Here is a 72,089-nt window from a genome sequence, read left to right as displayed (position 1 = left end):
TATTAAATTACATTCATGGCATGTTATTTTATCAAGCGCACAACGTAATATTGACCAATCCTTTCTTCCCCTTAATGTTCGAAAATTTGAAGAAGAAAAAATTATCGAAGATATGTAGATATATGTGGCATTGTACATAGCGTATATAACCGAAAATAAGCGTACCAAACTTGAAATAAATTTATGATTAAATAGTTAAGTCATTTTAATAATATTTCTACTAAATCATCGTTCTTAGGATTCACGACCATGTAAAAATATATGAGACCCTTAAAACATAAACATTTTGGAATAACATTGGCGGAGATTCATCTCAATATCGAGTAGAAATTTTACCTATTTTCTTCTTCTTTAATACTTAACTTTGATCCAAATAACTTTAAAAACTTAATTCCTAATTCTCATTGACTCAACCAAAACTGAGATGCAGTTGGGAAAAAAATTAATTAATTAATTTTTATTCCACTAAATTATCTTCGTATCAAAATATATTTCTGAACACCAAAGAAAAAGCAAAGAAAAATCGAAAGCAACAATCGCAGTGATAATACTTCTAAAACAAACTGATTTATAATCTTCTTTAAAAAAAATTGGGATTTTTTTTTAATACAAAATATTAATTTCATTGCCTCAATCACAAAAATTATCATCCCCTAATCAAATGGTTATTTTTTTCCTTCCCGAAAGTTATGAAAATTCAAATTTCCGCTTCTAATCTCTTCTCGTTTAAAATTGAAAATTGAATGTGACTTCTTGTAATTTTTTCTATAACATCCCCCTTTAACGAAATCATTTTAGGCTCTAAATGTTTCGAGACATTAATTGGGAAAAATTGAATTTCGTTTATGTTAAAAACAAACCGAAATTTCACGAACGAGTGTAAAAATAAACAAAGATTAAAATTTTTGCTTGTAAATAAATTTAAAAAAAAATTAAGATTTTTAAGCTAAATGCAAACAATTTTGTGCAGTTATTCCAAAGCAGGAAAATTTTATAACGTTTAATTAATTTATGGATGTCAATCTTTTTTCCGATTTTTGTCAGGAATTATTACAAGTCCAGAAGAAAAATCCGTCAAACATGATTTGGTATTAACACCAACCATCGCTGTATAATCTCTAGAAAATTTACCGATTATTATTATCTCGAGTTACGCGAGAGGAATTTGATGCCCGAGATTAACTTCTCTTTCTTCTTATTACTCAACACGGTAATTTTTTTGTATCTAAATGTGATTTTTAAGACTTTTATGGCAAGTTTTGAATTAATTTTTGTTCGTCGTTTCCCTTGGCATTACAAAATTTGTGTCCGGATGAGACGAGAAATATTATAATGAGGACTTGATTCGTGATTTCATTAATTAATGCAGTTTAAAAAAAATATTGATTTTTAATTGTGAGAAATACTGAAAAACATTTTTGGGTAATAATTTACAGTATTAATTGTTCGTAATAATTTGTTTATGTTGAAATCTTGGCAGAATCTTTTTTTTTGTACAGCATTCGAACTATGCGCTGTGATTAAAAATTGAATTCACTGAATTACGAGAAGCAAAGGGGACTTGATTATAAATGACATTTAAATCTATGGAATGCATCTAGTTTTGATTATTGTTGAGTCTCCAGCGGTGATACATTTTCCTATTGGAGTGATAACAAACTGGACTGATGCGAGTATGAACTGATATGTACAGCTGTCATGTTTGAAGGTGTGTATTTCAACTAATATCCTTACAAAGCGCTTTTGGATATTGTCGTTGAAATGCTTCATTTATCGGTCAGTTTGATTTTGCTCCGATGTGTCCAAAACAGTTAAAATAGCGATTTCATTCGTCAAATTAGTCATTTTCACTCATTTGACGTTCAGTAGTGTTTCAGCCTGCGGCTAAAAGAGCACAATAACGTTTTCAAATGATTTAATGGTGTTATTGTTGATTACCTGCCATCGGAATCCTTCTAAATTACCTAAAACAATAAAAGACACGAAACTGTACAACTTTTAAGCTGTTTGACAATGGTCCGGGATTAACCATTACCGCCGTAACTGAAGATGTAGTCAAGATGGCAGGCAGACCGGAAGCTAAGCTGTGTATGTTTCATCGAACGACAGTCATAAAGTCTTAAAACAGTGTTCCAACCATTTCGAACTTGCGGACCGCTGAAATTAAATGAACAATTCCGTAGACCTGCATGAATAGAAAAAATAATTTGCGGATCGGAAAAAAAATATACGTATTAGGATTGTTGGGAACATTGCTGCTATTTAGCGAATAAAAATAAAACTATCTGTATAAATCTTCAAGTAAAATTGGTTGTCGGTTTTAAACAGGTATGCGGCATGAAAACGAACAATATTTGGTACAATGCGTACTATACATTGTTTGTTTTCATGTTTTTAGAAATTACCGTTTTAAAAAGTTTCTGTAAAGAAAACTAATTTATGTTGATTTTTTCTAGATAATTCAAAATTCTCGTCTGTGTTTAGGTAAATAACATCAATAATTATATTGATCTCGAAAAATTATGAGTAAACTGAAATTACAAATTTGCAATACTAACACATTTGAATGACGAAAAGTTATTTCATGCCCATGAACGCATAAATAGGGAGAGAGATTAGCGAGGTTTGTATACACCGGTTATCGAGTCACTCTTTTACGGGTTCATATTTTTGCTCTTCCATGAGTGGCCTATTAACGAGGTTTGACTGTGTATATGTACATTAAATAATACTCTATAGAAAACGGTGTAGTGTAGAATTTATAGTCAGACTGTTAGGTTCGCATTCGCTCCTCGAAGTTGGGAATCACAGAGAACCAACTTCAGCCGGTCACCACTGTAAGGACAGTGGGATTGTTGATCTCTCTGTTAAAAAGTCTCGCCACAGAGAGCAACAGGTGGCGACACAATCATTCAATTCTTACACTTCACTCATAGTTGGTAAAATTGATGGTAGCACTACACATAACAAGCATTACACAGAAACGAACCTCGCGTTAGATTCACAACACGTATACGCACATTCCGGCACGCACCAATTCATTAGAAATTCCGTAGAGGATTGTGTGCGACGTGCATGTACGGTTACGTAGTAGTAGTAGTCAGACTGTGAGTAGCGCCTCCTTTTTGAAGATTGAAAACTTGCGAATTCTGTAAAAATGTTGTTAACCATTCAATCTACTTTTGTTCAATTATAATTTGATTTTTTTTTTAAAAGTTGAATGTAAAGATGTGCGTCCGTATTAAAGGGGCTCAGGAATATTTTAATACTTTGCTATAGTAATGAATCGCAATAAAAAAACGAGAGTTATTGTCTGCTTTTGTTATCCTTTAGTGCGGTTTAAAAGACAAAATTTAACACAAATTATGACTAACCGTAAGATTTCCAGTAATTTTGATGATGTCGGAACAAACGTGGGAACTTAATTTAAAAAATCATGGCGATAGGCAGACCCAAGGTGCACAATTGATACCAAAAAAAAATAACATATAATCCTGTTTATCATAATTACCTCACCCGTCACAATGGAGAGACTGTTATGAACCGGTTCATTACAAAAAAAAGAATGAAAGTTTTGTGGTTGTTCAATCACGATACTAATAATACCAGGAAGAGAAAGAAAGCTATCACTGCAACTTTTTTATCATACTGATGTAATTTATTGCAATTAAGCGTCATTACCAAAGTCTGATTGTAGTAGTTTTTTTTTTTAATGTGTATTGTCATAGTTCATGAACCCTTTCTTAAGGAAAGATCCTTGATATTTCTTAGCACTGAAAAAAATTAAAATAGATAATGATGTTTTTTACGCATAAAATTAAATCTTAGATTTTTCCCGTTCAGTTTAAATATTGTAAATAGTTTTTATTCCCACAGGGCAGCATCACCAACAGCTCAGGGCCTTCGCAAATGCCTTCGGGCACAGGCCTTTCTTCGATCCGAGGTTCATGGAACCTCTCCGTGAATGGGAACAGTTCAGGAGGAAGACGGCCGAACAGTGGGCCCTTGAGTTACCGAGGAGGCTTGGAGCACCGTCTGGTGAGTATCGATTAGCGATGTCTTGACAATTTTTAAAATAGTAACTTTCATTCATAATTACCTAAAATACAGAAAAATATCTAGATATTTCTAGATATCAGAAAATATATCCGGCAGAAAAATATGGTATTTTCTTTTGGTGAAGTGCTGTTGTGCGCTCTCTAAAAACACCCTGTACCGCCTTTGCTATTGCGATTTGGCCGCACATTCTATGACAAAAAATGCTTGCGTCGATAGCTTGAATTACCTCTTATTTAGTTTGTCCCATGAATTCAGAATCACTATAGATGCATCCGATCGCGGGCAAATAATAAGTACCCGACGCACGGACTATTCAATACCTGAACAGACTGAAATGACGAGTCCCACTTCAATTAAATCATACCGGTGAGACACTAAGAAAACATACACTGAAATGGCGGCACTTTCACGATGCCATGGGCCCTGCCTGCCAGCGGTGGAACTAAGGAACGCCTGATTTATTCCAGCTTGAAGTGTTTTCTCTTGGTGCTATATCTACTTGGTATTATAGGGATCTCAGGTACTTTTACCAACAAATTCCAATGTGTACGTTTTGTTACGTACAGATGCTGGGCGCCAATCACCTGCATAAGCTTATGTCATGTTAGGGTCGGCGAATGTACCGAGAGGACAACTGCTCCTGTTACTGGTTTCACTTGGCCACCACTTGTGTGGAAGAGCATTCCATGGATATCTCAGTAATGAACTTTACACCTGAAGGCCCAGACTTGAATCCCATTGAAAATGTTTGAGATTTTGAGGTGAAAAAGTACCGTTAAATGAACCAAAGTAAAAAAAATGACTCGAAAGGAAAAATATTTTCCCACAAACACCGCAAAACTAAAAAAATTACTAACTTCTGAATAAAATTCAATGGTGTACGTTTAACTTATACCAAGCAATTTATTTGAGGATTATATAATTAAGTGGGTTAGACGTGACAAATATACACAACAAAAATCATAAAAATTAATTAGAATCCACGAACGTTAGGGAAAAGAAATTTATTGCATAGGCTATACACCAGTGTTTTTCAATCTGTGGTCCACGAACCCCTTGGTGACAGTGAGTACTTTGTAAGAGTTTCGCGGGATCATTTTCATTCACTACCATGTATTGCACGAATGACACATTTATTTTTGGTTTCATAGAATCTCTAATTTATTTGGATTTTATGGGGGAGGGTGGGTTAGCTCCAAATTCACCATTGTAGCAAGGTTGTCCACGAAACATTGATTTTCAGTATATTATGACAGCTGCAGATGATGTTTGGTAAGCATTACTAACTCCGCGTATATCACATTTTGGTTGAATCTATGGTTGGTTTCATAGAATCTATTGAAATTCTAATTTTATAGACGCGCCATAGATTATGATAACGAACTCTACACCTTACCTGGTAGATGTTATTGTGTACCTGATTCAGCGGCATTTTAGCCTAATTATCATAGTTATTATAAACCTTCTCAGTGGTATGATCTAAATATCTCCTCTCTTAAGGGACTCTTAGCATCTACAAGCGCAGATGTTTTGTAAAATTGGTTTCTCAATGAAACACATTTCCTTATACTGTATCTGTTAATTTAAACCTGCTGGAAATCGAAGAAAGCCCAGTTCATTGAAAAGAATTGACAGTTTAGATCAGGTTTAGTGATTTCTACTATGCCGCGGAAATTGTTAAGGAAGAAATGAACACTAATTATACAATATAAAATATTGCATTAGAATATGCTAATATGCTATCATTAACTCGATTCTCGTGAAAACGTGGATAACTATAATGAAGAAAATTCACTACGGAAGATTTCACAATGAAACACCTGATAGAAATACCGATATACAGGGTATCCTGGAAGGGCTAATACCACCTTTATCTCATCAACCGTCCGTCGTACAGGTAGTTTCAATTTAAAAAATGCTCAAAAGGCGTTCAAAAATTACCCTGTACCGTTTTGAGAGTGAAAACTACTGTATATCCCAAAAGAAAAAAAGCTTAATTTTTATACATTCACCCGCACGTCCTCTAACTTCCAGTTAGAAAGTTGTTGCCCTGTCTTTCCTGAGGCCAACAAAAAGAATTCCAAGTTTCTAAGTGAAATATTCGCTGAGATATTCGAATCCAAAAGTCGGAGAAAAGTTGGAAAAGGCCAGCATAAATAAGGGAAAAGGACCGATGCCCGTGTTAGTTTTTGCTGTTCTTTCATAATTTTTCTCCGATTTTTCAATTTGAATATCATATATATATATTTCACTTAGAAACGTGGAATTTTTTCTGTTGGCCTCGGGAAATGCAGGTGCTGCTAAGGTGACGGTAGCGCATCTGACTCCGTATTGATGAGACGTGATATGAGATACATGATAATAAATTATGAAGTTATAGAGAATATATTTGCATCCGATTAAGAGAGAGAAAGACGACGTGGATTTATCTCGTGTGAGAGCTGGAGCTATCTAGTCACACATATGGCCAGGGCATCCGGTCACATTATCATCTCATGCTTCAGTACAGAATGTACTGAGATTCTTTCACGCGACCAGAGCGTGCTTGGTAGAAGAGCCAATATGCAAAGTATAATAATAATACATATAAAACTATTGTGGCTCTACACAGGGAAACAACTTTCTAATTGGAAGTTAGATGACGGGGAGGGAGGTGTCAAAATTCAGATTTTTTTTTAATTTGTGACGCACTGCATTCTCACTCTCAAAACTGATACACGGTAGTTTTTGAACGCATTTAGAGCATTTTTGAAATTGGAATCATTCGTCTACGACGGACGGTTAATGAGATAACGGCCGCATTAGCACTTACAGGACACCCTGTATATATATATTTTTTAATGTTAAAAAATCTCAGTAATTATAGACAGTTTTGCTAATCCTCTTTTAATCCTCAAATTTATATCAAAATAATTCCAGAGCAAAATTTAATGAATGAAAAATTGGAGTAGCAAAAAAAAATTCAGAAAATTATTAAACGCTGAATAGGAAAAAAAAAAGGTATAATATTAGCGCAAGTAATCCAACATAATCACATTAGAACGTAAATTATTAAGGTGTGAAATATTATAATTTTTTCAGTATAAAATATAATACTTTATGCATTATGATTATATACATTTTTTTTTCTCGAAAAATTGTCCATAAGCAAAAAATATCGCCCGCGCATTCATTTCTTTTTAAATGATGTTCAAGGCACCACTTTATTCCTGAGACTCTACATTTTCCTCCTCGATTTCTTCATTTTCCCTCTACTTTAATCTCTTTATTCTTATTTCTTCTCCTTTAACATACAGTTCTAATGTTGATAACCTTAGTCTCTCGCGTATCACACCCATGAAAAGGAGCTGGCAAAAAAAAAAACTAAAAAAGGAGTGTGGGGGGTGTTTTTCCGAGGAAAAAAAAAAATTGAAGGAGGATTATTTTTCAGATTGTCATTTGGGAAAATCGCTGTCATTAACACCCTCTCAAATTGGCTTCGAATCTGGCGACTGGCTGGCCGCTACATTTGGCCTTTTAAAGCCCTTCTCTTTACTTTTTTTTGCTTTCATTCCAATAGGTTCGCAAAAAAAAAAAAAATACAGTATATATATAAAAACACGGCTTTTAACTTAATGATGTTTGTTTTAATGAGCTTGAAAGAATTCGGATTTATTCGATCGGGATCTGTTCCGGAATACTTTTAAAAGGCTACCTCTGAATGCTTCTCATGCGTCTTATGCGACTTTCTTCAGTTATTGGGTGATGGTTTGAGGAAAATCTGATTGTGTGTGTGTGTGCATCCAATCTTCGGAGAGTTCGGGGTAATCAAGAATCGCATGTGAACAGAAAGTTCCATCGAGGATAGAAGTATCCCTCAACGGCAGGGTGGTTCGTATACTTTTACGTTCCACGGATCCAATTCTACCAATAAACTAAAGGCCGCGAGTCCGTTTGTACCAATAAAACGGAGGTCCCAGAATTTTTTTACCATTACAATAAAGACCACGCACAAAATAATATCCAGTTTATACAGGGTGTGCCATAAATTCTTATATAGTTTAAAAATTCATAAAAAAAATTGAAGGGAGAGATAGGTACATTTAAAATGCGCTTTTTGAGAAAGACTTATTTTCATATGGGGGAATTTTTTTTGGTACGGACAAAAGAAATTTAGTTCGAATTTTTGTCAATAAAGAGCTTGGCATGAAAGCAAATCACAAAATTTTAGACCATTACCTTTCATCAACTTCTTCAGTGTCCAAAACGTTCGTAAATCTTCAGCCGGTGATTTGTGGCTGAGGAAAAACTTGGCCAATAGCGCTTTCTCCACCAATATCAACATCACGATGAAAACCTTATGTAAGCGCCCGTAACTGAAAAATTCAGAAATGAGTGATTGATCGTACATCCTTGCATTCTATAGGACTCTGATTTGTGCATATTCCCAGTGATTCTCTTTCGTGCAGCTCTATTTTCTATATCGACCAAAATGTGAACTAAATTTTAATGAGAAAATCGACAAAATTTGTAATCAAAACTAGACCGTGTCACACGGGTCACCGCTAAAGATGGCCGCCACATCAGAAGTAAGGAAAAATATAATTGCAAAAAAACAACAATTTTTTTTACGGTAAAAGTTCAAACTATGCATGTATTGGATGCAATGATTCAAAAAGAAAAAAAAATGTAATTTTTGATGCACTTCATCAAGATAGGAACATGGCTAGGAGTTTCAGGGTCGTTTCACCGATGCGGCTTAAACGACAGAGAGGTTTCGCAAAACAAGCACCTGAATATATAGCGCATACATGCATGCTCATGCTCAACCCATGGCATACAGGCCAAATGTGGCCCGTGGAGTCAAATAACCAAATCACTCAAGAAAGATTATCAAATCACTTAAGTGGCTTGCGGCACATTTTCACAGATCATCCCACTGCCAACGGCAATTACCCAGATCACTTTAGCGACCAAAATCACGTGAGCGACTTGTGGCATATTTGCAGATCATTTTAGTGGCCCTTGGACATTTTCGGGTCATTTTTTCTGTCAAATGGCTCAGTACAATCCATGCGAAAGGCCAATACGTATTTTAAAGTCCCGAACGAGTGATACGTGTTCACATGTCAAGTTCTACTCCCGTCATCTCATAGAAATCTTCAACCCTTCTTGGGTCGCGACACTACCTTTATCAATCATCAAACAAAGAGCACCCTTATGGCAACTTTGACACGAGTATGCCCCTGAAATCTGCACAATTGTAATCCTTGGGTACAATTTTCACAGGGTGTTTAATTGATGAAGTGCTCGCGAACATAAAATCGAACACGAGTATTGAGCACTCTTGGTGCACCATGGCACTCGCGAGCAACAGATTGAAGATGACTACCTTATAGCCTAAGATAGAACATTAAATTTTCAACAGGTCAATCTTTCCGGTAGCGGGAACTTAGCGGTAGCATCTTGTGAAAGCGTCACCTATCTGTGACCTCCTTAGGTTAGAGAAGAGAAGATCTATCACTTCTCCAAGTTTTGGGATGCAACCTGTGATGATCCAACGAAAGATTTATGACAGGCTCATATTAATAAGGATTTATTTTTACTCGGTTTATATTATTATACGTTGTTTCACATCATTGGGTAATTTGCCTATCAGGGCCTTTGTATTTAGTCATGAAATTTTAATATTATGCGTTGATTTCTGAATTACATTAAAGAGACAGGGTTTCGATAGCTCCGTCGATGTTACACACTATTATAGTAACTTCAGCGTCAAGAGTTGGCTCGGGATTGATACGGACCTCCATTTATCTAATTCAAGTAACGAAGTGCAGTAAATTGCCTCGGGGAACCAACGCTTTTCAATCACTCGATATTTCTTCGGACACTTTAGGAAACTGGCGATAATTGGCGCCATTTGGGACTCATTTGCCGTAAATGCAACCATTTATACTAGGAAAAGACAGAAAGAAGAGAGAGAGAGAGGAAAATGTATCCTCGATAATATAAAAGTTTGGAAGTTGAGCGGCAACTATCGGGGACAGTAAACTAAATAGTGTGAATCAAAGTGAATTTCAGGTGGGGGTGGGGGGGGATGAGAAGAGGTGCTCGGAGAGAAGAAATAAGGTGATCAGAGGTGACGGAGAAGAGGGGAAAAGAAGAGTTTTGTGGTCCACATGTCGCATCGGTCCTCCATCCTACTTAACCTGGCATTTACCCCATGACGCCCCCAGATAAAACTGACACAACCGTACATCATCCAATCGCCAAGCCCTTAAATCTCATTGCGTTAAAGGTAATTAAGCAAAGTGATGAACGATCTTTGGCGGAACTGATTTGGCGAGAATGAGGAAAAGGGGTGACGAGCAAAAAGGCAGATTACTTTCGATCGAAGTTTAGGTTGGAAAAGAGGGACATGGACGTCAACTTTGAACACTGTTTCTCACATCACACATTTTTTTTCTCTCTCTCTCTCTCTCTTTAATCTAAAAAAAAAAATCCCTTTTTACCCCTTTCTCGTTATTTTTTTTTTCTTCCCTCCGAGTCTTAATTTTCTAAATTAAAGGATGGAAGAGGAAAGATTTCGATGGAGTTAATGTCGGGGAAAAACAATTCCTCAACCCCCTCCCCTTTAACACAGAGTGTTTTGATCTTCTTGAAAGAAAAACTGTCAGGACTCAATGGAGAGAAATTCAAGTTGACTACATGCTATAATTTCTATTGAAATATCGAGTTAGTGTACACTAGTTGGCAAAAAAAAAAAATGCTATATTATGAAAAAATGCATAAAATGCAACGAAATTTGTGGTACCAATGGAGCGATATGTTTCTGGGCATGTGTGATTTTTATTTTTAAATCTCGCATGTTCAGAGCTGCGCGCTGTACAAGGTGATATTGAATCAGTACAAGGTAAGAAAACACAGTTGAATAACGGAATCAATAGCGCAATATAATGCTGTCGATTCGGCAGCACAAAATGGCATTGATTGAATGAGATTCCTTATGTAATTTTGAGTTATTATTTCCCATGTAGTGTTAGCGATACTCTACAGTTTATCCTGGTATTGTTGGAGAAGAACTTTCATTCGACCATCAGTTGGGTTCAGGGGGCTGCTCGAGCTCATCTGCCGCCCGGGTGCGAAGCCCCCAAATACGACCCTAGTTGGAAGCTGAAAGGGCTTTAACTTAGGGGATTCTGCGATAAAAACCTGATTTTTTTTATCCATCCATAGTCCCACATCACTGTTTACCCAACAAATAGACCACATGTCCCGCTTTCAAAGAAACTCTGGATGTGTTTTGGTCTAGGGTTATTTCATTGTTCTTAATTATACCAGGTAACTTTTTTACACCTTACAGTTCTCATTGATAAGCTATCATATTTTCCTTCCTTTTGGAGATGAATTTTTCTAATTGATTTCACATCTCCAACGTAGAGTTAAGCTTTATTAAAGCCAAAATATCTACTTCAAGGTTCCCAGGGCATAAACTGGAGGGAGTGAGATTCTGGTACCCCAGTCCTAGATCAAATGAGAATCCAAATTTTTTCTTTGCCATTAATTTGACTGCTCTTGAAATCACTGGATGAGGGTACCAGCACCAAAACCACCAAGGATCACCGGCCACTTCGCCACTTCGTGAATTGGCCGGTCAATGTCCGAATCTCAGACATTTGACTGGCCAATATTTAATGAAATTGATAATAATTAAATAATTTAATAATTCGTGAATTGGCCAATTCCGGGCTTTGGCAGTAACATATATATTTCTGGTCTGTCATAAATAAACCCTATTTTAAGAAGGTTCTTGCATGCCGGCCATCCTAAAACGGGGTCTCAAAACTCGATGTTTATGAGACCATAAGCAAAAATAAAAGTGATGCCTAATAAAATAAGAGATTATATTGCGCTGGCTGGCAATTCAAGTCTGATAGTGTAGACAGGAAGGGCTTATGATGATTTTAAGACCATGGTCACCTCACCCCATGGGAGAGTTGGCAGGGATCTAGCCTGGGGGAATCCAGTGATTTATCATTCTTTTATTTATTATTATTATTATTTTGTTAATTAATTCCCCCCGTTTTTTTTCCATTGATCAATTGACCATCTCATCCAATCTGTTCTACGCGGGGTATCCATAGCATATTATGGTAGACCGTTAGTTATGTTACAGTAAATGTAATTAATCTTGGCAAGTTAGATAGATTTCGCGGATTTATCACATTTACTGCTGATTACTTCCCAGCTGTGTGTGTGTGTGATATTGGTAAATATGATAAATCGTCAATGAACTACTAAAATTTAACGGATATTTTTGCTTAAACTTCAGTCCAGTCCAGGACAAGGGTGTTCAAACTTTCAATTGCAGGGCCACTTCATTGGTTTTAAAATGAGTCGCGAGCCATAGTGATTTGTTGAAAGCACAGCTTGTTAAATTATCTGAAATTGTGCCGCTCAAGTGATTTGTAAATGTGTCGTGGACCACATAAGTGCTCTGGAACTGTTCACTGGTCACTTCAGTGTTCTGGAACTGTGCCGTGGGTCACTGGAGGGATCTGGAATTGAGCCGCGGGCCACTGAAGTGATCTCGTAATATGTCACTTAACTCATTTATTCAAAATTAGATTTGAGGTCACGTGCCACACCAGATGACTCCGAGGGCCACATTTTGCATTCGGGTTATGGGTGATGAATTCGGTAATGTTAGTTTGTTGTTTGCACATGCGACGGGAAAAATTACATGACATGTGAAAATATTTTTGTTTCATACTTTTCTCATTTCAATTTAATTTTTATGGCGAAATGCAGGTATTTTTCAGTCATGACGTTCCAGCAGAATTGATAAGTGATTGAAATTTAAACTCAATTCCCGCATGATTCCATCTTATTCATCCAACTTACCATCTTCACGTGGGAATTATGCATAGTCGCCGGTAAAAGTGATAAATGTAGTGAAATTTATCAAACTTACCAAGACGATTGCGCATAATTCACTGATTTATCATATTTATCTTAATAGTTTCCATATCAACCTGAATATACAACCACTACATGTAAGATATTAAAATAAAGACCGCACATGGCTTGGAACACGTTGCCATATCTATCCTTCAAATTTCCTAGCATTTCATGCATCTTGTTGCAATTTCTCAGTCCGATAAAGTTACCCCAAGTATACAAATCCGTTATGGCCCCAATAATCGATTCAACAAATTGAATACGATCGAATGAATTAACATAGATATTTTCAATCGCTGAACATCAACTGATTTCAATATAATTCACTTGCAGCTACCGGTTATCACTAATTTCTGGGTAAGTCCGAATATTTTACGTTTCGTATCATTTTCCCTTGAATACAAACACGCTAACGTGCGTGATATAATGGACACACTGAATAATTATAATAGATAACGCGGAAATGACATAAAAGTCATAAATTTTAAAATCCATGGACGAATATAATGTTCGCGATAAATGTTGGAGCGCTCTGAATGGAAATCGCTGGTCTTTCATTTGTTTTAATGGAAGATTTAAACGACCTAAGATTTTATTTTTTCTTTATTTTTTGCTGGTTTGGGATTGGGATATGACAGTGACAGCCACATCCGGTCACACGACAGCCGGAAATAAGACAGGAAGTCGTTGCTGTGGCAACCAGAGACAGTATAACCAATCTGAGTATCGAGAAAGTGCAATTACATACATACATATATAAGAGTGGATGGGAGAAATGGATTTTTTCTTTTCTTATCTCCGCTCTTCTAGTGCACCGTCAATAAGGACCTGGGTACTTAGAAAATTGTATTCTCACAATTCAGGTTTTCTTAAATAATTATAAATATCCATTCATGTTTTTGTTCATTGCAATGTCAATCGACAACGAGGTGATTTGACTGTTATTCAATGAGCAGTCGAAAAATGGACACGCAATACGGCGAGACGAGTATACTGGGTGTAAAATCATCCTTTGTCCATTGAAACATTTGTTAGTTATAGAAACATTCTTTCAATTAGAAAAAATATACAAATAACGTGCCCTTTTGCATTTCTTGTTAATAAGAGATATACACTGAAATACAAAATTTAATTTTTTTAAACGGTCCTCCCGTCATCTAACTTCCAATTGAAAGGTATGTTTCTCGAGCCTAACAAAAAAAAAGTCATGTTTCTAAGAGCATAAGAGCTGAGATATTTGAATTCAAAATTAGCTGGAAATGAGGCAAAGAACAGCATATATTAAGAGACAAACTCGAGAAAAGTTTTGCAGTTGCAGTTCATCGAAAACGAGAAAGAGAGGCCCGTTGAACTCTCAATCTACAATATTTCGGGTAATATTGCACTTAGAAACGTGGATTTTTTTTTTCGTTTGGCTCAGTAGAGGCAGGGCAAGAACTTTTCTATTCGACGTAAGAGGATGTATGGGAAACGTATAAAAATTTAAATTTTGTATCTCAGTTCATATACCACCCCATTAAGAAAAGCGACGTGTTTTAAATGGTCTTGTTACTTTTCTAATTGAAAGTATGTTTCTATCACCAACACAACGGTTCAAAAGGTATAACTTCAGATCCCGTGTAAATTGCAAGTGGGGAGGAAAACCAAAAACTAAAAAATTAAATTTCATATTTTATGCATACTAGTATACAGCCGCTTGAATAACAAATGACATATTTGAGATCCACATTCGACTACTTTTTCTAAGTGGAAATTTTTGATATGATCATTAGTTCAAGACTTGTACGGTGTCTGTACATGTGCAAGGATTTTTACTTTGCACTCTATAAATAAAACACTTCGATTATAAAATTTTACTTAAAAATATATTTTATACCACCACCGAGCAAAAATTATAAGTTACCCCATACGCTTCGCATGGTTCAGTAACATTCTGGAATTTAAGAACTTTCTTTTCAATAAATCAATGTGTAAGTGCACTGCAACGTAGATGCACGAAACTCCAGCCAATCTGGCTCGTTCTAGAATTTCATCCAATCCACTAAGCAATTTGAAAAATATTTTATTACTAGCTATAATACCCGGCGCTGCCCGGGTTTTCTTCAATGAGGTTTTTTCTATTCTTTGAGGGACATACAAACCGTGTCCACGTTAACCAATATATGGCGACTTCCTGCGCGACTCATGAAATAAACAAATCTAGATTTAAAGAAACATAGAAATGTAAAAATATTTTCTTTTCCTTTTTTTAAGGGGCGCTAGGCATTCCCTCCCCCTCTTGAACTTCAAGTTATCCATCTGTCTGTTTCTGTTTCAAAAAATGCTTAGTTAAAGTTGTGGAATTTCTTCGATGTACTTTATGTGCCCATAATTAATTTTAAAACAACTTCAACTATATGAATTTATGCAGTTGAATATCAAAAGATAATACGGAGACATTAATTTCCATGCTTCAGAAGATTTAAATAAAAGTTGAAATCAATGATATTGCATGAATATCCAACTCAAAAGTAGGTCCGGGGCTAATTACTTCATATTTAATCTGATGGGCTTCGTATATGTCTAAGCGAACTCAATATTTCAAAAATCTGGAATTCAATACAATTTTTAAAATTATTGATGTGGCGGCAAATCCTATTTCTACAGTAAAATCGGCAATTTTAACACTGATTTCTATATGGATCATCCTTTGCCTTACCCGCAAAGTGATGCTGATGATAGCGTCTATTCAAAAAGCTCTTATTATTGGGAGGATTGAAAAAAGTAACAAACCATTGTAAAGGAATAAACTATCATACATATACGTCAGCATTGAAGAAATGACAAACCATTGTAAAGGCATATACACGTTTTAAACGCATTGCTAGGAAACCACGGTAACCGAAGTAAACGTTAGGAAAGTGATTGTTGAGGCCCAAAAACCATTGTTGCACGACAGTTTTTTGCCCATTTGGGGCACTGACGAAATTTTAAAGTAGCCTATTGTTCAAGTCGGGTCCCATTTGGTATATATGCAAAATTTGGCGACGATCGATCTAAAATTGTAGATTTGTATAGAGAACATACACACACACAGACAGACAGAAAATCAATTTTATATATATAGATAGATTGTGACGTAAAATATGAGCTGTGAGGCTAATTTTAATGTGTTTATTCGATAATTCATTATTGATTGTGACGTAGCTGTGTGGGGGAAAAAAACCTCTGTGCATATCAAAATGAGTTGGTACATTTACATCAATACTTTTGTCATATTTCGCATTCAAAGAAATTATTTTCAATTTCCCCCCCCCCCCCACAAAAATAAATTCTTAATCGAAAAAAGTCACACTTGCAGAAAAATTTTCACAGGATATATTGGTTCCGTCTTGTAATTTTTTCCCCTCCACCTTGGAAAGTTTGTTTCTCCTCACGAAGTATCACCGTGCAGTGAAACAAACATCACGAACCTCTTCTGTGTGATCACATATGCTTTCACGAATATTTCTTCAAATTTTATTATTGATTGAATTTAATTACTTTTATCAATTAAATATTTTGGCTTTATTAGGAGACGGATGTGTTTCTTCTTCCAGATCAGATACTAATGTATTTCTTTTGAGAGAGAAAAAAATACTTTTTGAAGAACAAAAAAAATAATAAAATAAAATCTGGTTCACGATGAAAAAAAAAAATGTGATTTTTTGTTTTAGATCAGTTTCCAAAACTTTTTATTCTATCTCGCTCCCTTCTTCAGAAATTTTTTTCTCTCATCATCCCCCCCCCCCCAACTCAAGTGAGTCCATAGGATCCTATGTTAAATCTGAAGCTTCTATCGCCCACTTTGGGAAACAGTGTTCTAGATCAGTGTTTCTTAACCTTTTTCAGCTCATGGCCCCCTCATGGATCAGATTTTTTCTCGCGCCCCCCCTGTCCTATCCAGGGCCCCCTCTACCCTCATCCAAGAGTGAGATACTTTCTATTTTTTTATTATGAATGCAATTTTAATAAATCAGGACAATCTCTAGAATCCTGGCTAGGCGCGGATTCAAATGATGGATTATCATCTCCCAGGAGTTTAATTATATAGTAAAAAAGGGTCTGTGTAAAATAAGAGACGATCCAATGAGCATGCACGATAAATCGACTCTCCCAACACATCAACCGTTGCTCTGGGGGCCCTCCATACTTAGCTGGAAGTAACAGCTTACATATGAAAATCATAGTCCCCCCTCCCTCCATTATAGACATGAAGACCCGGGTCATGTCCACATAGACTCAAGGGTTAAGATGCCCCTAGTTCTATGGACGGATCTGATGAATTCTGAAAGTAGTAATATTTTTCAACCATGTTTCACTTTTAAAGCTTTTCTTTTCACAGCTCTCTATGACTCCCTTCACCACCTGTCGTGGATCACCTTTCTTCTGATTTTCTCCCGTGGCCCCCCTAGAATATCCCAGGACCGCAAGGGGGCCATATGGCCCCAGGTTGAGAAACACTGTTCTAGATAATAGATTTTTGACTGTATGTTTTCGATATTTTTAAGAAACTACCCTATAAAGTTTCTTAAAATTGGGCTCTCTCTCAACCAGCGAATTTTTTTCCCACTAACTTTTGATTAACTGAAAATTTTGTTTTATTTTCCTTCTCAGATTTTCCGCAAGCTTTCACGTTCGTGGACCAAGCTCAATGGCCATCCTACAATCCTAGCTATCCTCCTTATCTAACTTCTGCTGTCCATGGCGCAAGTTTCCCTCTGCATAACCTGGAAGCGTTCTCATCACCGTGCGTTACAGCGCAAGACAGTAACCACGTGAGAGGTAAGAAATTAAATTTATAGATGAGAGTCGACATCGTCCCTCAATAAATAGAACTTGAAGCAAATACTCTAACCAATTTTTAGAGCTAGAAGTGACATAATCATGGACCATGAATTTTTTGCCAATTAAAATATCTATAAGTTTATTATTACACTTATAGTTATTTCATGTTTTGTTATTTGTAAATAGCTGACCGACCATATTTCATACCGTAATATGTAGTATATTTTGTTTGTATTTTAAATGCAAAAATTACTTTTCAGGCGAACAAAACGTCTCTCCGAATTCAACGCAAAACGCCGAAGTATCTCGCCAGAACTCACCATCCGCGTTCACGTTCAAGTCCCTCCTGAATAACATTGGACAAGACAAACAGCCGGACAATCCTCCAACAACTACGCCGACGGACTTCAGAGATCACAAATCCGAGACGGTAACCTCTTCAACTAACGTCACCGGCGGCACCAGCAGTAGGGCAGGAACATTACCCCTTCTTGCGGCTGGAACATCGGCGTCATCTCTGTCCGTTAATCAGGCTGGTTACATGCTTGTCTCTCAAGGATACTACGGTGCAGCAGCCAACAACGGTGCACCCGGATCTATGTATTTCAATCCAGCGATGGTCCCTCCGTCATTACTGTATCCTCAACTCTATTCTACGGTGTCACAGACGCACCTGCAATCGTCCATGCAGTTTTTCGGAAGCGAATTGCATAACTCTTTAGCGGCGCGCGTCCGAGACGAAAACAGTCTACAAGAGATGGAGATCATAGGAGACGAATCTCGGCCCCACAGTAATCGTGAAACCGAAACCGTATCTCCCACTAGTACTACGACCATCAGTACCAGAACGGCAAAAACAACTGCGAAAACGGAACTTGGAAAACCGACCGAAACTAGTTCTGTTTGGCGACCTTATTAGGAGTTGGTAAATTACGTTCCAAACTTCGAAAAACTGAAAAGTTTCAAGATTTAAAAAAAAAAAAATCTTTCCAATGTGAACTGTAAATATACAAAAATACGCTTCGGTAATGCATGCCAAGGCTCTCAGGGTCTTTATTTAGAACAGTGGCCTCAAATCTCCTCTTTATTAAATCTTCAATAAATATGTGGATTTGAAAGTGCACGGAGAAGAAACAAACAAAGAAGATGGGCTCTGTGTGAAGATGAAACGCATGTGGGCATGAACAATTATCACCACTTCTAATGGCCTACCATGGCATTGCTTTGACGGTAAAGATGGAATAGTATTGGGAAAAGAATCGGACACATTTTTCATGTGTGTGATAGATTTCAAACTGAATTTTACACGAAAATGAATATAAAAAAATATATTCCATTGAAAGACGGTGATATCAAATAAATTAATATAAATAAATTTTAAAAAATTCAATTTATGGGACTATGACATAATCTGAATGTGAAAGACATTATTTCTTGTTGTTGAATGCGATATAACTTAAATTTCAATAAATACTTCTATTTGATCTACTGAAGCATTTTTTTTCAAGTGGACATTTGTGTAATGAATGCAAAAAAAAAATTCTTTATAACATAACTGAAGAAATTTCGTAGAAATACAGTGTTTCCTGATAGTTCTTCTTAGGGGTATACACAGGTGTGACATTTGGAAGGTACACAGTGGGGTTAAAAAGGCTCAAGCAATTTCTTACAGAGAATTTTGAGTTACTGACCTACAAAAAAGCATTCTAAATCAACAAAAAATAAGATAGCATATAGATGTATTCTCATTTAATATTTTGTTTCACTTGAAAAATATTTGTTATCCTTGATCGTCTTGGGGGAGACATAGGGGCACGAGCTCCCCCCCCTCCATGTTACTCCCCACATACGTCTGATTCTTATGAACCTAACTTAAAACAAAGCATTGCAGAACAAGAACATTTTCTTCTTCCGATTTTTACTTATTGTGTTGGTCAGTGATGGGCAAACTTTTTTAAGAGCAGCCAAAAACAAAAAAGATAAAATTTTGGCGGGCTGGACATATTCAGACACTGAAATTTTTATGCTTAGTGGTGAAGTGGCGAAATGTGTTGTATACTTTGAAGACTACTTCACCAAACACCAAGTCTGGCCATATCGCTATATTGCAATTTACTGCCATTAGTGAGATGGGTTGGAAGTGAAGGCGCTGTCTATCGGTCGTCGCCTCGAGTTCGTTAGGGAAAAATATCTTATCTATATCCTCCCTTGGGTTCAAACCCGGGACCCAGACAACAACCTTCACGATGGTAGACGAGCATCTTACCACCATGCCACTCGGGCACAATACTTTGAAGACTGGCATGGTTTCATTGCAAATGAGAGACAATGGTTCATCCTTTTCAACTGTGAAAATAAATGTGTATTTTAATAACTTTACGCATGTTTTCCTTTTTTTTGCAATTTGAAAATTTTTTTAAATCGATTTGTGTTTAAATTCTCACAACTATATTTTCCATATGCGAAAAAAAGAATACCTCTCAAATGAATTTTTTTCAAAACACTGAAACTGACCATACCATTATTTCGAAATCTGTGGCGGCTGGATAGAACCTCTTAGCGGGCCGTAGTCTGCCTATCACTAGTACAGGTAATTAACTTTAAAACTATATACATCTATGTAATGAAGAGACATGACATTTCAAAACTGAAATATTGAAATCGTACATGAATATAAATAACACTAGTAATATATACCATTTTTAATTCCCTTCATTTTATTTTCCATACCATTAAAACAAAAGTGTAAAATCACAAAATAAAATAAGAAACTTTAACTTCATCGTGGAATGTCAACATGGTTAAGAATGAACACTTGTAAATGGACTAGAGTTACACACAAAAAAAATGCAAACAAAACCAAAAAAATACAAAAATGACTAAGAATCCAACATTTTTATACATACTGGTGATTTTAAATAATAGTTCCCTCTTATTGGACTGACAAACTCAGAGGGTTGTTAGTAGACATCAAGAGAAACAAAAATTGCAGTGGAACATGGTGTTGCAAGCCACATTGAGAGAGTGAAAATCGCAACAAAAAAAACGCATGCAGGTTTCGATGTCAACAACAAAAAGTACATTAATAACTACAAAAAGATTTATTTGATTAATTATTACAAGAGTTGTTGGAAGTGGCAGCCACTGACGTCATTGCGCAGTCTACAAGGACGTAAAGACGATTTCCGGAGCGTGTCCGGGAATCGGTAAGATACCAGGTATACTTCTGATGTCGCCGCAGCGCGTGATCCCACTCCAGCGCATGCGTTTCGCGACGTTTCTTACATCATATATGGTGAGCGAACCCACGAACGCATTCAGCGATCAACTGACATTCACCTTTCGTCTCCTCTGAACTCGGAGACTGCATGCGCTTTCCGCTATTTTCACCCTCTCAACGTGGCTTGCGACACCATGTTCCATTGCAATTTTTGTTCTTCTTGATGTCTACTAAACCTCTGAGTTCGTTGGTCCAATATTAGAACACCCTGTATGTATGTATATATATAGACCATTTCAGCCACTCTCTGTGGTGTTCCCCCTTATGAAGAACCCAAAGATGGCTTTATTTCTTCAAATCATTTTTCCACTTTGTTTCGACTGAATAGTTTAAATTACTATCGAATTTCATTTTGCACAAAGCTATTTGCTTTCAAATTTCATCTTCGTTGCTTTTTAACACACTATATATTCAGGCTGCTTTAGGCGCTAATATTGGCATGTTATTTGGTATTTATTGTGTGTTTTGTTTTAAAAAAATTCTTTAATCTGATTTAAAATATTTGTGCTCATATATATATAAAATTTATCACACTATATATTCCAGCTGCCTTTGGCGCTGATATTGGTTTAATATTTAAACTTGTAAATTGTTTTTAATTCACTCAACTAGGTTATATTTCTACTTGAAAAAAAATATATACATATATATAGAATATTCCACTGCACAAACATTCATAATAATCAAAGCAATATCCCTTAATTAAATAGAATCAACTGCACATAATAAGTATAAAGAAAATTACTGTAACTAATTTTTATCAATTATTCTGATAGTACAAGGTGCTTTAAATTTATTTTTACAACTTTGAAATTTAATAACTGATAAAGTATACAAGATAAAACCTCTTATTTATTGCATATGATGCATAAACTCATGAAAAAATTTCTGTATCAGTAATACAGTTCAACATCCACACCACTGGTAGCACGAAGGATATCCAGTCTGTACTCAATTTCTTGCAGGTTTGTTGCAACATGTCCTTAGTAATCGAGCTGATAGCATTGATTATGTGTTATTTTGGTTTAGTAATGTCAGACACTTTTGTGTGACAGCCACACTGTCAGGATATGGGGTCAGAACATCCACATGTGACCTGTGAGTTGGAAAGAGATAGCCCCAAGGTTGATGTTCGGTGTAGGCACCTGCATAACCTACTTTGATATGTTAGTCTACTTTGTGGCGCTGCAACCAAATGTTCTGTTTCAACAGGATGACGCTGCCACATAGGTCCGCAGAAGTACAGAAATTTCTTGATGAAGCTTTTCTAGAAAGGTGGATTGGTCAAGGTGGGCCAATTCTGGGGTTACTGTGATCACTGGATATTACACTTCTGGACTACTTTATGTGAGGGTATGTAAAAGGGCCTTGTGTACCACATGAAAGTCTGACATAACCGAACTTGAACAACACATAATCAGTTCTGTCAGCACGATTATTGCGGACATGTTGCAACGAACCTGACAAGAAATTGAGTACAAACTGGATATCCTGCATGCTACCAGTGGTGCACATGTTGAATTGTATTAGTGATTATGCATCATACGCAACAAACTAGATGTAAATATCTTGTATAATTTATGCGTTAATAAATTTCAAAGTTGTAAAGATAAATGTAGAACACCCAGTATTATCCTCATTTATGAGCATATGCCTTCAGATACAAGATTGAAAAAGCGAAAAGATGAGAACAGCCTTGCGTCTTATAAATGATATGATATTCAATGTCATATATCATGGATGAGTAGTTGTATGCAATTTCAATAATATGAATCCAGTTATTATTGTTATTGCAGATTCATAATTCATTGAAAAAATTCTCAATAAGAAAGGAAACATTTTCAGTGGAGAATATGCTCTTAAATTGGAGATAAAGGGCAACTGAAAAGTCTTTCTTAAAAACTGCCCAATGAAATTTTTGTATGTATGTATGTATGTGTAGGGAATGTTAAGTAAAAATGTGGAGAATATGACCAACATGAAAGATTTAGAGAATGAATTTTATAGAAGTCAAAGACGTCCGGAACATGACACTTGTTGTTTACTACTTTACCAAACACAACTCTGGCCATATCACTGTATTGCAATTTACTGCCATTAATGAGATGAGTTGAAAATGAAGGTGCTATCTATCGATGGTTGCCTCAAGTTCATTAGGGAAAATATCTATCTAATCTATATCCTCCCTCAGATTTGAACCTGGGACCGTGATGGCAACCTTCATGATGGTAGATGAGCATCTTACCACCATGACACTCTTGTTGTTTACTGTTTCACCAAACACCAACTCTGACCATATTGTTATATTGCAATTTACCGCCATTAATGAGATGTTGTTCACTAGTTCATCGTGCACCAACCCCGGCCATATATCGCCACACAGTACTTTCCAACCAGTAGAGTTAGGTGGGAAATGAAGGCGCCATCTATCGGTGGTCGCCCAAGGCTCGGTAGGTAAACAACCTAACTCTGTTCTTTTTCCGGATTCGAACCTGTGGACCTTGATGGTAACCTTCATAGTGGAAGACGAGCATCTTACCACTGTGCCACTCGGGCACCAAGAGAGATGTTGTTTACTGGCACATGTAGCCATACGTCTGTATTTATATCTGTAACCATGTGTTTTAGTTTTATTGCAACTTACCTTGTTAATTAAACCAATAAAATCGATCCTATGATCTTCCTCTCTCACACACGTACAGAAAAATCCTGTGACACCATGGGTATCTAGAGACATGGTACTCATGTGTGTGGTGTGAGGAAACTTATTTTTTGATAGAATAAAGTGAATCGAATAAATTGACACTTAAATACTTTGAATTAACTGCATTTAAAGTTTTATGACAACATTAGGAAGCTCACATATTTTCATCTCTTTTCATGAAAAAAAATTCTCAGTTTAGTTTGGTTAACTTGTCCTCCTAACCAAATCATGGCTCAACAAAGAGATATAAGCAGATGGTCGAAGAAGATGTGGGTCATGCTGGCAAATGTGTGTGTATGTATTGTGAACCAAACATGAAGTTTGCTCCTGTGTAATGCTTGTTACAATGCTGCCATCCACCATGTGGTTAACTTATCCTGACAATTCATTTAAAATACATCGCTTATTGGTGGCAAGATGCATAACATGAATCTATATTCAATTAGATTGGAGTGTTGAATCCCTCCCATCACTTATTTTCTATATCGCTTCATCAAATTTCAGTTCCAACTCAGAAATGTTTGGCTCATAAGCATCCCCTACAAAATCAGATAATTGTCAGCCTACTAGATAACAAAAATATTTCTCAGTTTTTCTCACAGAAGTTGAGACTTTTTATAATAGTTACAAGATTGTAATATAGGGTTGACTTTTACCCAAATATAACAGTAACAAGTTGTGCTGACATATATGGCTGTTCTCAAAAGCGCAATAAAAGCTTCTGTACAGCAATAGAAAAAGCACAATAAAATTCAAATAAAAGTACATTTCAAAAACAAAATTCTTAAAATAGCAAATGTATGATGTTGACTTCATACATCCAATTTCCACGTGTTCTGAGGTGTTATAACTTTTCAAAAGTTAATATAAATGATGTGCAACAAGAGCTGCTAAGGATAAATAAAACAAAAATAAAAGAAATAACAATATTTTTTCATCACATATAACATTGAATGTCTCAATAGTTTTCCTTTGTGTTGCCAAAAAAAAAAGATAAAAGCAGAAAGTATTCATAAATGAAAAATAAAGAGACATGTTCACAACTTGCAGAAATATTAAGTTTCCTTGAACACTCGAAACCCACAAAAACAAAATGGCAAAATATAAATGCATTATAAGAAAATAAATATCAAAACATATCTACTTAAAATTTTTTAAACAATATAATAATACATGACTAGACATTAATCCATTTAAAAAAATCATGTAACAAAGATGAAAGTCTACATAATATTACATTTCATCATTTCCTATTCTCAAACTTTGCATAACATAATAAAAATGACTAAAGCTGCATAAAATATAAGAAAGTAAAACTTTCATTTATAGGTATTTACAAATATATCTAACAAAAAGCGAAAGCAGCATGTTATGTCTAGGCAGGGGTCTTCAATGCATGACCAGAGGGCCACATGTGGCTATCAGACCATTTTTAGACAGTGGCTAAAAACATTAAAAGTCAATGAGATTTTTTAAAAAATTGTATAAGTTCCCACAGACCACTGAGAGTTATACTGTAGCATTATTGAAATAAGAAATTTCATGATCTGTTAAAAGAAATAAGTTCAATATTTACTGTAAGGAATAAATATTGAAATATTATGGATTTCAAAATTTATTATATATAAGAAATAATTTTGACTTGAAAAGAGATAATTTCAAGATTTATTGAAAGAAACAATTATAAGATTTTTTTAAAGAAACAATTATAAGATTTTTTTAAAGAAACAATTATAAGATTTATTGAAAGAAACAATTATAAGATTTATTATAAAAAATTATCTCAAGATCATAGAAAATAATTACCAATTATTGTAAAAAACAATTACCAATTATTGTAAAAAAATAATTTCAAAAAAGTTTAAAGAAAGAAATAATTTCAAGACTTTTTGGAAGAAATAATTTCAAGATTTACTGAAAGAAATAATTTAAAAATACTGAGAAGGAAATAATTTAAAAATATTGAGAAGGAAATAATTTAAAAATACTAAGAAGGAAATAATTTAAAAATATTGAGAAGGAAATAATTTAAAAATACTGAGAAGGAAATAATTTAAAAATATTGATAAGGAAATAATTTCAGAATTACCAAACTAAATAATTACAAAATTACCAAACTAAATAATTACAAAATTACCAAACTAAATAATTACAAAATTACCAAACTAAATAATTACAAAATTACCAAACTAAATAATTACAAAATTACCAAACTAAATAATTACAAAATTACCAAACTAAATAATTACAAAATTACCAAACTAAATAATTACAAAATTACCAAACTAAATAATTACAAAATTACCAAACTAAATAATTACAAAATTACCAAACTAAATAATTACAAAATTACCAAACTAAATAATTACAAAATTACCAAACTAAATAATTACAAAATTACCAAACTAAATAATTACAAAATTACCAAACTAAATAATTACAAAATTACCAAACTAAATAATTACAAAATTACCAAACTAAATAATTACAAAATTACCAAACTAAATAATTACAAAATTACCAAACTAAATAATTACAAAATTACCAAACTAAATAATTACAGAATTACCAAACTAAATAATTATAGAATCATTTAAATTGATTTCAGATTCAAAGAAGTAATTAATCAGGAACTTCTGCAGAACTGATGGAAAAATTAATTCAGAAGTAATAAAAATTTATAATTTGTGAAGGAAATAATTTCATAATAAATTCATATAGAAAATAGCCTTCAATTATTTTGTCCCTGTTTAACTCACCGTTTCGTTAGCCGTCTATTCAGATGCCACAGTAAATTAGATGAGAAGTCTTTCAAATCTGGATTTTTCTTACATTACAAATACCTCAGTATGAGATAGATGGTGACCCGCAGGTTTCCCATGAAGTTTCGATTTGGCCCAGATGTCTGAAAGGTTGAAGACCCTGGTCTAGAGGACTCGCACAAAAGGGAGGGGGAACAGATCTAGTGAGGTTCACGACATGATATGGGTGGGGAATAAATACTAAAATATATTAAAATTCTACAATTCCTAGGATTTGTTATGTATAATTAAAACTCAAAAGTATATAAAATGATTTCATTAAGAAATTACTCTTTCATTTCTCAATCTAACAAATTTTAATAATAGATAGATAGGTGAACGTAAAACAGTAAAATAATAGTGGATGTGTGTTATAGGGTATTAGGCAATCTCATCTTGACATGAACATATTCTTATCACTCTAAACATATACATAGAATTTTGTAGTAAATATAATGAGAATTTCAGGTTTATAGCAGCAGTAAAATGCCATGAAACACACTCAAAAATATATACATTATCATTTTTTTAACTGGAATTGGAGTGAGAGGCACGCAACGCTCCCCCAAAGCCTAAGTTTGTGGCCACTCTCAGCAACCAGTCAGCAGTGACAAGTTTCAATTCAGCATCAGTTCCATATGCAACCAGATACTGAACACCAGGAACAAATAATGGTAACAACAACTGAAACTGTTGCTCAGGTAAAGCAAGATGAAGATCCATCAGAGCTTGAACCAGCTGCTTGTAAACCAACACGTGAGCTTCGCCATCCTATAAAAATGGTACGTATTATCTTAAAAAAGTGTTATATACTAAACATTGTTCACAAGGCAGTCATTAATTAATGCATATAATAAAGATTAAAGATTTGCATTCAAAATTGTATTTTCTTCCAAAAGAAGTATTCAAAAGAAATTCAACATCTACATCTACATCAGAGGTGCTCAGCCATTTCAATTAGTGGGCCAGAAACTTGTACATGAAAAGGGATAGCTTTTTGCGATTGGCGATTTTTTAGCAATCTTAGTGGTAGTTCACAACTTCAATCGTGGCTGACAATTTTTTTGACTGCAATTAGCAGTTTTACTTGCCTTGAACAATTTTTTTGTCTGTGATTGACAATTTTAACTGCCTTTGACATTTTTTTCAGCTTTAAATGGCACTTTTACAGCCTTTGACAATTTTTTTGGCTGTTATTGGTAACATTACTTGCCTTGACAACTTTGTTGGCATTATCCCTTGTTGGCATATTTTTATGAAAGAAATATGGTCAGCCTAGGTATTCATCGTGTTGTGTGCATTGATATTTTTCTACTGGAACAACTTTTGTGGGTTGGATGGAACCTCCCCCCCCCCCCTAAAATGCCACCATTGGCTCGCTGACAAGAGATTGTGCATCCCTGGTCTAGATAAAAAAATTGCAACTTTTCAAAAGCTCAGAATTTCATTTTTCTCAATTGGGGACTAACGAAGATTAATAACTAACAAATCAATAACTAACTAAATAACGAAGATTATTAATTAATTTACTAAAGAAGATTAATAACCATGACTATGATTCACTAACATAGTACCTTTGTAATAGATGCTCTTCTCTGAAGTAGTATTTCTTCTGGCACAGAAGCATCAGAAGAAGACGATATCTTTGACTGGTTGCTTGACCTTTTTCTGAGTCTTTCATGGAATGCTGATGGCATAGAATGCTTTGTTTTGCGCTTCTTGTATTCATTTATGAGAGAGCTTATGGTCTGCTCAGTGGCTAAGCTGTAAACTGTATCTTTAGAGCTATTATCGCAGTTCAAATCCTCAGAATCCGAACTATCACAATGTGATATTTCATGACCTTCCTTTGTATATTCATGATCATTGGTTTTAACTTCATCTATAGATATATCTTCGATGCAATCTGGAGCTACAAGAAAAAATATGGGCTTATCTGACATGCGATCAACAGTCGCAAGGAGACCATCTTTATCCATAGCACATTCAGTATACAGTTCACAAATATCTTTGAACTTCTTCATAAAAGTCACATAAAAATCATCTAAACAGTCTAATTTGATTAGACGCTCATGAGAAACAATATCTGAAACTGAAGTAGCGGCAGAATCTGTAATTCTTCGGTTGAGAAGCTCATTAGTATATCTCATTTCCATCTCTTTTTTCATAAGACAAATTTCCAGCAAAGTCAATGCTCTAGAGCTCCAACTGACTCCACTCTGTTTGTACAAATTTGCAGCGACATCGATTTGAGCTACTTTTTGAATCAGAAATTTCAAACCCGGTCTAGAGTCAAAATCACAGGCAGTTTGATAAGACTGTTCAAGGCAATTGAAAAGTATGTGTAACTGTTTGACAGTCAACTTTGGAAGAAATCCTGCAAATGAAAGAAAATATGCTTTTCAACTACATGCCAAACAAAATAATGAAAGAAATTTATAAGAAATATGAAACAATATATTGGAAGGAAGATGATTTATAAATTTTAGAAGTAAAAGACCCATGTAAGACAAAATGGACGTGAACTATTCTGGTGTGTCAAAATAAAAAGAAAATAACCAATTAAAAATTTGGACAGATATAATTTTTCAATACTTAAAAGTCATTTTATTTTATTAAAAATAAAGCAAAACATTTAATTAAAAAAAGAAATAAGTTTCTAATCTAACATCAGATTCAATGGACCAGGGCTTAACAAATCTCCCGCACAGAGAAAACAGATTCTCTATCATTTCACATGATACTATGAACATAGCCTAACTTTAGTTTACTGATAGAAATGCGTGATCCAGACACAACTTAATTAAAATGTATGTATGCCCCCCAAAAAAAACATGCTTTAATAATAATTTGGCAGCGATGAATATTTGAGTGCATTGGATCTTTGAAAATTATTATTATTATGTTCCTTTAATAATCTGGTAGGGGAAAAAAAATCCAGATCAGCAGCGAATGTCTGCGTGCATGAGAAAGAAAGAAAGAGAAATGGTAATTAGGATTTAATTCATACACTAAATACAATACAATACTAAAAAATACAATACTAAATACAATACTAAAAAATTTTCCTTTAATAATGAAATACTTTTAAGATCACTGAATGCTTCAATAAATGGATTAGAATGATTATTGGCTGAACAGAAGTCTCAATAGAGCTAACTATAAATAGCTAGGGTGATTCAAAAACAGAATCTTGGACATTTAATGTCCAAGGAACAAGATTAAATAAATATTTGACATTAAATGTCCAAGGAACAAGATTAAATAAAAATTTGACATTAAATGCGCAAGGAACAAGATCAAATAAATATTTCACATTAAATGTCCAAGATTTAATCTTGCCCCTACACTTGTTAGATTTCAAAACAAAGAAAAAAAAAAAGAACCTATTCTCAGTGGCTGAAAAAAAAAAAATCATGTCTTATGTGTACAAAATCACTAGTTTATTTTCTAAAAAATGTGATTAATACCATAAATACAAATTATTAGCAAATGTTTCACTGTATTGGTACAAAATGTTACAATTAGATATTAATTTATGCAAATCAAGATAACTTTGATAATAACTAGAATTGTCACTATCACATAGCTTTGTAAAAATATGCTTTAAAAAATATGTGTCAAAAATATTAATCATGGAATTGCAAGATGAAAACCATTAAAAAATATATAACTTTGTGTTTTTGATGCACTAGTACATGAAAACTTTGTTGATTAATCATCTGTATCACTTGGAAATCCTATGTTACTTCTTCACATATAAATTACCCCATGATTTGTGTTATACTACTTGATGGAGCAATGGGCAAAATTACCTAAGCTCTTCCCTTTTAGGACACCAATTATTGATTTTGATGATGGAAATTCTATATAAATCAAGATGCAAACCTAGTATATTTGAACTAGACTATATACCGTATATATTTGTGTATAAGCCAAGTTTTTTTGTGGAAAAATTTGTTTCTCAAGTGGGATTTGGCTTATACTCGGATCAGTTTTTGATGAGAAAATATTGACCCCCCACAATCAGTAGTCATTTTTGTAACTATAGATGGTGCTAATGATTAGTAGCAATAGATGGCGTTTGATTTTTGTAGCTATAGATGGTGGTTGTGTTAGTACTTTCCAGATTAAATCCACATGGTCATTTTTTTCCCAGGTCGGTATAAGTTTTGATCACCCACAGAAAAACCATTGATCTATTGTTGTAAGAAGGAGTATCAACGATCAAAAATGGAGAAAGAAAAAAAAGATATGCATATGATGCATCTTTCAAACTGAAAATTATCAAATTCGCAGAATAAAACAATAACTGTGCTGCAGCTCGGACAAATAACGACAATGAGAAACAAGTGAGAGAATGGAGGAAAATGAAAGAGAAAATTTCAGAGATGCTGAAGACAAAAAAGGGATCTTCGAGGAAAAGTATTGGTGTTCCCTGAACTTAAAAAGGAATTGAATGAATTGTGCTGCACCTCAGACTGAAAGGTACAATCGTGACAAGGACAGCCATTCATCTGAAAGCATCAAAACTAGCAGAGAGTGTTAAATTCAAAAACACAAAATCAGAAAAGTTCTATGCATCCCCAGGTTGATGCACTTGGTTCATGAACCGTTTCGACCTGTGCTTACGCCAGCAAACAAAGATCGCACAAAAGATCGCACCAGAAGAATTGGAAAGCAGAATTGAATCTTTCCAGAAGTTCATAACTGAACTGCAAAAAAGATATGGATTTGAATGTCACAAATTGGTAATATAGACAAAACCTCAGTTACTTTTGCTTTTCTAAGCAATAGAACTGTTGATGAACTCTGAAAAAACCATCTTTGTTGGAACAACTGGGCATGAAAAAACACTATTTGCATTCATGCTATCGTGCATGGCTGATGGAAAGAAATTGCCACCCACTAGATAAGATTTTCAAAAGAAAAAAATTCTCTGAACATGAAGTTCCCACCAAGAATGATCGTGAAAGCCCAGGAAAAGAGCATCCAGGAAATATGGAACAAAAGGCTCAGAGCAGTGTTCGAGAAACTGGCATTATTGGTATGTTCAAACCCCATAGAACCGATAATGTCAAAACCGGGGCAAAGAAATCAAAAACATCATTGGCTTCAATATCAGGTGGGCTAACGTCAATTGAACAGTCTCAAAATGTGAGTGTTGACAAGCCTTTCAAAGACTATTTGAGGAATTTGTGGATCGAATGGATGAGTTCCGATGATAAATAAACTACAAAAAGTGGTGCCTTCAAGAAACCTGCCATTGGCCTAGTGTGGCAATGGGTACATGAGGCGTGGAATTCTGTTTCCACCGAAATTATCATCCGATCCTTCAAAAAGTGCTACATCAGCAATGTGATGGACAGAACTGAAGATGATATCCTCTTTGAAGCAAACAATGACAATGACAGCCCAGATGAAGATAAAAACGAAGATGCCACACCCTATGATGATCTGATGGATTACGATGAGCTTGGAGACTCAGAAGAAATGGATGGAAAATTTTGAATCATTTTCTATTGTAAATTTCCATAAGCTGTTCATTTTGCATGAAAACTTTTTTCTCTGAAATGCACAAATTTTATGGGGTAGGCTTATACACAGGTTTTCAATTTATTGCAGTTTTTGTGGTCCTGAAGTGTGGGGGGGGGGGGGGGTCGGCTTATATACGTGTCAGCTTATACATGAGTACATACATAAGTAAGTATCTTGAAATTTAAAAGAAAGCAATGAAAGTGAAAGTACCTGGAAGCTCACAATTGTTAGAATCGTTGGTTTCTGTCATGACCGGTAGAAATGATAAAAGTGTAGTGATGCTTCCAACAGTATGCTTTGTGCCTTGCAGCAAAATTGTGGCCAAGGTCTGAAGCAAAATTTGATGTGAAAGGAGACCCACTACAAGGTTACAGAAAGGGACTCTGAAAAATATTCATAACAAAATTTATTTCAAAATTTTGAATTAAAAATATAACTAGCACATCAAATTCTATATAAACTATATATATTTATTTATTTAAATTTTTATTTGAATATAAGGTAATAATTTCCCAATTGAGTAAAGCCAACATCTGGCCCGTGGGCCGCATGCAGCAAATGTTAGAAGGGGTTGAAGTACTCAGCAAAACCAACCAAGCATCGATTGATCAGTTTTATCAAAAGCTGTAAAAATTCAGCATATAAAAATAAACTTTGTGTAATATTTCCTTTGCAATTCTAATTTTGCATCTGTGCAATAATCATGTGCTTTCATGATTTAAATACATCTTATATTGTCACAATTTCATTCATTTGCAAACAAAGAACGATTTCAAATATTGTTAATACTGTATTTTACAGTTTTAACAGGAACTACACCCCCTCCCCCGTAGATGCAGTCACCCCTCTTTTACAGACAAAATTTTTCGTCCCGTGAGTGTCCGCAAAAGAGGGGGTTTTACTGTATTTAGGTTGATTTTTCAAAAGTGTACAGGTGTCCCCTAACTTTATGCAATTAATTGATTCCACAAAATAATTGCGTAAAACGAAATTGCATAAAGTGAGTTAAATTTAACATGGGTAAGATAGGATAGGGGATTTCCTTCAGAAGGATAAGAAAAAGTAAACCCAACTTGTACAACAGCAAAATAAAAAATTTTGAATGCATTAATTATCCAAACTTAGAAACAAATTGCGTCAATTTAGGATATATGAATAAATTTGATTAACACTTCTTGCTTCTGTCTTTGCTACTGCATATTGATTCTAGTGAGTGTGGATGTTTTCTTTCTTGAAGAGCCTCATATGATAGGCTGATAGCCTTTTTAATGAAAGCAGTCAGGATTCAGCTGACACACACAAGCAGCATTCTTCATCTCTTTATAAAAACTTCAGAAGCGAAGACACAGAATTCTGTTTTCATAGAATCATATAGTTTATAAATATGAAACTAGATTCATTGAGGTAGATTTTGATTAAACTTCTGATGGTATTGTCATGTGTTACCAAAAGATGTCCATTAGTGAGATCTGGTGAGACTGATTTTGAGAGTTTTTTCCACACAGGGTATGACTCATCTACATCAACAAATCCTAGTGGATTTTTTTATTTCAATCATGTCATATTTCTAATTCGCTAGCCTATTTTCAGGATTAAAATCAAACTACAGATCAAATTTTGCATGTCACAATTTCAAAAATTAACTTTTAAAAATCATGTTATTGCAAAATTGCATAAAGCGAAACCGTGTTAAGCAAGGGATACCTGCTTATATGTTAATTTGAATTTGGGCTTTAGAATGAATATATTAAAATAATAAATATTACATAAAAATAATAGGGATAACAATACCTAACAATGTCATTTTCATAATCAATTGCTTCTTGGCCTTGTGGAGGGTGAAGAAGAAATACAAATGAACGCTTGTCATCTTCTGCAACATCATTTTCCATACGCTTGGACGTTCTTTGACAATCTAACAGAAAAACCTGGAAAAGATTGATGTTTATAAAGATGAATAACTATTTTCTTGTCACTACAACTCCAATTCCAATAACCCAACATAGCTGTTTCAAACGGCACTTGTGATACGAAAAACGAAAAATAACTGACCTGACGTGCTAGCTGTTTCATTCGCTCAGCCTCCTGTGGAGTGCAATCTTTTCTAGCAGCCACCTTCACTTCTCCAAAATCCCCATAAAAATTGTCTGAATCAGCATGAAAACATATCATGAGCTGCTTCACACTCTGCAATGTGATATTGCATGCTCTCTGCAAGCTTGTGCATGCAATGTCCCAAAATTCAGAGGTGAAATGTTTACCAGCACTCAAAATGATATGCCTGAAAATGCAAAAACATCTCCTAAATAAAAAATTGTTGAAGTCGAGAATTTTTTTATTCAACACATATTCACAACAACTTACTATGTCATTCTATAATAATGACATTTTATTGAAGAACAACTTGTAAACTTTCTCGATTAATGTCTTACCTTATACAGGAACAACCCAGTCTCGAAATTATTTCTGATGGCTGTGCAACACACTCCGTAAGCACAATAAATAATTGATGTAAAGCAAGACTTGCTCCAGGGACATCTGACAAAGTATTGTCTGAAGACTCTGTAAAATTTATTTTCAAAAACTATAAACTGTCATACAAGATATACAGAAGACTGGATGTTGTGAAGATATTTATTATTTGAGATGTTAATTTTTTAAGGAAGGAAAAAACTCTCTGCCTCTACCGGGAGTTTTTTTTTCCTTCCTTAAAAAATTAACATCTCAAATAATAAATATCTTCACAACATCCAGTCTTCTGTATATCTTGTATTAACAAGTGGAGAGCGACATTCATGTCATATAAATTGTCAATTGTTAAATAAAGGTAATTAAAAATAAATAGAATAAATGATAGCACACTAATTCAGCAACAAATCCATGCTCTATTATTAAAATTTAAAGTAAATTCATTAGAATTCTATAGCGCTTCATAAAAATTCCTTTCTTCTAAATGAAATAAATGCAGATCATTTACATTTGATAAAATTAAGATTTTAAAAAAGCGTATTTCATGAAGAGCTTTTCTCCAAGATAAAAAAAAATTTCTAACTGAATTTCCAATAATGAGATAATCAAAATTAAAAAAAATATATTCATGATCAACACTATGAATTCTGAAACAAATTGATCGACTGTTCAGTGGATATTTTTTATACATCATCATTACTGCCTCAACATTAGAGCCCTTTAGGTTTTTTTATCCTCTCCAGACCTGTTATTACTCTGCAGAACAGTTGGACATCTGTGCGAAATAATAAGACATGCTTCTGCATACCATTTACAGTAGAGTCTCGATAATCCCAGGTGAATGGGACCAAGACCACCCGAAATTACAGAAAACTTTGATTATCTGACAAACAATAGAGATAAACTTTCATCAGGGGAGGCTTATACACTTATGCATATTCCTACTTAATATTACCTGTTTTGTTTTTGATTCAATGGCTTAGTTCATGAAGATTAGGGCTTCCAAGACTGATAGTCCCTTTATAGGCTTACAGGGGTTCTCATAACCTGATATTAATATTATTTTTTACACTTTCAATTTACTGTAGAGGAACCCGTGAAAATTTCTGATGTGTGGGGGTTCTTCTGATGACCTGAGCAAAGGGATCAAGATCCACTTATAAATACTTGCATTCGTTGGAGGAATCAAACAAAATAAAATAAAGAGCGTTCTTGACAAAAAAACAGAAAGAGGGAAAGTTTGAAAAGACTTGAGCACCTCACCTCAGATTATACGGAATATCAAACTTTCGAGACTCGGATTATCAAGACTCTCTCAACTGCAATGAATATCTTTTGTGTGCCAGATACTCTGTATGCTCTGAAACATTTTCAGTTGTATGAAGCTGCACAGTTTGGAGGGAACATTGATCAGAGCTTAAGATGTCACAAGATTGAAATTCAAATCTCAGTGATAACAATGTTCAAGAATCCAATGAATATAATGATTTTGGTAACCCAGTTAATTAAATCAAAATTTACACTTCAGGAGTAATTTACGAACAGTTTAAATAAAGTATATCACTGCTTCAACTGATATTTGATCAATTTACGATTTATTGTTATTTGATTAAATATACAATTTCGTAAGAGGTTTTGCCCTAACTATGCTCACACAACTACCATAAAAATGTTTGGAGGAAATAATGGAACATAAGAATTATAAGCATAATTCATTTTACCTGATATAAACTGGATATAATCAACTATTAAATCTGTAGAAAGTCCACAACACTGTTTAAAATTCGCAGTAAAGCTGCTTGAGCTTTTTTCTTGCTTCGCTGCTCTCCTCAGCCAATTTTGGAGCATAGGCAGCAACAGATAATTGATGCAATATATACCAAAATCAGGCCCTATAGGAAAGGGTGAAAGATATGTTATCAATGCCTGAATATTGTTCTTTTCATTTTGTGATGTATTTTCATAAAATCCATAAATTTTTTTAACTAATTCATAGCAAAGATTTTTTTTAACAATGTGCAAAATTTGCAATACAGTATATAATATAAATATATTATTATTATTATAAAAACTTTTTTTACATTTCATACAATCAATCTTAGCTTCTAAGATTTTTGGAAATCATACCTGGAGTTTCTTTGAGATTGTGAAGCATCCCATAAAGGGTTTCCATAGCATGTGGTTGGTACTTAGGATGACATGTAATAGTGGCTGCAGATAGACCCTCAAGCAATAAAAACCAGACATGTAGTATTCCTGTATGTTTATCAAAGCTGTTTAAACTGACAGATGGTTTTGAAAAGTCACTTGCCTGAAAAAAAGGGGGAAAATCTCAACGAAAACGCCAAAAAGTTACACAAAAAAATAAAATAATGAATCATTCACATTTTGATCATCACCACCACAGTCGTTTTCTGCACATGAGAGCTTATAAGACAGAGCACTGCAGTTAATTACCAAATCCTAATGGCAGCGCGCTTGACATTATCTTTTTTCCCCAAATATCTTGCAGAGGAGCATAATTAATCATATTTTAATGCATAATGTCATAATATCTAAACACTTCAAATTATAAATAGTACCTGATCAACATCTTCAACTTTTGACTCTCCTACTTTTAATGACTCAGTAGAGCTATTCTGCTGACAGAAATACACAATATCCAGCCCAGAAATGACAGGATCAACTCCATTTGGAATAGTGTTCACTTTAATCCTGATATTAAAGAAAAAACTCTGTGTTTCTCATATAAATTGAAATTCCAACAAGTGTAAAACATATTCAGTAGAATCTTGTTTTAACGAATACCGTTATAGCAAAAATCTTGTTTTAACGAACACTTTTCTAATCCCTCAGATAAGTTTATATGAAAACAATGCAAAAAACCTGACATTCCTTTAAACCAAAATTTCGTTATAATGAATTGATTTCTCCGGTCTCTTGGAGTTTGTTATAACAGTATTTGACTGCATATATATATATATAAAGTTTTTGTTTTGAATTTTCATGCAATTCATAGCATACAAGGTTTGTTCGAAAAGTATCTGACCATAATTTCCTGTGCATGATCCAATGCAGTTAGGGGAGGGGTGGTTCGGTGCATGTATGTAAGCAATCCTAGTGCGCATGCTTGAATTTTTTTTCCTTCCTATAAAGCTGACAGTCACAGGCATACCGCAATGGCTGAGGAAGTAAGTGAGCAACATTGCATTTTTGTTTCTGACAAAATGGCAGGAAAAACTTGAACAACACTACCACATTAATTAATGATGAAGATTGATGATTGTTTCCCCCTCAGAAATCCCCAAGCATCAAATAAAATTCAATGCATCAGCATTGTTCAAGTTTTTCCTACCATTTTGTCAAAAATGAAAATGCAACACCGCTCACTTACATGTCTTCATTCATTGACAGTCTGCCGGCCACTGGCAGCATCTGTAGGCAAATAAAAATTCAAACATTCACACTAGCATCGATTACATATATGTGCACCAACCCACACCTTCCTAACTTCACTGGATCATGCCCAAAAAATTATAGTAGTATACTTTTGAACAAACCTCCTAATCTGTATGACGTAATGTATAAAATCTTATCCTGGAGAGGAAAATAGAAGCTTGTTTAAATAAAATATTTGATTGTTTTCTACTTTGCTGTGACTACACAATATGTTTCATAAGTGAGGCAAATATACAGAAGAAATTCAGAAGGGAAAAGTATTGCCTTATGTGGAAAATAAACATTTCTCAGTTGCATCAAATCATGCTACTTATAATAAACATTAAATCTGTGGTCTACTACTAAAACACACATGCACCTCATCCATATTCCTCTGCGAAACTTCTAATGAATTGGTGCATGTTGGAATGTAAAAAAATTGCATCAGATGTGATGAGCTGGAATTGAACCCATAACGTCCAGATTGTGAGTCCAACGTTTTGTATTGACTGAACCAGATACGATTAAATTTGAAGTCTACACACACAAGTTCTCCATGCCAATAATATGAACTAATGCTGAAAAAATGAATTTGATCAGATAAATTTGATACCATTTGCAAACTTCCTGACTTTACCTATTTGCAGAATTAAATACTGGACAGGTTGGCATATTATGCATCAGAATTAAGATTGAGTGACATCTTTCCAGGTATTTCAGAGCTGCTAAACATATGTCAGGAGATAGAATTGTATCTTGCACATCTTCAGTTTTCTCTAAGGTTGTGTCTGAAGTTTCAGCTGGGAAAGAAAATAAAAACCTACCAATCATTTCTGTGAAAATTTCTACATTGATATTTAAATATATAGATATTTTTTTTGGATTTGTATCGAAAATTGAGATTACCGCATGATGTAAGCATCCAAGGGAGCTCTATTTAAATAAGTAGCGTGCATAAAAATTACAACCCTAATGGGGCTGATAGATGGCTTTTTTCAGCCCGAGATATCAAGGAAACAGTTATTTTCCGAGTTAACCTCAGCATAATATCCGGAAAATAACTGTTTTCTTGATATCTTGGGCTGAGAAAAAGCCATCTATCTCTCTCTCTAAATCGTGACACCCGGGGACCATTTCCTGAAGTTGAGAGAGGCTACTAATGCCTCTACTTCAGCGCCTCACACCACAGTGCGTGAAATAAGGAAGGCAGGGTCACATCTCCAGTGGTGTTAGCATGCTTGCCCGGTATGCAAGAGGGTTTGGGTTTGTGTCCCAGCGGAGACGTGATGACTTTTCTTTCTGAGTTCACTTCAGCATAATATCTGGAAAATGACTTCTTCCTTGATTACTAATGAATGTTAGAAAGATAATTTTACTGAAACAATGCATAGAATAAAATGAGTTTTATTAATAATATCTAAATATCTATTTTTTACCATTTTTCAGACAGTATTTAAAGTAAATTAATTAATTTCAGCCAAAATTTTTACATAAAAGAACAGAAAAACAAATTATGTCAGAAAAATGGGATAATATTGCATGTGACATGATAAATAAATTTGAGATCACAAATTTGCAGGTGAATAATTATGACTTTTTCATATCCTCCTAAATTATTATTTCAAAAGATACTGTAGATTCGTTTGAATTTAAATGTAAAAAAAAGCGCATATTAAATACAGGTAAAATTGGCAATAATATGCAAATTTGCCTCACCTGGGCTTTGCACATGTTTCAAGAGACATAAAAGGCAATCTATAGCTGCATAAGCAAATACAAGTATATTGTTTGTGCCTAAAAATGCTTCAAATACATCAAGAATCACTCTCAAATGATGTGCTCTTTCTCTCTCACTATCAATAGAGGATAACGATGAAGTAGCACTTGGAAGTCTTACAGCTCTAAGAGCACCAAAGAGAGGGCGCCAACCAGAGTGTATATCTGTTGTGCAACCTTCAACAAATTCGCACATAGAACATATTATCTGAAAAAATTATGAGCAAAGTAAATCATACAAATTGTTTATGTATATTTCATGTATGCAGTGATGTAATTAATGTAAAGCGTAAGTAATCTATTGAAATGAATGCTGTTAAGTTGAAGAATTTATTTTTTTCAATGCACTGGTTTTAATACCTGTTGCTGGACATCAGTGTCACACAATTCCAGACACAATAAGTTTTCAAAAGGCTTGAAAAGTGCTTCGTTAAAATGAAAATGTGGTAACTCTGAGTTTGAGGATAATAGAGCACTGACAATATCATGAATTATAGTGACAGCTTTCTTAGATACCATATGGTCTTTGTGACAGGCTGCCTAGATGGAGGAAAAAAAGCTATACATTTTTTGATATATTTTACAGTGAAGACTGTCACCTTACAAAACATAAAAAATGGACAAATGAATTGGAAGTGTTTTATGAGAAAAATATTATATTGGTACTAAACAGAAACATAACGCTAAATTATTTTTTACTCCATAGAGGAAGAAACAACAGATTTTGTTTTATTTTACATTAGATGAATTTTCCCTCTGCTTCTTGTTTATATATGAAAACATTCACTTTTAAAATTACAAAATATTTCTCCTTTCAAAAACATTTTTTTCCTTGCATATTTTTTCCCTCCTTTGATCTTACTTCGATCTTTACTTATGGGATGGTGAAACAAAATAATCCGTCCATGAAAAAAAGGGGGGGGGGGTTATTGAAGCCTTTAAAATAAAACATAGTTATCATTTGGCTGTAAAAGTGAGGTGACCACATCCACTTGGTGAATATTAAGAGGAATTTCACTATACATGGATCTCAATTCCACCTAACAGGCCTAAATGAGAATACCATTCTCAAAAATACAGATAATTTTAATTACAGCAAAATATATAAGAGTGATTTTCTTATAAAATGAATAGTGTAGAAACATTCAATGAATGCAAGTTGAATATTCATGCTTAAACTCATGAAGTGATGTATAAAATATATGTAAGTGTTGATGAAAATTATCATGAATTCTCATAAACCTATTTCAAGAAGAATGTGGTCATGGTGATTATTACACATTGAGTATTCAAGAAATTATATTTATTTCGTTTCAAATCTTTATATATACTTAACTAGACACATAAGAATGGAGAAAAAAGGCAAGTATCTAACTAGTGTTATTCAAACTATTTTACCTCAACAAAATGAGGTGCAACAACACTCCAGGCTTTCATGATATGAATTAAAGGTCGTCCACTTCTGGCGCATCTCAACATGATGTCCCCAAGATGATATAGCAGTAGACTGTTGCTATGGCTAATAGAAACTTGCTGGCGATAACTTTGAGTAAATAGCTGAATCTGACTAGTAGCACAGAGCTCAACAAGGAATCCGATCAATGCTGAAAGGTTCAATCTTCCTGCTGCCTCCTCAAATAATCTGCATGAAATTTTTTTTATTTGTATAAATTTGGAGCTTCTGTTATTTTTGTAATATCACTCGTCATTATATTGATGAAAGACTTCAAACAGAAACAGTGTGGTGATATATCAAGATCATAATTTCTTTCAAGAAATATTGCTAAAATTTCTTTTTAAAAAAATAAGTTGAGTGGATTAAATGGACTAAACAGATCATGATCATTTGTTATACTACACCCCCTCCCCACAACAGGTAAAATTAATGCTTATTCCAAAAACCCATGTCAAACAGAGTTCAGTAGAGTCTCAATAATCTGAGGTGGATAGGACCGGGGTCACCTCGGATTATCGAAAACTCAAATAATCCAAAAACAATAAAAAATGCTTTGAATGTTGTTTTTACTAAAAAAAAAATAAACAAGCAAAAACAGTACTAGCATACTTATTCTATTTGCAGCATTTTTAATTGTTTCACCTCTATCCAGTCTTTTTATATCTTCAAACTTAGTTAGCACAGAAATAAACTTTCTTGTACTTATATTTTCTGAAGTCCTTTTGCATCATATCATGGGGATTACAAACATCACAAAGTAGAGGTCATATCCATAAGATGAGCTTAAAAAAAATGAAGAACGTGAAAATGGCGTGAAGATGAGAGAGTTAATGAGAAAGAGTTGGAGATGAGATTGATGGTGAACGATGCTGAGATACTGATAACTTTCAATTGCCTTTCAAATAATTTTACATAAGCAATTAGGGATAATGCTATTGTCTCAAATTACAAAAAAAATTGTCATAAACTTACTCCTCTTTCTCAGCAACCCCCCTGAAAGTGGGAAAAAATAAACAAACTGGGTTCTTGGAGGGGAAAAAGAGAAGGAGGGTCTCAAGAAGTAAATTCAAAAATTTCAGTGCCTTAGATTATCTGGAAACTTGAACTTTTGGGGCTTGGATTTATGAGACTTTACTATACAATGAAAATAAGAATAGAAATTATTAATATTGGTCATTGAAACAAAGTTTTAGATTTAACTGATGTGTATTTTGATCATATGAAGCTGAAACTATCTTGATAGTTTTTGTGTTTTCCCATCCTGAACCAGAAAAAGAGGAGTAAATTAATTGAATTTAATCAATATTTGAGCAACCTACCTATCTACAAGTTGAGACAGACTTTCTAAAACTTCTAAAAGAAGCTGGTCTTTCACAACGCCATCTGCGCTCTTCTTTAGAATTTCAACAACATTAAGTTGATTTTGCAAAGCTGATCCAGGCATCGGTAAGAGCTCTTGGAAACCTAGCCTACAGAAAAATAAATGTGTTATTGTTTAATTGTGATGCACAGTATAACTTGGCTTTCACGGTTTACGTCCCTTCACACAGATTAATCATGTAATAGTCAACATATAGGAATGAAAAACACTGAATCGTGTTTCTGAATCCAACATTTTACTAATCTGAAATATGGGCTGCCAGCTACATTTCTAAAATATAAATGTATGAATTCTGTAACTAGTCTTTGCTCATTATCTAGAACTAACCCAAGATTCATATTAACACATTGTTCGTCAGTCACAAATCAACTCATGTTTTTACACTCATACGTAGCTAGTGTGATGAGTGAGCTTCTCCTTGAAAAACCGGTCTGCAATGTGTTAAGATCTTGGTGGAACACCCAAAATAATCAGATGTGGTTAAAAGAATATTTTCACAAAATATTGTGATTATTTTACACGTGTAAAATCACAGACTTCAAAAATAGTTATACCAAACTTTTCACGTAGCAAATGTAAACCCTGAATGATAATTTTAAAGATTCAATTTCCCAGAATACATTCAGTTTTAATAGATAATTGACTTGGAATATATATCTCCACATTTATTTTCGTTTTCTAAAAAATAAATTTGTCCAAAAAAAAGTTGAAAAGGGTGAAAAGAAAATCCTCCATTTTGATTAAAGACAAACTTTAGACAAATAATCTGTTCTATAGAATCTTCATAAAATGAATTATCAACAACAACTCAAAAAAGAAAAATATATTATGTTTTATAAGCAGTTTATAAAAAAAATGGCTGAGACATATATTATATTTCTGAATTCATTTATGAATGGAATTTTAGTTGACTTACTCTTCATCTTCATTGCCTTTATTCATTTCATTTTTAGATCCTTTTTTATCCACTGCTTTCTTAAAAGCCTGTAAAGTTGTCCGCTTTAATACAGATGGAATACTGTTAGAATTGCTAAAGTAGGCATTTTCTAGCTCCAATACATATAAGCAACACCTAAAAATGAAAATAACAGTACAAAAGCAAATTTAAAAATTTGTTACTTAAAGAAGGTTAATGAGGCAACTGAATTTGAAACTTTTGCATTTCTGCATTTTGGATGATGAATAATTGTTGGCTTAATAGATAATCACCGATTAATTCTGAAATTTTAATATTTTCTATGAAATATAATGTAATTTTCACACCAAAATTTCTTTAATTTAAAAAAAAAATAGTATAAATGTCAATTTTTTATTTCAAATACTTACTGAAAGACATATTTCCAACAATTTGGACTGTGACTTCCAAGCTCCAATCCTCGACTGAGCATAACATCCATGCTTAATGCATGAGAAGTGTGGAGTCTTAGATTTTTATTCCTCAAAGACAAAAATGATTTTAACTGTTTGCGATTTGTGTTTGATTGTGTCATTGATGGAACAGCTTGTTCTTCTGATAGAGGACAAGAAGTAGCTGCCAACTGAGCAAAGACAGCACTGCAACTTGATTGCAAACCTTAAAATCAATATATGGGAAATAAAAAACATTAACTATTTAATTGGCAACAGCACATTAAAATTTCTAATTTCAATAAAAGAAGAATCTATAAACTTTCAAAACAAATACATCTAACGCGTAAACTCAGTATCAGTTAAAAAAACAAATGGAATATAAAGCACATTTGCCACTGTTAAAAAATTCTTTGCATATGTATTAGAAGTTTAATAATGAGTTCTTTCTTCTTTCGAAGGTAAAATCAATTGGTGCAATGCAATAGACAGTGGGTTGTGCGCATTTGACAAAGAAATGAAACTTTTTAGAACTGCATTGGTTCATAACATGAAAAATAAAATTCTGTAACCCAAGGCTGGGCAAATCACAAAACAATCTAGGTGCCAAAAAAACATTTTTTCCCAAAGCAAATGGTCCAAAATAATGCTTCTTTTGACTTTCATGGCATAGTGATCCTCTTTCATGTTGGCAGGTATGAGGCCATAAATTCCAAACATTTTGTGCTGTTCTCAGCTTGCAATTTAATAACTACACAAAGAAAATTTTAGGCGCCAATACCAATTTTTTAGTCGCCATGGCGACCTAATGCCTGGAATTTGTCCAGCCCTGGTGAAACCCATAGACTACCTAATTGAATTTTTGTTACATTCTTTAATATGAATAACAAATTTATTTTTTATAATTTGAATGAAAGTACTCGTTTTCCTCAAATTAGCAAAACTTCATCCTCATACAAAGATACTCATGTATAACTGATGAAATTATATTAAATTTGATGTGAATTACAATGATATAAAATAATAATAATAAAATAACCCCAATGCTAAACCTTTACAAAATACTTTGTTCATGGTGAAAATATGATATGTGTAAAAATACCTAAAGCATTGCATAACTTTGCCGCCCTCTGCAATCCACTGATACTTTCAGCAATGGCATCCCTTGCTTTACGATGCTCTTCTTTTGCACCCTCAGTTCCTAAGAGAAACCCTATTGTACTTGTAATTCCACAGGAGTTGGTGCCATTTAAAAGAACAGATAGGACTTCTAAAATTGTTTCCCAAGAGCAAGTTAGTACACGTCTTGAAAACTTCCGACCTGTCAATTTTGCAATACAATCAATCACAAATTGTCATCACAATCTTTTACAATACAATGATGTCTACTTTTCTATATAAATTTAACACTATGAAAAAAAAAACAGAATGGCAATTGAATTATATTAAAATTATAGTGCACCTGCTTCAGAATTTGGAGATTTCTGATTGCCAGCAGCAGCTTGTTCCAACCTTTTGTAATCGGCAAGTTGTTGGCTTCCTTGTCTGCAGTCCCCCAAACCATCCACATCTGAAAGAATGACATCCGCAATATTGTCAACACCAAACTGCAGACCTATTAGGGAGCATGAAACCAAGCCAAGGAAGCAAGAGCCAAAAAAAAAGTTGGAGGAGAAAAAATAAAGCAAACAAAAATGTTTGAAAACAAAAAAATAGCACTAAAAATAAAAACAAAATGTTCATGCAAAATAAAAAGATACCATGCAAAAGAAATAAAAATCAGAAATTGTTTTGCATAGCAAATATTCATGCATAATTATCTTTGTCAATGATATTGAAAACGGGTAGAAAATATATGGGGGAGGGGGGAAAGCAGAGAAATGTCAAACAATCCATGCAAAGAAAAAGTATAGCACAACAACTATTTAAATTATAAATAAAATTCTTAAAAATTGACTCATAAAATTCCTATAGTTTCTTTTTTATATGATTCATAAAAGTACATTGCATCCAATACAAATTGAACATATTGAATTAAATTTATATTGAAGGAAAAGAAGAAAGAAAAAAAGATAAACAAATTGGTGGGCATCTTCAACTTGGATCCTATTTTCTTATTCTTGAAATCTTCATTGACACCCCACTGAAATCATCCCAATCAATAACTCACATTATGCTGTTCCAAGTTTGAGCTTAAGTCAGAGGTATGATATGGATGGTTTCCTGATGATCAGAACAAACAGTGCTCAAGATTCAGAAAAAAAGTAAAAACCCTTCCTACTTTATGTAATAAGCTATGTCTACACTGGTGCGTTTTTTCTGCGTCAATGCGCTTTCCACTGGCACACCTGTCATCAAGCGTGTCGTAAATCACTCAGGCGTGACTCAAACTTGTTGAAAGGCGGCCATTTTTTAAGAGGCATTCCTTTTCCTTCTGCTCCACCAGGTTTGGATTTTCGTTCAATTTCCCTTTCCTTTTCGTGAAGATTCAGTGTTGTTTTCATGAGGTTTTCCTCGATTTTTGATGTCAACAAAAAAAAACAAAAAACATGGACACTTTTGAAGGTTTCAGGTCACGTAGTGCATTACGTGATATTATTGAAGGTAAATTTAAATTAATGGTAATTATAATTGTAAAATTATAAATTAAATGATTGTCTTGAAAATTATTTTTTGGTAGAATTTCATGTTAAAATGCTGGTCGATTTCTTTTTCATGTTTTGGCGAAGAGCTCGCTTTACGGAGGTTTGCTGTGTAATTATAAAATAATTCATGAGCTCTTCGCGGGGCCACCCAGACACGGCGTTAGAACTTTAACCAGATGTGTTGGAGGGCTATTTATGATAATAAGATCTAATGGTATGATTTTTCAAAGTATATAAAATTGGTACGCCCTCCTAATATCACTTTCATCGGAGGTCCACCGTGCTGTTGAAACTCTTGACTCCACATTTTTCTAAACATGGGCAAACGGGGGCAAGTGCCCTTCGCCCTTGCAATTTTAGGAGGCCCACAAATTTGGATTTTCTTTCCTTTATTTTTTTTAACCTTCCTTTCCGTAGAATATTTCCAAACGTGGAATTTAATTTGAGAGTAATTATGTAAACTTTTTACATAATTGTAATCTGTAGCAGACATATTCAACCTGCTGCTCGCGGGCACTGTGGTGATTCAAAGTGCTTGATGCTCGTGTCCGATTTCATGTTTGCGAGTACTTGATTAACGTCCCAATTTGAACACTTTGTACAAATTACATTCAACGATTAAAATCATCCTGATTTCAAGCAGTCGTATGCCAAACTTGATAAGGGTGCACCCTTTTTGATGATGGGAACAAGCATTGTGCTTGAGACTGGAAAAAAGTTGCCTCAAAGAACGTTATATGAAAGGGTGGGGGTGGGGGGGGGGAAAGATTAATGTTTGCACAGGGCCCGAATTTACGAGGAACAGACTGTGCCCTTCAGCACAATAATAATCTTCGCTATTTTCTCAAAAACTGTACAGTTTTATGCAGATTTTATTTTCATGAATATTATTAGAGCTGCAACTAGAAGCGTACGCAGGACCAACCTTTCGAGTAGCACGCCGAGTTTAGGGATGAGCGTACAAGAAACTCTCTTCTAGAGAAATTTTCTGTTACTGACTGTCGAAAGTACGGTATTTCAAGTTTAAAAATTGTTTGAAACAACATATTAAATAATTTTCTTTTTGATATTCGAATTGTGTGCGAAAATGTTTTAAATCTGATCATCTTGGGCTATCATATTCTGATACTTTTTATTATGAAAAATTATTTAATTTGGAAATTTCAAGTTTTTTCACTTCTATTACCACGGATTTAGTGCTTTGATGTATGAATAAACACTTGAGAAAAATAATGCGCTGACTATAATTTTGAACGAAAAAAAAATTATTTAAATACGTACTAGATTACGACTTGGCAAAATAGACGTATACAGTTTTCTTAATTTCTTTGACTCGACTATATTCGGGTAAAGTTGACGAACGACTTGATTTAATTTTTAATTTATTCCGAAGTTGAGAAATTTTGAGAATGATTTCGTCTTTATATTCCGTCTTTTATAGTGCAATTTTCCCTCACATATTTTCACATTAAAATGTGGAAATTGCATCCACTGCGACAGTTGCATTGGCATCTGAATTGAAAGGTTTGGCCGTATAGGTGAAGACAGAAAAAAGGCACGCCACTTGAGGCATGCGATAGAGTTCAGCGGTAAAGAAAAAAAAAACGAGATTGAAAGTTGAAAGCTGTTGAAAGAAGACGCACCAGTGAGGACATACCTATATAGACAGATAACGTAAATGGATAAAGGCAAAGAAACTCCCTCTCTTCTCAAGTTCAAATATTTTGTTTTCCATTTACAAAAAAGAAATAGGCTATTTAAGAACATCACATAAGATATCACTTTAGAAATATAATTTTTCTAAGGGTTATCAATGACATTCAATGACAAATAAATGCATATAAATTCTAAGGTATTGATTCTAAGATTTGCTTTCACCCCATAGCTTGAATTTGAGACACGAAACAGTACTCGTGTTTCTTCCCCATATCGTAACTTTTAATTTTAAACATCCCCTTTTAAAATGATAGACTGTTTGCATACACAAAATAATAATAAGAAGAATAAAATAAAAAATAAGAATATTTATATATAATTTCATGTTATTGAAAATGTTTAATTTCATGAGAAAAAAATTTTTTTTTGCCTTACCAAAAGTAAATAAAATTTTGATAAACTTAAAAACGAGGGAAAAAATATTTATTTTTTAATGAAAATAAACAATATATTCACAACACTTCCAACAAAAAATAACCAAATAGTAAAAAGTTTCTAATAATAAATGATAATTTCCTAAGCATCAAATGTCAGAGCATAACAACTGGTACCTGACAATAGATTGATGAGAGCAGAATTTCCTGATGAAATAGGGCTGTATCCAGCTCCCTCTAACAAGTTGATGGTCAAGACTTGTTGGTAGAGTTCTGCTAACCATGTTGCAGAGAGGTACACCAATACACCACTGCCATGAACTTCTTCAATGAATTGTTGCTATTTGTTTGAAATGTAATTTATGACAAAAATAAATAATAGTATAAAAATTGTTTTTTTTTAAACAACTGGGTGAAGAAACAAATATAATACAATACATCTACAAAGAAGATAAGATAATTTATTCCAGAATCATATTCGGCAGCCAAAACTCCATTTCCCATAGGATTTTATGGAAAATTGTTTTATTTTTTCTAGACACTAGCCAAAATTTGAAGATAAGTTTGATAAAAAGAAAGAGAAGTGTGGTATAAAAATATTCCCAAAGATGCATCAATTGTTTCAGAAGAATTTCTGGAAAGGGATTCCTATGTTATTTTAGTGCATGAATCCTCCAACACATTTGTAAGCCAAGTCTGAAAAATTGTGGAAAAAAGGTTTTGTCAGCAGAGAGAGGTGTCAATGAATGAATTAGGTTGCCAAATCCATGCTTTTCTTAGAAATGACATTATGAATTTTCTAATGCAATTTATAAACATGCATATAAGCATGTTTAAAATATTTGGTGAATATAAAAAATGAATTAAAAAATCAGTAAATAAATAAAAACTAGTCACATCTAGACTAAAAAAATTCCTATTGAACACCTATACATTAGCAGTTATAGTAGAGACCATTCTTAAATTATCTTTGAGAAAGGAAGTGTAAAAAAAAGTTAGTGGATTACTATATTTTAAGTAAAATATATGAATAAAACTGTTTTAAATGTAATTGATGTACCATAAAAAAGTAACAAGTAGTTTCATAATTCAATAATGTTTCTCACTTCAGTTAATGCTATGGATGCAGAAGGATCCTGGTAGTAGTTGCTTCTAATCAGTTTCAAATTTAACAGAAGAGCTGAATATGTTGCGAGATATATGCCATCAGCATTCAAAATTGTGATATGTGACAAAACATCCTCTGATATGTCAGTCATCTTTTGTTGCTGCTTCCATAAATCTAAAGAAATAAAAATCAAGACGTTTTTAGAAATTCATAGCTTGGTTTCCAATAGTTTAACACAGTTACAAAATCCCCCACAGCAATGTCATAAAAATTCAAGCAGTGTTTGGAAAAATATATACAGTAAAGCCTGGTATAACGGTACACAATAAAACGATAAATTCCTCTACAAAAATATTTTTCAAATCTTTTTTGGAATCGCCTGTAGTCTAATGAGAGGGTTCTCAAACTGTGCGCCTCTTTTTCAGGGGCCTTTATCAGGGCTGCCACGGAGCGATTATCCTGACAAAGGCTTTTGCAAAAATATTCTTTGTTAAACAGCTCTGGGAAGCCAGCAGAGTTCACGGATAAGCATTGCATAGGAAAACCACCACGGGTGGGAAAAGATTGAGAAACCCTGGTTTAACATTAAACTCTTTTCTTGATACAACAATAAACCCCTTCTATAAAAATATTTTTTTTATTTGAAAACCCTTCAATGATATTTTTTCATACTTTGCTTGAAAAATGACCTTCAATATATTTTTTTAACTTGTCACATATTTTAGTTCTACAAAGGACGTCTAATAATATCAGTATTTGATCACTGAAAATGTTGATGTAGTTTTTGGTATTGTTACTTTCTGGGTGATAGACCAATGTGCATGGCAATACAAATCTGCTGCCATGAGCAATCTACTAAATGAATTTTTTAAATCAACTAATCAATTAAAAAGTTTTTGAAACGAATATAAATACTCAAAACACATTTTTTGGTGGTACTAACAACCCCATTTAGAAAAAATGGCAGCAGCATAAGTTCAGTTGCATGTGATAATAATGTTGCCACTTGTTATAATGTGATAATCCCTCTAAAACAATATTTTTTCTTGGTCCGGTAGAATACTGTTATACTGAGGTTTTACTGTGTTTTCAAAATCAATTTAAACACAAGCTGCTCTTTTAACTCTTAAACAGCTCAACCATTTATGAGCAATTTATATAATACTGTCTTGATAAAAATTAAATTTTAGATTTAAAAAAAATTAATTTGATTTTGTAAAAATCGTGCACTTTAACATGCGTTTAGATAACAATTCATAAATGAATATTTTTTTAACTATTTTTTCGAAAATAAAAAATTTAATGTGTACAACAAGGTTAAAAACAAAGATGGATTTTTCTTGCCCAGTAAAAAGTTTAAACAAAAGCATGTATACAATGAAATACTCAGATCAATTTTTAGGGGAGAAAACCTCATCTTTATAATTTGGTAAATTTTTTACGATTACCTTCACAATAATTTGATGCAAATTCTTGCATCGCCTGATCTGCCTCAACTGAGCTATACAAAGACAACAGGTATGGTAGAAAATCTTTCAAGATATCAATGAATTTGTGGGCTGCTTGTCTTTCTTGCTGAGCAAACTCCATACGGGCTGTGCATAATCTATCAACTCTCTCTCGCTCCAGCTTTCCAGCATCTTCCTGGCCAAGTAAAGTTCTGGGAACCTTATTCAAACGATTAGCTTCTAGCTCATCCAATTCTCGCTCTTTGTCTTCTAAATCATAGGTCAACTGAAATAAAAATTAAATTTATACACTAAAACTAAAAATTTAAAAGCTTGTTTTTAAATATTGAGGCAAAATAGGCTGCTATTATATCAAATTCAAAGACAAGAAGCAATATTGTCTTTAAAAAAAAGTAGAAAGAACTCTAAATTCTGACATAATTTTAGATCTAATACTTAAAGGAACACAAAATAAAAATTTAATGAGAGTCGGCAAAACCAGATGGAGGGCAAGTATTCTTCATCCCATAATGTTTTTTGCTTTTGAGATATTTATTCAATTTGGTGAAATTTTGTGGATTTTGGTCTGTAGTTTGATTTCAATAATGAAAATTAGCTTGCACATTAAAGACATGGCATGAGGGTTTGAGGATTTTGATGAAATAAATGTGGATTAAGTACTGAAGCTAACATGGAATTTTCACATCAGAGCTCATTAATGAATATGTCCCTGAGATGGAAATATGATAAATGTATGATGATATTCAGGAGCCTGATTCAGTTGACCCCATCCAGCAACTTTCAATGAAAAATGACTGATTTTTTCTTTCTTTTTAACACTGGCAATATCATCGGAGCTCTAATCAAAGGTAATTATTCTGATGGGACAAGAATCCATCATCTTATAATGAAAACTTTCACATCAAAATTTCCCAACTTTATCGGAAGAACAAAAAAAAAAGGATTGGATACCCCACTGAAAAATGCACACTTTTTCACTATAAGGGCAGATAATTGCAGATTTTTTTTAAATTGTGATAAATGAGATATGATGTTCTTAATCTAAAACTGTCAAAAAGTCGATTTCGAAAAAAATTGATGTATGAGGTTTTCATTATTAGGTGGCAATATTATGTCTGAATTAACAGATAACAGGGAGGACATATTATCAGTGATATTTTTTAGGAGAGGAAAAAATAAATATATAAATTATAATATATAAAATCTAATGGGGGGAGGGGTGTTAGGAAATTTAGAGTAGACTTTATTCATACAAAATGAAGTTCTGGAAATTGAAAATATTTTTAGCAAAAAAATTTACTCATACATGCTCATCATCATCATCTATCACCGGGTCAGAAGAAGTAGTTGAGGATGGCAGTTCTTCCATAGTGTCATCGTCTTCTTTCTGACCGTGAAAAATATCTTTATCATCATCATCATCATCCACTTTTGATTCATGCTGAAAATGGGAATCCTTTGAGCCAGAAGGAGATGGTTGAAGATTATCATCATATCTTATTTCTTCTTTTCCTTTATGCAAAGGCAAACAGGAATGTTGAAGATCAACATCACCAGGTGCTGAAACTATTTCTCCTGTTGTTAAAGGTGAATCTTCATTATCTCTTGCAGTGTAAGTAACTTCTGAAATAACAGTTTGAGCATTCACCTCATCAACTTCAGCATTTTTATTTGCATCCTTACGTTCCGTACCAACACGTGTGCTAAACTTTTCAGTTTCAAAACAATCTTCAGTAGTATCCAAGGATTTGATATTGGTAGCACCACCATCACCATTTTCATCCATTTTTCCAGGATTAAGACCAATATCAGTATCTAAATTGATCTCTTCAGACTTTGTGCTGATATTATTACCAACACTGATATCACTATCTATGCCCAATTCATTAGGCTTAATGTCATCATTTGCATCCAACTCTTCAGGCTTAATGTCATCATTTGCATCCAACTCTTCAGGCTTAATGTCATCATTTGCATCCAACTCTTCAGGCTTAATGTCATCATTTGCATCCAACTCTTCAGGATTAATGTCATCATTTGCATCCAACTCTTCAGGCTTAATGTCATCATTTGCATCCAACTCTTCAAGCTTAATGTCATCATTTGCATCTAACTCTTGAGGCTTGATGTCACCACTCATATCTTCAGGTGTAATATGAACATTATGACCTTTGTATTCAGGTTCAATGCAATCATCATGGTCTATATCAGAGTCACTATATTCAGAAGAGTCGTTGCTTTGAAAACATTTTACTACAGGAGTCATAATCTGTCTTGTTTCATGCCATCGATCTAGCTTTTTACCTATTGCAAAAAAAAAATCATTATAACACCTTGCAAGATAAAGATAAAAATATACAGAAATTTTTAAGAAGCACATTTTCTTCCCCTTCAAAAATTAGTAATTAGCATTAATATAAAGAAACTGATAAAGCCAAAATTTAATGGATATTGTATGGTAGACTCCATTCCACCTTTATAGGTACCAAAAAAACATTCATGTTATTAAAAGGAAATAAAGATTAATAGATATCGGAAATTACATAACCTTTGTAATCAGAATCTTCCAAGTTTTTGAATAATTTGTTAATCTCTTTCATGTATTCTTCTGAGATTTGGTTGCCACTACATAAATCTTCGAGGCTCTTTAGTAGTTCTGAAGCACAACTAGCACTGGCATAACAAGTATTTCGATCACTACTGTGACAACATTCGCCAAGAGAGTCCATAGCACTGTAAAGAAATAAAAAAAAACTAAATATTTACATCTTTCTTTAGTTGTACTGGAAATTTCAAACACTACAATTCTAAAAAAGACTATTGCATTAAAAGAATAAATTATACTGTGATTATTAATACAATTTTGAATTTAAAAGCATGTCAGCATTTCTCATAGGGCTATACGAATACAAAAACTATTGAAATATTTGTGGCTAATAATTTTATGTATTTGTTTTATCTGTATTTTACATATTCAAATTGCAACAATATCAGTCAGAAACATTTCAATAATTTTTGTGGAGTAATTAAACAGAAAAACTAAAATATATATATATATATATACACACCACACATATGTACTCATCAATATTCCCCTCCAAGCTGTGAGCACAGGATCGCCATGCAGTGATACCTCAGCTTATAAATTTTTGGGCTAACGAAGCCAATGTTTTTCCCACAGTATTTCTACCTTGCCTAACAAAAACTTTTTGTTATATGAATTCCCACACTGACTACAACACAGCCACATGAGCTTAAATTTAGAGCCAATAGTCACTAGAGAATTACTGTCACTCGAGCATGCCCCCCCCCCAAAAGGGTGGGGCTACAGCCCTGAGCCCAGGATGATTCTCATCATTTTTCGTTTTTCCATGCTGTAAATTCATTGCAGAGAGGCCTGTGAAAAGTCTTGTCTGGAGGCCCGGTCCCCCCAGGGGCCATGCTCTTGAGTCGGGTTAATTTATGTCCTTTTCAAAACCACTTTCCAAGTATACCTGTATAACCATATTTGTTTGTCTTTCAAAGAGGTTTTGTGCAATTTCATTTAAAATGTGTTGAAAAATAAAGCCTGGACTTGAATTTTTTTCAGTGCAGAAGTTCTTTCAGAGAAAGACTTTTAGCATCAAACTGAACAGCCTAAGAATTCCAGTAGCTCATTTTTTTCACTGAGACAGAGAGATGAGCTGAAACAAGGGACACCTGCAAACCTGAATGGGTTATGCACATAGTATAAAATAAAAAGACTGTCACTTTTTTAAATATTTCCTTGTGAATTCTTCTTTATCCAGTTGTGAAGCTATTCATTTCAGTCTTCGATCAGTGTTTGTCTTTTTTACACTGCATCAATTGTTTGAGAAAACTTATCCTCAAATTCTGGGCCTACTTGGAACAAATTAAACGTTTTTTTTCATAGAAACCAATGGGTGTTGCCTTTTGACTAACAAATATGATTTCAGAACAAATTATTATTTTTGTAACTGAGATATTACTGTGCATGAAACAAGAATACATGGTGGCATCTCACTATATTGTCATGTCACACACAGAGCCATCTTATCATGGCCGAGCATCATGGGGCCCCGGGGCAAGTGATTTTTCTGAGGTCTTACCTGGCAAATTCTCAAAAAATCGCAGAACTTTGATACTGATCAACCAAACGTTATTTAATCTGCAGAAAATCACTCAATAAATACAAATTAATTTAATAAGTCAGTGATTTTCTGTGGCTGTATTGATGCCTAGCTATGAGCTGAAAATCCTTCGGAAATAACTTTCAGATGCTAGGGATAGAAAATTATTATCTGTAATAATAATGTGAACATAACTGTCAAATTCAAAAATTTTATTTCTTACATCCGTATCAAGTCTAAATCTTCTGATCTTGAATTTTTGTCATCTGCATTATGAAGAGATGGGCCAGCAAACTTCAGAAGTAACTCTGGATGTTTCATTATCTGAAGAAAATTGATATGATGGATTAGTATAATTGATTTCAGTTATTTATTTTTCAGAAAAAAGGGGGCAGTAAAATTTATTGTTTCTTGAACTCTTGTCATGTTTACTATTTTTTGAAAATCAGGGCTAAAAATACTTTTGCTCATTTTCTAACTATATAACTTGTACCGAATATTAAAGTTTTATACTTCATTTATTTTTGTTTTCCAATTACTTCCATCAAGAATATGTATCTTGTATGTTATTGCTTATTCAAAACAAAAATACAGTACTTTCAACAACAAAAAGAATACAGTACTTTCATCAACAAAAAGAATACAGTACTTTCATCAACAAAAAGAATACAGTACTTTCATCAACAAAAAGAATACAGTACTTTCATCAACAAAAAGAATACAGTACTTTCATCAACAAAAAAAATACAGTATTTTCATCAACAAAAAGAATACAGTATTTAATTAAATAGATTCTTGTATCAAAAGAAAGGTATAGATTATTATTCTATTTTACTCTAAAAAAATTAATTTTCCCGCAGTTTCGTGGCAGATCAAGTTGGTATATGTTGTCAAGTAACATTTTTTTCCATTTTTACTTTTTGGTGACAGAAATGAACAAAAGTATAAATACTGAGAGCAAGATTACGTACTTCTTTCACAGCTTTAAGTGCTTCGAATCGATGCTGAGGAGGTGGATATAGAAGCATTCTATGGAAAAGAGATTCTAACACTGGCCTTAAAGAACCAATGTTTCCAACTAATCTGACCAACTCCACCGCAATACTAAATAAAAAGACAATGACATCCAATCATAGAAAGAATTCAGCAAGAATTCAAAGAAAAATCCTGATTGAGATTTTTTTGTAAACCAAGCAATATTAAAAATTTCTTGTTTATTTAGAATCAACTTTTAAGTGTGAAGTGTATCAAATATTACACATTTTTCTTCATTTAATAATTTAATAAATAATAATTATAACATATATATTTTTTCAATTGGGTAGATTTACCATTTCAATGAACTTTCCGAGAAACATATAAGCAATCTATTTAACTTTATGAAAATATATACACAATATGTCTGAAAGTGTTTTGGATGAATTTATTCTTAAATGTTTCATTTCAATGGGCATTTATGAAAGAAGAATAATAAACAAGATGTGAAAAGGAAATGGTGTTCGTGTTTCAGTTATAAATATGAAGCACATATGGATTATAATAGGCCCATAACATTTATAATGTGAAATTATTGTCATTATTAATTGATATACAATCAAGTAAGCTAACCTGAAAATTGTTTTTGCTTCAACACTCTGACAAGAAGGAGCAGCTGCCAAACAACCAGATCCTCTTCCAATCCCATTACCTTCGCTGCTGCCACTTTTCTGAGATGATACAATGTTTTTATCAGTTTTAGGTGATCCTAAAAAGGCTATCAAGAGTGGACAAAGCTCCTGCCTTTGAAGGTAAAATGAAACACAACCAACTGTATTTACTTTGATAAAATTAACTATGAATAATATAATAAAACAAAAAATGTAAATGTCTTTAAATTAATAAAACCTTAAAATGAATTGTCACTGTAGAAGTGTGGTAAACAGAAAACAAATACAGTTTCAGATCCTCTTTTTAAAGGGGTTTTTTTTTTCCTTAACTCACTAGCGAATCAATATATATTTCTTTCTTGAAAAAAAAACTGAATAAGAATTAAAAAGTCTATTTTATTTCTCAATGTGAAACTAGTGTTTTTGAAGTTGATATCAATAAAATAAAGCAATTATGTGCAACAATTATAAGAAATTAGCATACCGTTTGTCATTAAAGCTTTTGAGACACATAAATAATAATAATTTGTGTCAATTAATAAACCTTTATCCTTGAAAATCTCAAAATTAAAGACTATAGATACAGCAAGGAGTTTTAAGCAATCATTATGTTCTTTGCCAAAATTCTGCATTTAATGGTAAAATTTTAAATTTTGTTATTTTCACAATCATTGTGTTCAATCACTTAAATTTTGATCAATTTATTTCTACTAATTTTCAGCAGAATGTGATAAAATGCAATTATCACAATAACAATTTAAAAAGTAAAAATTTACCATAGGAATTTCAAAAAAATTGAATTTTGATGGATATCAATGTTTAAATTTCTCAAGATAGACAGCACACACTGTAGAAGTAAAGGAATGCCAACTTTTTTCTCTGGACAACCACTGGAAAGTAAAATTAAACAGAATATTAGAAATGAAAATACTGTAAGCTGAAATTTGAAAAAAAATTCAAATTCTGATGATTAGTTATTAAATTTTTACAGTATATGAAAGTATTTATCTAAGTAATAGTTAATTTATGAAATGACGGGTGACTCTCAAGTTTCTAAGAAACCTGTTTTATATAAATCAGACATAATAAAAACATTAACTAGAATAAATTGGGTATGATATATAAGATTAGTTTTTTACTTACAATCTTTCAAAGAAAAAATTTTGTTTTCGTGTTTCTGTTCTTTCAACTCAGTAAGAAAAATTAGCATAAGAAAAATGCACATATATGTATGAATGTGTAAAGGTCATTTTTAAAGTCTTTCAGTACATTTTGTCTCACCTAACATTTTTCAATTTTCCACAGATAAACACTAGAACTGGGGACAAGTCTTCAATAACTCCCTCAGCAAGGATATCTGTAAAAAAAATAAATTCACAACTAAGTCTGACATAAATTCCTACAATAAAATAAATGACAGTAAAACTCTTGCTTTAATTTTTTATGGTAACAAACAAGTTATCTAAAGTTGTTTTCTCATTCCTGCTATGATTCATTAATGTAACTGCTAGGTTATTGGGAGGTGGACATGGTTCTAGGAGAAAAAAATTTCTAGCATTTCACCCTCCTCGGTCCATTCATAATTCCATTGAAGATGATCAGAAAAACCAAAGTGTGAATAAAATATTATTAATTTATTTTACTAAGTATATAGTTTTAATTAAATTCAAAAAAAAAAATATTTTGAATTTTTGCCACCTTAAGCATGATAAATTAAACTTTATTTTTTCAATTTTATCTTATGCAATTATTTTATTAAACCAATTTTTGTCACATAACATGAAGGCTGAGAGAACACTGGTTATGGAGAAAAAAAATTTAATTAAACTTTCTGCAGAAGAGACATGCATAAAATTCTTACTGGGATCTTCTTTTATGCTCTCATCAGTTTCTTCCTACGAAATAGAAAAAATTATCATACATCAGACAGACTATGTTGAGAAACTCTACTCTATGCATTCAGCAATAGTTTAAAACTTCATTTTCTTATCAATTATAATTTTCATAATACAATGAATAACATACATGTTTCAAGTCTCTGAAAGCATATCTTATATTTAAAAAAACAATGACTAGAACCTCAGTTGCTTCATCTGGTTCTTGAATCATCGAACAGAAAACTTGCAGTGTCTGGTTAGCCGTGGCTTGAGCAGCACTTTTCAACGACGATGATCCCTTTGTATATACATCAAGGCACATAGAAATCAAATGTATCACAGCTTTTGTGCTCAGACTGTAGCTGCAAGTATTTGTCATCTGTACAAGAATCTGTAATTAAGGGGGGGGGGGGTGAAAAAAAAGAGTTTAATTGTGAAGGATGGAGAAAGAAGATCAAATTTCTTCAGCAGGAAAAAAAGGCATAATTTTAGGGAAAACAATTGTGATTATATTATGATTATATCATTAATTTAATTAATTAATGATTATATTGTAATTAATTATAATTGATGTAAAATCCTATGATTTTGAACTTACTTTCATAATTTCCACCTGAACATCTTCATTTTGACTAGATATAGATTCTACAGACTGAAGCAGCTGGCATGGGATCCATGTTTCATCATTTGCTGTCTCAAAAACTGTTTGGAAAGTCTTGTCCCAAATTAGGCGCTGAGGAAGAGCAGGTGGAAATATAATTTTTTTATCCATTTCTGTAGTTACATCTATGTTATTTTTTTTAAACAATACAAATATTAAACAATTTTCTGGAAAGTTAAACAAAAACTTGAATTATGTAAAATGACATAAATTCAAATGACGCAGATTGAAGAGATAGGGATAGACGGAGTATTCAATTTATTTTCAACACTGAATTACAAACAAACAAACCTACAGTCAAATCGTGATTCAATAAATTAGAAGAAAGAAATCAACAATTTTATTCATTAAATCAAGGAAATTGTTAAATCGGGGTCAAATTAAACAGCAGCATAAACAAAATCACAACAAATTTTAAAAGCTACTTACTTTTGGGTTGCTGTTAGAATTTATTTCTGACAACAATTGGAAAAAAATACATGAACTTAAGGAATAAAGTAAGGATGTGCATGAAAAAATTGCTTGTGATAGAAGTTTGTTTGATACGTCCGGCATTTTATATCAAATTCTGTTTAAACTGACATTTTTTCTCATTAACTGAAAAATACTTTCTCTTCAGGTGACCTGTCAAGACAGAGCACAAATTTGCAGTAACTTTATTTCTTTACTGAAATCTAAACATGCGGATTGCATAATGTTTTATGGTATTGGTGTTACATCAATTGCTGAAACCTTCCCTTGTACATTTTGTCTCTTTTATGCAAAAAGGAACAGATTCTTACTCCCACTTTTTTCTTTGCCTCTAAAGAAGGGCTGAAGTTCGAATCGTGGGAAGTAAAATTTTCCGATTTTAGTGTTGGGGAATGAGAAATATGAAAAAAAGATTGGAATAGTTTTTTATTCACTAAATAGGGGTTTGACCACTGTTTTTGCAAGAATTTCAGAAAACGGGAATTTGTTGAATCAGAGTTTGTTAAATTGGGGTTCGACTGTATTTCAAATTTCAGAACAAAAAGGGGGGTTTATAGGAAAACAAACAAGTCAAAGTAAATGGGGAGATAGGAAAAGATGTTTTATTGCGAAATCAGCTTTACGAAATATCTAGTCTCATGATTGCTAAAATTAGAGGCTTTTGAGCATGCAAGTTATCTCATTACTTTCAGTGAAAGAGTTAATAGAGTGATCAATTTAGCAGATACATTCCTTTTCAAAGGAAAAGCAAAATGTAAATAAATCAATGAAATATTCATAAATTTATATGACTTATAAGAAAGAAAAAGTATTGAAATCACTTTCTAAAACCCCACCTGGAATCCACTCAAAGCATGGCTAACCAGCTTGCTGTGCTTCGTTTCTAATGCCAACTGAAGTGCTTGGAGACATTTGGCCCTGAAATAAGTGAAAGTACAGGTGATTCAATGTATGAATGAAAGAATTTTGATTGGAAGCTAGGGTTCCTACATTATGGAGGGAGGCCTGCGTGCAATATTTTTCACAGAAGACAACATTCAAAAATAAATTCATACTGTGAAAAAAAATATGAATAGAATAATGCTGATCCTTGACTAAAAGCCATCGTAGGCTTGATACTAGTGGGTTAGCTTTGTGTACTGGAGTATTCTTTCAGTTTAAAAAAATTTGTTGTTCAAATTTTTTTTTTTTTTTGGATCCTTCAGAAACAACTCCCCGTGTTCCACAGAGTATGCCACGAGGCTTACAAACGTAAGTAACATCAACAAACATATACTGTGCAAGAAACTCAAAATTGCAATACAGCGAAATACAAAAGAAAGGAAAAATCAGATCAGTATGTACAATAACAATATACGAATGCAATTCGAAGCGCAATATTGCACCAGTGAATGCCATATGGTATCAATGCAATGTTGTTCAAATTATAAATATATATTGGAATGCCAGGCCATGATCAAAAGTACTTTAAATCATACCCAAATTTGTAAAAGCATGCCAATGATCTTCTTGATAACTGGACAGTACTGCAGACTCACTTGTGGAACTATGATTGAAACCTTAGAACAGACATATTCAACCCATTGCTCACGACCATGGTGCTCCCCGAAGCATCTAGAGTGCTCGATGCTCATGTTTGATTTCGTGCTCACGAGCACTTGATCAACGTTCCAATTAAACACTTTATGCTAACTGCATTCAAGGATTGAAATCATCCTCTGATTTCACATATTTTTATGCCAAACTTGCTGTAAGGGTGCTCTTCTTTTGATGATGGGTACAGGCAATGCTCGTGACTAGCAAAAGGTTGAAAACCTCTGCCTTAGAACAACATATACACACATGAATAAACAATCTTACCTAATTTCATGAGGTGGTGAACGCATTAATTCATGTTGATTTTCCAATAACTCTGAAAAATAAAAAAAATTAATGATTTTCATACCATATTTTTAAAAAAAAAATCCTATACTTAACTCATCAATTGACAAAAGAAAATAATATTTACACTTATGCACACATTTCATTTCATGTTAAATATACTTATAAATAACTACACACAGTACCTTGTGATTCCAAACAAGCGGAACGTACTGGAACATGTTTCAGCGGAGATGAGTCTTTGAGGATTTTCATAAAAACCTCCTCCATGCCCAACTGAAAAGGAGAAACTCTGAAAAAAAGTACAACATAGTGTGACAATAAATTTTAGATGATAATAATCCTTTGTCACAGGACGGTGCAAAAAAATGTATTCATCGGCTATTTGAGAAAAAATGAATATAGTAAAATCTTGATTATCTAATATAATTCAGATTAGTCTATGTTGGTGAGTCCCAAAATTTCTGGAAATTCAAATATAAATCAGTCTAAAGCTCTGGTGTTATTAAAACCAGTGTTCCTCAACCACCAGACTCTCACGTGCATCAATAGAACCAGGTTGCAAGTGGTTCGCTGGTTTATTTTCATCCATTTATTTCCCATTGGTAATATGCATGACAAGGCTTCCACCGACATAAAAGAAATCAACCAGGCCGCAGGCTTCCAAAGATTGAGATCCACTGATCTATACTAATCATGATTAAATTTCAATAGGGACAATTTGATCATTCTCTGTTCTGTAGTTATGCCACATTTTTTACACAGGGAATATGAACAAGGTGCATGTGTGGTTTAGTAGTAGTAGCTATGCAACAATATTTTGCATAACATTAATTTTGATGAATTGCAATGTTGCTGCTGCTCCAACACAGCAATTTCTATCAATGTCCTTTCTATCTTCCAAGCACAACATTGCCATGGACAACTTTTCATGAGAACAGTAGGGAAAAAACATCAGAACATTCATCGCCATCTGGTGACTCGTCATCATAGGCTATTATCTAAGTAAAGAGGCTCTCCACTGCACGGTCTTGTTCAGTGTATATGTAGTTCTAAGGAAGAAAAACATCAATGCTTCTGTAACATAATGGTTCGATGCAGATTGTGAAGTGGTTGTGGTTTGATGACCGGCAGAGTCAGGGCCAGATCTTGAATCCTGCACACTATGCAGCCACAAAAAGAGCCAACTGAAGGGAGGGCCAATTTTTTAGAGTGCCAACTGAAGGGGAGGGGAGATTTTTTAATCGCCAAAACATTATTCTCTTACACTTGAAAAATGTCCAGAACCAGTCGATGATCTATTTATGAAAATTCATTGCTGAATTGTATATAGTTATCTATAATTTGTGCATCCAAATTTATTGTCACAAACAGCTATTTCATCACATGTGGTATGGCTGCTACATAGCAACTTGTTAGTTGTTCCTGTCATGAATGCAGGGTTAGACACCACTATTTCGCAATATCAACGTGGCTTTTTAAAGTTTTTACTTAACACGATGATGATTGAATACTTATATCTAAAACCTAATCATAAATACAGAATATAACCTAAATTTCAGTGATATATAAAAACTACTATTGAATCAGCAAACTTGTTAATTCAAATTAAAACACTTTAGCACAATTTCTTTTTGAAAATCAATTATAATTGCAGCACTTTCAAGAAAGTTTTATTTAATTTGAGTTGAGCTATTCAATCAATTTTTCCTCAACATAATGAAAAGAGTGAGCTCCAATATGTTGAGAGAAGCATATGCTCCCCTTTAAATATAAAATCAGTCATTAATCACTAATAAAAACTCCTTTTAATCGTGAATGAATGTAATTGCTCGATGGATCACTCACCGAAAGCTGCCACAATGAACAAAGATCCAAGCTCTCCTCCTAATAAAGATGATAACATATGTCCATCTGGCACATAAACAAACACTTCAAAACCGAAAAAATATGAAATGCCGCAATTTGAAGGCGGCAGGACCAAAGCAGTCGATTTAACCAACCCAACAAAAAACAATTTCAAACAATTAAAAAATAGTAACTCCAATATTGTATTCAAGTTTTGAAGTCTGAATTGTAGTTTTTTCATGTAAAATATTTTTGTTTTAAGTTTCTTTTAATCATTGTCATTTTTATGATTTGAATGCCCGAAATTATCTAATCTACCGACATCGCAACGAAACTTGTAACTATGTTTAAAATTTTGTCAAAAACGAATCAAATCAGTATTAATGGGCTAAAAGTTATTAGTTTATGACGAATTAAATATTTAATTGAAAATAATACCAGATTATACTGATTATTTTCCATATAAATTCAGTATTGTATGACGTCAGTTAATCCGCAGGGACGAATCAGATCTCCCTGTAAAGTCGGTAGAGTCGTAGTGGGGAAGAGGAAGAGAGGAGTGAAGTGCTGACATACAGGATTTCCTGTCGTCTTGTCTTTTTTTGGTTGTGTTATGGCAGCGTGTAAACTGAGTAGCTGGCGCGATTTGTTTACATTTTTTCAGTGAATATTAATTTAAATGTTTACACGCTGGAAACGATCTCAAAATGACAATTAAAGTGTTCGTATCCGGTATTTGCGGAAGCCACGATGTAAGTTTTTAAGAGAAATGTCATTCAGATGCTTGAGGGTGTGGTATCTATCTATCATGTGGTTATAGTTAAATGTCCCACTTTCAATTGCCATTATTACTAATATTATTTGGTTGATTGCTGAAATCATCCAAACAAGTAGTTCATTTGTGGTTAGCTTTGAACAATATGGCAATGGCAATCGCATGGAGAAACGGGAAATAAACTTGTAATAGCGATATGGTATTTGTCTCAGAAATAAAATTTTGCCATGCATACTTGCTTTTTCAATATCTTTACTTAGAGGAAAAAAAGAAATGTTATGAAACTTTAAAATGACTTTCGATCTTCATAGCATATGATCACTTGTTTAACTTTAATATAAAAAGAAAACCATTGAGACGTATTTATTACAAAAAGAAAAGGTGTTCACACAAATACACCTTGAGTTATTAGTGCCTGGAGTTGTGAGCGATCCAAGCATCAAGTAAAAAATATTCAATGTAGTGAATACTCGTTATAACGATGATGTGCGACCTTTTTGTTACAGTAAGTCCCAACCGTGTTCATATTGTGACTATCATACTTGTTTTCAGAACAGCTACAGTATTACTGGTCGATTTGTTCCTTTGGTGTGAAAAATGTCCAAAAGCATGAAGAGAAGTCACCAAGAATGAAACGAAATCGTGCTTTTAGACGTCTTTTCTGCCAAGGAAAAAAAATTGCCAACAAATCGCAAAAAAGGTTAAATATTATTGCTGTGGAAATGAAAAAAAAGACAATAGAAAATGAATAGCAATAACAAAACCATAGGCATCATAATCTAAGACTGTGCTATTTTAGTCCCCCAAAGCTGATTTCTACTATATTTACTACAGTCTAAATGATTGTCTAACTCAGCTTCTAGGGATCGAATTAAATGCAATAATTAATGAATAAACAATGCAACTCACCCCTTCCTCTCCTACATACAGGACTACATACAAATGTCAGCCCCATCTCAATGTTTTCTTCATGTTGGTGCTTCTGTGTATGATCTATCTGAGATCCTGTGTCCTTGATAGCGATAAGCCAAGGCTAATTGTGCTGCACTGTGATCCGTCCCCCCCCCCCCCCACTCATTTCATCTACTCTCACTATGCATACAAAAAGCCCACTTCTAGATACTAATTAGTAATCGAAACATGTAGGCATTGTGCTTTACTATCATCGTAAGGATGCGGATTCGAACCCCCATTTGCTACATAATGGTAGCTGGCTGAAGTTAGTTTTCTTCATTCTCCAATTTTTCAAGGGATCAAATATTCATGGAAAAGCAAAGACATGCTGTGGATGGTGCCAAGCAAACACATGGAGTCACAAAAAATTAAATATCAAAGCACAGTGCAGACATATGGAAGAGCAAAGCAGTACAGAGGATCGTGTGTATGTATAAAAAATTCACATAGGTGTAAATTTGTATCCGGCCCATGTGTCTGATCCCCTCAACATTTGCCACCATCTGCATATATGCCATTATGACAATTTTTCAGTCCAATTATTTCAATTATAAATTTTTCCATGATGATTTAAAAACCACAGTTAAGTTCATTATGAAGTCAGTTTCAATGTATTCTTAAAAAATTTTAATCAGAAAAATATATTTCATTAGCTTCAAACTTTTGAAAAAAAGGAAAAACAGAAATTAATTGGCCAGGTGACTGGCCAATCAATGTTTCTTTAATGTACTACAAAATTAGATAATGGAGAACAGATGTTTGCTTTTAGAAATACAAGTTCATAATGGGGGTTATTTTTCTGATTGAGTCAAACCTGTAACTCATTATCTTGTTCAGATTGTATAAATGGACTAAATGGATTGTATAAATTCCAGCATTATAACAAGCATTACATAGAAACAAACTTCACATTAGGTTCATAATACATGCACCCACCTTTTCCAGCAATAGCCCAGATCTTCTTTGATCACCTATTTTTATCTCTTCTTTGACACAGAGCGGTAGGCAGTGATCTGGTTGGCAGAGGAGTAGTATCAGCTAATAGTCAATTGATAAGGCTCTGTGCCATCTACATGACTGGTAGCTGTTTTGCAAACCTCTTTTGATGAACTGACAACACTCAGAGCCGCAGACATTTCTCTCACCATGATTTGTCATCTTATTCACTTTACTTGCAAGCGTAGCAAGTCCTTCAAGCACTATTTTTGTAGGGAAGGTTTTTACTGTATTTTTTCCACCACACATGGCAACAAAAAAACCCTGTTGCATGTTTTAAAATTTTTAATACAGATTTTGATTTGATAAAGCTGTTTGTTATTGTAAAAAAGGATTAATATTTTATTTGATTTGCATAGGTTCGAAAGACACAACAGAGGGTCTTGTTCATACTTTCCACACTACCTGTTGACTTAGAAATTATAGATGTGACAGAACCAGGAAGGGAGCAGGAAAGAGCTCTCATGCAGGAGGAAGTGAGAAAGCACAACAAAAAAGACATTTTGCCTCCTCAAATTTTCAATGGTGACCAGTACTGTGGTGTGAGTATATAATTATAAATTTGAATACTTTCATAACTCTTCTTAGGTGATATATAGAAATTTGCTCTTAGTTATATTTTGTTCATGTGGCAAGAAAAGACTGACCAAGTAGTTGAAAAATCTGAGTGTAGTTTTGTGCTTGGGGTTTCTTGACACCTTAGCAGCATTAGTGTGAAATTACTTTTCTGATTTTCTATTTTTTTAGAACTATGACGATTTCCAATTAGCGGCTGATGACGATATTCTGATGAGCTTCTTGAAGCTGGAAGAGACCCCATCCAAAACTGAAACTTCAAGTAACAGCACAGAATTGAAAACTTCATCAGTAATTCAAAATGGTGTTCCACATGATGATGATATCTCGGACAAGCCACACCAGGTAGATTGCTTCATGCCCATTTGTCATGGCCAATGTCTGAAGCAACTGTCGCAACCACTTCAAGTGCTAAGATTTCAGACAATGGCTATGACAAACAGTCAATTTTAAACATGCAAGAATTTATGTCTAATCTCTTCCTGATCTTCGAGTTTCACATGTGTTTTTTTAGATTTCTAAAATTTAATGAATTGAAAACTATTTATCATCGCATAAATACATGCTTTCAAAGGAGTCACTTTAAAAATTCATTGAAATAATGAGCCATTCTCCTTGTATTCAGAGTTAAAGTTTCGTGTGAGATACACCAATGGTCCAACTTTTTTGTGCCTAGGGACATGCGTGCAATATTTATCAATGGCAGTAGTACTCTCTAACACCAAAATGTATTTTCAGTGAGGGCTCCTTCATCAACCCCTTTCTTTAAAAATTCTGAGATATTTTGGATCTTTAAAAGACTTGTTTTGGCAATGAGGATCTCAAAGATTTTATCATTTTTACATTTACCCTATCGCCACACAATTTGTAAAGCAGATGCTAATAGAATAGCACTCTGATAATTAGAGTTAATTCAGACATGAATGAATTTGAATTAATGAAAACCTAGATTTAAAGGATATTTCTATCCAGGAATAACCATATCAAAATGAAGGATGAAATTCAAGACAACAACCAAAAACAGAGCTATTATCATTAATTTTTTTGTGCATAAAAACAGTCTTGTTATCATGAGTTCTCCAGCCCATGGACCAGTACTGGCCCATTCAAGAATCATTTAGACTAATTTGTATAACCGCTGCATGATTTTAGATTTATATAAAATATTATGCCATCTCTATATTGATTTTTATTTAGTCTTTGCCATCAGCAGGTCTGCAAATTATATTTATGTATTTTTTGCCGCAAATTATTGTTTCCAATTAGTTTTTTTGTCTGTCTGCCAATCATTTTTCTATTCTTTTTTTATATTAGTCTTAAAATTATTCCTCCCATTTATTGATAGTTTGTAAATTATTTCCCAAATTATTTTTTTCTAGTTCACAAACCATTTCTCCTATATATTTATCATGGCCCACAAATTATTTTTTCTAATTTTTTCCTTTCTCTGCCGGCCCTCAAATTTATTTCTTCCCTTTACTTATTTTTTTGATTGTCAGTAAATTATTTCTCACGTTCATATATTTTTTGCCTGACATTAAGTTTTGTATCAAATTTTGGCCAGTTTCCGAAATTGTTCAACTGCTTTCACCAGTCTGTAACTTTAAAAAAAATAGAAGAACACAGGTTTGGAATATAATTGCACACAATTAGTCATGAAAAGATGGACCAGCATTAATTTCCAGTCACAAAGTAGTGTATCCAAAGCAGAAGTGGCCAACCAGTAAAGAAAAAAACAACAAAGGCAAAAATTCCAGAAATCATATCCAAATTGTGCATGCTCATTGCAATCACCGGATGACATGAGATTGGGTCAGCACTGCGTTGCGGTTTTTTTGTGGGATAAATTATATTGAATAGTAATAGGGCCAGGATCCCCTGATCATTATGTCACAGCGCCATGCTATGCCACAGAGATCAAGCAAGGGGTGTACAAGATAGATAATAGGCCTATTTTTCATTCTCATTATTGTCCAGGAGTACCACAAACATGAAAAATTGTGGAATCCTTTCAGACTTTGCATTTCTCATTTCAAATAGTGCATATCTTATTTTTAATGTGTTTACGATCAACATAATGTTATACTGTATTTGTGCTGGAGTACCAAACCTCTTCGACCTCAATCAAGGGAAACCCCCTGTACCTCTTTTGCCCAGGGCCCCATCAAATAAAAGTCTGGCCCTGGCTATAAAGCAGCTAAAATCTGTGAGAAGAATTGGGATTATTGGCCAGTGCACCAGAAGATTTCAGATAAAATACAAAGAATTACTGCTGCCACAAGTTCAGCTGGTTTCTGGTGTACCACTTGGTATACACAATTTATTTGAGCCCTATTGTTTTGCAGATTTTTTGCTGTCATTGATTAACATCTATTGATCGTACTCAGATCAGCTAATTGTTCTTTTTGTACTTAATATTTATTTGTAAACCAAATTCAAACAGTGTCAAAAATGGATTTAAAACAAAAGTCTTTCATTTTTCAGGCGGAAGAAGAACATCTAGACACTGAAGTGATCCAAACAGGTGAGGAAAATGTTATAGATGTTGACCAGAAAATTTCACTTGCAGAACCAATTTCAGAAATGCCTGAAACGAATGAAGGAGAAAAGGAAGTTGATGTTGAAGAAGCTAAAAAAGAAAATGATTCCTCTATCACTCAAGAGATCAAGCAGGACCTTGAACCAGCAAAAGAGCAGAAACCAATGAAAGAAAGCTCAGAAGAAGAAGAGTCAAGTGAGGAAGAGGAGTCTGACTGAATTATTCAGCACCATTGATTTTTTTTCTAATTATAATACATTGTTTAATAGGTGATTTTCAATAATGTGATTTGCATTGAAAATCTCTTTATTGGGCAATCACCGTTTCTTCTGTTCTTTTTAATGTTTGTGCATTGCTTGAATATGCTTCTCTCTCTACTCGTGTAATTCAGATATGAAAAATTCCTGACCAATCCTGTTTAAGCTTTCGTTTGTTACCATACCTGTTTTCTAAGGGGGAGGGAAAACTTTGAAACCAGGACCTGAAACAAAGAACCCTTATTCATCATTCCTTTGGTTACGAGTGGTATTGAAGCATTTCAATGTGTCACTTTCAATTTTTCACTTAGCCTGAGGCTCAACATTTTTTTATTGTTATGCAGATTAAAAATTTGCTGGAAGTAGAATCACCGCAATGATTACAATAACTCTTGATGCTGTTTAGAAGCAGGAGTGCACAACCTTTTTTTGTCCACAGGCCATATATGCAATATTGTTCTTTCTTGTGGGCTAGAAACTGGTGCTACCTATCATGTTGTGTTTATTGATACTTTTCTCCTGGAACACCTTTTATGGGCCAGTTGGAGCCCTGGGTAGGCTGCATTTAGCCTGCGGCCCAGAGGTTGTTTACCCCTGGATTTTAGAGGTACAATATATATCAATATACAACAAAGATTAAATATAAGTACAATATATTTTACAATAAATCTAATTTTAGTGATTTACATGGCACTTCAACATTTTTTCACAATTTCAAAGTGAAATTATTGTTATTATTTAATATAACAAATACAAATGCTACAACGGACAAAATGCCCAACAAGGTGACTGAAAAAAGATACCCATAAAAAATATGGATGTCGAACATCTTAAATAACATCTTAATTCTCTTTACAAAATGTTGAGCTACTCTGTTAAGTTTTATCTGTGAAACCATAATGAGCTTCTGAAGTTTCAACTTACCGACTCATGTTTGTTTGAATATCCATGAAGTTCTTTCAAAATTTTATTATGTATTTATCCAAATAAAAATTTATATGAAAATGCCACAATAGATTTTGGAATGTTCTTTTATTGATCAGTTTTTCCCTTTCTATTTTCAGCATGAAATCGCTTCATGTATCTGCAACTGTGCCATGCCTGCCCAAAAAAAATTGTTCATAGCTATTAATTCCTGCCAAGAACTAGTAACAGCATGTGTGTTTTTTCATCCGTGTATTTTGTGTATCTTGATGCTTTACCATTTGAAATCCAGAAAACCATTCCTGTCCTGAAAACTAATTTTTACATAAATCTTAGTAGCCTGACATTAACTGTTAGTTTACAAATTAGATGTCTGTTTTTGCATCTGTTTTCTTAGAGTTTATTGCCTGCATGAATTTTTTTTTCTTTGCTAAAATGAGATTTCTTTTCAGTACCAAGGAGGGGATAAAAAAAGAAATTTTTGCTGTTTTCATCAAGTTTGTTTCAGGGTATATTTGGTTTTTTCTTTGCCATTCTTTATATTTTGTTTCAAGGATTCAGTATGACTGTTATTGTTTCAGTTTTATAGTATAATGTCTAGAAATTCTTGTCTAAAAATATTATAATTTATCCATGATACACATTTCCGATTTGTGTAGTTTTTTATGGGTGTGGGGGGGGGGAGAAGAGTCAAGATTTCAGACAAGAGTAGGTTTTAATTTTCAGTTTTAAAATATGTGGCAATCATGCATTAATAATGTTTTATGTGAATGATTTTTTTTTTTGTCCTGACAAAATATGCGAAAAAAGTTGTTGAAAAAAAACGATGATATACAATGTGTGTTTTTACATGTTTGTCATTGATACTGATTATAAATTATTATAGTGTTGTAATTTTTCTATTTTATAGTTATATTTTTTAGTTTTGATGGTTAAAAATTCTAATTGAAATTGGTCATCTTCACAGTGAATTATCACAATGGTCATTTTTACTATGGTTAAGAATTTCGTTTAAAAATATATATCTTAAGTATATATCTGAGCATACATTAGCTATGATCTTTTAAAATTAGTTCAAAATTTTTTGGGAAATGTGTGATACTTTATTTTTTAGTTAATAAAATTTCATAATAGTTGAAAAAAATCAATTGACTGCTATACATCTTTAAGGTTTCCATTAAATTAAGCCTTTATCTGAAATATTTAATTGTAGATAAATAGAATTCCCACTATTTTTTTCTGCACAA

General features: G+C 33.5%; 3 protein-coding genes across 5 annotated transcripts in view; 2 read left to right on the top strand and 1 right to left on the bottom strand.

Moving 5' to 3' along the window:
- Positions 1 to 19,195, top strand: part of LOC149076414 (runt-related transcription factor 1-like) — a 43,222-nt gene extending 24,027 nt beyond the window's left edge. The window contains exons 3-5 of one of the 2 annotated variants that reach the window (XM_089245542.1): positions 3,877 to 4,038; positions 17,635 to 17,802; positions 18,066 to 19,195. In XM_089245542.1, coding sequence (XP_089101668.1) covers positions 3,877 to 4,038; positions 17,635 to 17,802; positions 18,066 to 18,724 — 989 coding nt within the window. In that variant the 3' untranslated portion in view covers positions 18,725 to 19,195. Of the gene's footprint in view, positions 1 to 3,861; positions 4,039 to 17,634; positions 17,803 to 18,065 lie in introns of both variants that reach the window. The other variant, XM_089245541.1, reaches the window with a different exon arrangement.
- A 7,226-nt stretch (positions 19,196 to 26,421) lies between these two features.
- Positions 26,422 to 63,925, bottom strand: LOC149076413 (brefeldin A-inhibited guanine nucleotide-exchange protein 3). The gene is made up of 35 exons (XM_089243969.1): positions 63,822 to 63,925; positions 62,159 to 62,265; positions 61,953 to 62,004; positions 60,929 to 61,010; positions 59,559 to 59,693; positions 59,163 to 59,351; positions 58,945 to 58,978; positions 58,365 to 58,440; positions 57,860 to 57,973; positions 57,046 to 57,216; positions 56,409 to 56,541; positions 55,661 to 55,761; positions 53,856 to 54,040; positions 52,614 to 53,611; positions 51,287 to 51,572; positions 49,837 to 50,012; positions 48,908 to 49,070; positions 45,458 to 45,610; positions 45,098 to 45,316; positions 43,975 to 44,221; positions 43,565 to 43,720; positions 42,587 to 42,736; positions 41,210 to 41,453; positions 40,172 to 40,351; positions 39,752 to 40,019; positions 38,673 to 38,835; positions 37,180 to 37,312; positions 36,725 to 36,908; positions 36,319 to 36,489; positions 34,561 to 34,690; positions 34,181 to 34,409; positions 33,920 to 34,056; positions 32,339 to 32,511; positions 28,165 to 28,967; positions 26,422 to 27,361 (listed from the first exon to the last, which is right to left on the bottom strand). The coding sequence occupies exons 2-35, from the start codon at positions 62,241 to 62,243 to the stop codon at positions 27,119 to 27,121; spliced, it is 6,963 nt and encodes a 2,320-aa protein (XP_089100095.1). The 5' UTR covers positions 62,244 to 62,265; positions 63,822 to 63,925; the 3' UTR covers positions 26,422 to 27,118.
- Positions 63,926 to 64,373: 448 nt separating this feature from the next.
- On the top strand, positions 64,374 to 71,750 carry LOC149076412 (SH3 domain-binding glutamic acid-rich protein homolog). 2 transcript variants are annotated; one of them, XM_089243968.1, is made up of 5 exons: positions 64,374 to 64,573; positions 66,906 to 67,088; positions 67,294 to 67,467; positions 69,607 to 69,646; positions 70,983 to 71,750. In XM_089243968.1, the coding sequence occupies exons 1-5, from the start codon at positions 64,529 to 64,531 to the stop codon at positions 70,985 to 70,987; spliced, it is 447 nt and encodes a 148-aa protein (XP_089100094.1). In that variant the 5' UTR covers positions 64,374 to 64,528; the 3' UTR covers positions 70,988 to 71,750. The 2 variants fall into 2 exon arrangements, with proteins under 2 accessions (XP_089100094.1, XP_089100093.1); XM_089243967.1 differs by lacking the exon at positions 70,983 to 71,750 and having other exon boundaries at positions 64,396 to 64,573; positions 69,607 to 70,933.
- Positions 71,751 to 72,089: the final 339 nt, after the last annotated feature.

The sequence above is a fragment of the Pholcus phalangioides genome, unplaced genomic scaffold (assembly GCF_987345545.1).
Source record: "Pholcus phalangioides strain wild (caught in Gottingen) unplaced genomic scaffold, Ppha-v1.0 ptg000015l_1, whole genome shotgun sequence".
NCBI classification, from domain to species: Eukaryota; Metazoa; Arthropoda; class Arachnida; order Araneae; family Pholcidae; genus Pholcus; species Pholcus phalangioides.
Note: the sequence above shows the minus strand (reverse complement) of the source record. Positions and strands in the feature narration are given on the sequence as shown.

Excerpts from the sequence above, each read along its gene's own strand:
- LOC149076412 (XM_089243967.1), top strand. The coding sequence starts at position 64,529 with ATGACAATTAAAGTGTTCGTATCCGGTATTTGCGGAAGCCACGAT. Across the intron at positions 64,574-66,905 it reads GTATTTGCGGAAGCCACGAT|GTTCGAAAGACACAACAGAG; the intron begins GTAAGTTTTTAA and ends TGATTTGCATAG. Across the intron at positions 67,089-67,293 it reads ATGGTGACCAGTACTGTGGT|AACTATGACGATTTCCAATT; the intron begins GTGAGTATATAA and ends CTATTTTTTTAG.
- LOC149076413 (XM_089243969.1), bottom strand. The coding sequence starts at position 62,243 with ATGGAGGAGGTTTTTATGAAAATCCTCAAAGACTCATCTCCGCTGAAA. Across the intron at positions 58,979-59,162 it reads AACCAGATGAAGCAACTGAG|GAAGAAACTGATGAGAGCAT; the intron begins GTTCTAGTCATT and ends TCTATTTCGTAG. Across the intron at positions 49,071-49,836 it reads CATCCATAGCATTAACTGAA|CAACAATTCATTGAAGAAGT; the intron begins GTGAGAAACATT and ends TCAAACAAATAG.